This window comes from Hibiscus syriacus, unplaced genomic scaffold (assembly GCF_006381635.1).
Source record: "Hibiscus syriacus cultivar Baekdansim isolate YM2019G1 unplaced genomic scaffold, ASM638163v2 tig00111774_pilon, whole genome shotgun sequence".
Classification (NCBI taxonomy): domain Eukaryota; kingdom Viridiplantae; phylum Streptophyta; class Magnoliopsida; order Malvales; family Malvaceae; genus Hibiscus; species Hibiscus syriacus.
This window is the reverse complement of record NW_024063175.1, coordinates 4,490,112-4,562,200: the sequence shown is the minus strand read 5'-3', so window position 1 is coordinate 4,562,200 and position 72,089 is coordinate 4,490,112. Positions and strand designations below refer to the sequence as shown.

Here is a 72,089-nt window from a genome sequence, read left to right as displayed (position 1 = left end):
TTTTGAAATAAAAAAAATGTTAATTTTCAAATTATTGTGTTTTGATTAAATTATGTTGTTGTTATGAAAACTATACATATATTGTTTCTCAAAACCATATTTTTCAAAAGTTTTTCAAAAAACTTTGCCCATTAGGATTGATTTAGAGAACCTTGAAATATTGAGGACTCAATTGAGTTTTGGGATTGATTGAATTGCATACATGTGTTTTCTAAATTGCAGGTTATCAATTCTATTCCGATTTTCTAAACCATGTTCAATCCTAAACGTGCTAGGTCATCATCTAGTATCTCACATCGTCAACTAAATCCACCTCCAAATCCTCCTCCTATTCCAATTTATAATCCTAATCCCATTGATCCTAACTTGACTATCCAAAATTCATGTTTCAATCATCCTGGTCCTAGAAATCATCGTTTTTGGTATTATCAATATTTCGACTCTTACAAAATCCGAGAAGAACGTATTCCTTCTCGTCAAGCTATGTTAGCTATCAATTTTAAATATCTTCCTCTTTTACAAGAGTGGAAATTTGATAAACTCTTTGACCTTGACCCCATCGTTTATCATCAACTTGTTCGTATTTTCTATTCTAATGTTGTTTGTGTTAAAAACCAAACTGAAACCAAAACCATAGGAATTCTTTCCTACCTCCTAGGACAATTCTTATATATTGACTCGGCTTACATAGCCAATACATTTGGATTAGATAATGATGGTATTTCAAATGAAAAACAGGTTTTAGGATCTCGTTATAAAAGAAGGGATAGTGCAAGTGTCTTAGACCTTCATGAACGTTTTCTTCATCTAATGATTTCTTGGTGGTTTCGACCATCCAGAGGTCGTTATTCTACTCTTAGAGCCTTAGATCTTTGGTGGTTACATTGTTTCGAAAACAATATTAAAATTAACCTACCTCAGATTATTTTTGCTGAAATTGTTGAAACCGTAAATCTTGTTCCTAACAAGAAACTATGTTCATCCCTAGTTTACGGTTGCATTTTGAGTAATCTGTTTTCCAAAGCTGGGCTTAGAGTCGGTCTAGATGTCGTTTTTCCCCTTAAGAAACAAATTAACCTTCTATCCTTAACGAGAGCGGGATGGATTAAGGATAAGGAAACCGGTGAATGGGTTCGATCTTCTACAAATACTCCGGGAGCTAGTTCTTCACAAGCTCCACCCGAAGCTGACGAAGATCTCGAGCTTGAACAATTAATACGAGACATCGATGAAGCCGAAGAGGAGCATGAGCAGCCCGAGGAGCAGCCCGAAGAGCAAGCACAACAAACGCATCAAATGCCTCCATATTTTCAATCCTTTATGGAGACATTCGATTTTCGATACGCTACCATGGATTCACGCTTTTCTTCTATAGAGTCCCACTTATCCACAATGGGAGCTCAACAATTAGAAATTCTTCGGGAGATGCGTGCAAACAATGAAGCAACCAATGCGCGTATTAATGACCTCACTCACGAAATAGCCGCTATGCGAGCTCATTTTCCTCATCCTGATCCTGATATGTGATTATATGTTTTGCTTTGAACTCCAAACTTATTTTTTTAACTTTTTGAATATTTTGGAATGTTTGAATTTGTGGATTGATTGACTTTGAATTTGTGGATTGATTGACTTTGAATTTGTTTGGATTTATGAATGGTTAGAAATTATCTATTTGGTGTGATTAAATTTATTCATTATTGCATCATTTACTTAATGATTAGATATATGACCAATTTTGCCATTTCACATTAACTATGAATATTGATTATGAAACTAAAGGGGGAGATTGCTGAAAACATTTTGATATTTCGATATAACAAATTAAGTTAAATGAATTTTAAGATTTTCCAAATGATTTTCTAAGTATATTCGATAGAATTATTCGAATATCAAAATATTACTCCAAATCTTTCAAAGATCATTTTTAATCCTTACTCAAGTGTAAAATTAAATTTTAATCTTAAAACAATTTCAAAATAATTTTTCAAAGTATTTCGAACCATTTCAAAGCCAAAAATTCCAGATTGCTCAGAGGGAACCGATTCCCCCCCAAGGGGGTACCGATTCCCCCTTGTATAACGGTCGAAATATTTGAATTTTTCACTTAGGGAACCGATTCCCCATAGGGGGTACCGATTCCCCCCACGCTCCAAACTGTTTTATTAATTGTTTTCACACTAAAACGGCTATATTATTTTCTCTAATCATCCCCAATGTTCAGAAGTGATTCAAGGTGTATTTAAGCAAGCTTAGAAGCCATTGACCAATAACAAGAAACATCAAGCAATTAGAATCAAGAGAGAATCAAAGAGAAAGCATCAAACCTCAAGTTTGAGCATTTCAAGCCTATTTTTCATTCAATATTCATTTTGCTTTCAAGAACACTTATTGTGCTCAATTGTATTTATTCTTGAGTGTTCTTTCTTTGTTCTAGAATTGTGCAAACATATTTTCCTTGTGAGGTTTTTCTTGTAAGTTTGCAAATTTGTATTTCTCTTTGAGAAAAGAGTGTTCTCAAGAATTGGGGTATATTCTTGAGGGAGTTGTAAGGTTATCTCTTTGGCCTCAAAAGAAAGAACAAATTAGTGAATTTGTTGGAAAATCCTTAGTGTGGATAGCTAAGGTAGTGGACGTAGACTTTGGTTGATAAAGTCGAACCACTCTAAATTGCTGTGCAATTTCTTTAAATTTTCTGCAAAAGCTTCCACCAAAATTTTTATTGCCAATTCACCCCCCTCTTGGCCGATTCAATCAATCGATTAACTCAACATATTGTCTTGACAACAATTATTCTAAGTCTAGAATGAATTATTATGACTCACTAAACTGCCCGACAGGATTACTAGGTATTCTTGGATGGTTGCTATGGCAATACCTCTCGGCGTTAACTATAGATGTTGTCTTAACCTACTCTAGCTTTTATCCCTTTTAGTCGTTTGAAACTCACTCCTTATCTCTAAGGTAGACAAGTTAGAACTTCACAATCCCAAATTTATTCATTTGCTCACGTTGATCTATCTTAATTCTATCAAATTCAAGAATCACTTATCTAGACAAAAGGTTATCTCTCGATGCTCTTATAGTGCCAAGATATGTTTTACCAAAACCCTGGGCGATCTCTCGATGCTCTTACAGTGTTACGGCAAAATATTTAAACTATGAGCAAAACAGTTATAAGTAAAACATAATTCATCATTCATAAACATAAAAATATTGTTAAGGCAAAGTTTAACACCAAGTAAAACATTCATGGTGTTATCAAAGATTATCCAAGATTTAACTGTTTAATACAACCTCAAATAAAATAAGAGTTTAAGAACAAAGGAAGAATGACTCCCAAAACCGAGGGCTCTGTCGTGACAATCCTAATCAGCACCACGCCTGCCTTGGTGATCACCCTCTCTCGAGGCCTGATCACCGCTATGCTATCGTCTGGCTATGGAGGACACCAAGGAAGATTGGTGGGTATATGGTAGGGAAGCACTGCAGTTGCCTGCTCACGCCTTAGGTAAAGCTCTTATCTCTTATTCCCTTTCTTTTTTGTGGCTACGGTTGAATATTTATAAGGAAAATCTCCTAGGGCTTTGCATGCTTTTGGAGTTTCCTTAATTAGCCGTTATTAATTGCCCAAACTTAAAAAGAAAAGGTTGATGGTGGCTATCAGAATAATTTAGGCTTTGCTTGTACGTGAAGTAGGTCATCCAGCTGGCGTGTGATATAGGCAATTTCACCACACCTGCTTCAGACTTCTTCAGATAAATCTTGCATCAGTGAGATAAATCTGCTTCTTACGTTCTCTTCTGTTCCGTTGGCCTTTGCAACTTTTCATTGTCACGACTGAAATGTTCTTCCTCTATAGAATTCCTGCACAAACACAACTCAAACAACCCTTTCTCCTCAACAGTATCAGTCAAGCCAAATAAATCTTGCCTAAGCAAAACTTATCCACCACAAGCTAATATAACCTATATGCAGCTAAATACAACTAAAAATGTAGTGCATACTTTGTTTAGACGAGCAATAACTTAAGTGAAAAGACTAGAAATTGAGTCTTTTTACGGAGTTATCACACCCCCAAACTTAAGCTATTTCTTGTCCTCAATAAATGGATAATAGCTAGAAGAAAATCAAAATTGTCATGGCAAAGCAGTATCAAGAACATCATCAGGTTTGAGATTTCAGCCCTCAGCAAAAATATTTGGTCTCAACATGTTCGACAGTCATATCAGTCAAGTCCCTTCCCTAGTCAGGATCCTTTGCTATGGTGTGTGCGTGATTATAATCAGTCTATGCATAGAGGTAATTAGAAAACGTAAAGTAAGCACTTCTAGGTTGTCAATGCAACAAAGTGTTCATCAGGCTTAATTTATACTCCTAGTTATTTATCAACTTTTATTCTCTTTATTCACACTTTTTTGGGGAGTCAGCTCATCACACCTACCGTTTCACACTCTAGGTGAAAGGGAGCATACCTTCCACCCCCAAACTAGTCAGGGAGAGTCATCATGTGACTACTTTCATTCACTCATATGCCTTGGCCACTCTTAATTTCTTTTGGAGTTTTTCTTGTTCATGCCTTTGCACAGAGGAGTGTCCCTTTGTGTTTTTCGAGTTTTCAAGTTTTTAAACACTAGAGAGTTTTTACCTTACCCTTAGAATATTTTTTTGAAGTCTCGATAATTAGAGAGTTCTTTCCTAAAACTTTTACAGATTACCTAAATCAAAGACAACCTACAATCGTGTTTATAAATTTCAAAGAATCAAGGCTAGGGTTGGTTCTCTTCTTTAGACAGTCTTAACAATAATTTCTAGCCTAGGCAATAAAATTCTACTTTCATCATTAGATATCCCTAATTCATTCCTAACAATAATCTTAACCTGCTTATGTCATGACAACCAAAATTTTCAACCAATTATCATCAATTACTATTTAACAAAGTATGACATAATGGTACAACACCTCCCCCAAACTTAAGGGATGCATTATCCTTAATGCATGAAAATTACACTAAATGATGGTTTATGCATATGCAAAAAAATGAAAATATAAAAAAAACTCACTGTGGTGGGGTAGCTTAACTTGACACCCTAGTGCGGCGTCGTTTTTGAGGGACTCTCGGATCTTAAGTCAACTACTGCTGGCTGAGAAGGAGATGGCTAAAGTATACTACCTGCCGTTCTTTTGTAGCGCTTCTTATTGGTCGAGGCTCGTGTTGGAGTGGACTGCTCGGTCGCAGGAGTCAGTTGTGCTGGAACTGGTGGTGGACTAGGAGCAGTTGTTGGGACTGGTGGGGTTGATTGAACCGGGGAAGAAATAGAATCATGCTCGAGCTGCTTCGATCCTGGCGTGAAATCTTCACCAGTGAAGAAGTGGAGTGGAGTATCATTGCTGTTGTCGGTGGTCGAGAAGGATGAGGAATTGAGGAACTCCTCCGTGTTGCCTTGGACTTCTTCTGATACGGGTGGGACATGGGTTGCCAATGGTGGCACATCAGTGGGCACTTCTGGTGGAACGTCTGGGGGGACATAAGATGTCGAGGCATGGAATGTGCTGCCACCCGCATTGTAGTTGAGGATGACACTGGGGAATGTAGGTAGTCTGATCATTGTGGTCAGGAACAACTCTTTGATGAAGGCGTTGAGTTGCATATCCCTTGCCTTGGCATACTCGAAATAAATTTTCATGTGGTCCTCCAGGCTTCTAATCTTTTCACGCATCTCTCACATGTGTGTGACCACAACGACCATTCTAGCCGTGGCAACCAATGTTCTTCCCCGCTCCAAACCTTCATGCGAGTCGTCATCATTGAAACTCATCAATTCGGGGACCTTTTTCTTTGTAATACCCTCCTTGGGTTTGATGAAATCTTCGAATGGTTCCTCAAGAACCTTTTTCTTTCTGCACAGCGTATTTATAAGGTTTGGAAATAGTAGGCTACCTCGGTTCTGCTTGGTAAATTCTTGAATCTGCTCAAAGATGATTTTGCCCACGTCGATCGTCCTACCATATATGATCGAGTGCAAGAGCATCAGTCGCTTGACGAGGATAGTGGTGTTATGGGACGTTGGCATCAGATTACCTTTAAGAAAGTTGTTCCATAATTTCACGTGGGGTTTCAGTGCTCGGCGATCTACTCGTTTCCTCGTTGGGGCATTCCCATCGAACTTGGCCCACCCAAAGCATAAATCATGTAGAACTCCGTTGTATGTTTCTTGATCTGCTTCAGCCACAAATATCTTGTGTTGTTCATCCACTTTCCCCAACTTAAAGTATTTGTTTAGTGCAGAGGGGGAGGAGCGAATGAGTTTTCCTCGAACATATATTGTGTGGTTGGAGGGGTCATCGAGATGGGCATAGAACTCTCTCACCATTGTTGGTGCTACGGCGTTTGGATTGCGAGCAAACGTTTCCCAGTTATTCTTCTTTATGACGTCCATCACCTCAGGTCCAAACGGCTCCTCGCCCTCGGCTGGAAAAATGAATCCATCTTCCAAATATACTTGGCGTTGCTGAATGGTTTTGAAGCATGCTTCTGGTTTGGCTGTTTGGAAATGTTTTGAAACTCTGTTTGGGGACTATGGTCGGTCTTGATCTTACCATTTTCTTGGCTGAATTTACTGGTGGTGATGGGGAGAGATTTGTTGAGAGAGAAAATATTTTTCTGTTTTGTAGAGGAAGATGGAAATACGATGAAGAAGAAGAAGTGGGGTGGTTTTTCTTGGGAAAGTGATGGGTGGTTTTGGGGTATTTTCGTCCTTGCACGGTAGGGAAAAGATTTCTCATTAAATGAGAAATATGTGATTTAACATAAATGAGGAGAAACGATTTCTTTCCCCTTCATTCTGCAGCCAAAACCTTGTGCCCTAGTTCGTCATTTATGTATGCTTCAACTCCCCATGCTGTCACATGTTCCTTGCTTACCTACAATATGAAAGCAGAAAATAATAAAATAAAATGAATTAAAGCAGAAATAACTTAACTTATTTAGAATTCAGATTTTAGTTACCTAGGCAACGAATATATGCTCAATTAAGTAAAGCAAACTCTTGGGCATCATGTGTCAGCGAGGCTGGTTTGTCGCGCATGACTGGGGATCCTTTGTACTCCTTGAGTCTCTGCCCGTTCACCTTGAAGATGGAACCATCTTTTTGGTTCTGAATTTTAATGGCTCCATTGTCATAGACTTGGTGTACAATGAATGGTCCTGACCATCATGATTTTAGCTTGCCTGGGAATAACTTAAGGCGTGAATTGTAGAGCAGTACTTGTTGTCCAGAATAAAATTACCTTGGTAATATTTTTCTGTCATGCCATCGTTTTGTTTTCTCCTTGTAAAGGCGAGCATTCTCATATGCATGTGCTCTAAATTCATCCATCTCGTTAAGCTCCAATAGTCTTCTTTCTTCAGCAAGCTGAGCATCCATGTTTATCTTTTTGATGGCCCAATAAGCTTTATGTTCAAGTTCAACCGGTAGATGACACTCTTTTCCGTATACTAGCTTGAACGGGGACATTCCCAGCGGTGTCTTGAATGTTGTGCAATAAGCCCATAGTGCTTCATCTAGTTTTGGCGACCAATCTTTTCGACTTGGGTTAACCACTTTTTCAAGGATCTGCTTGATTTCTTGGTTAGACACTTCGGCTTGTCCATTCGTCTGAGGGTGATACACCATAGCAATTCTATGTTGTACTACATATCTTTTTAGTGCCTTGGCAATCAATTTATTATCAAAATGTGTGCCTTCATCGCTAATGATAGCTCGTGGTGTTCTAAAGCGGGTGAATATATTTTTGTGCAAAAACTTCAAAACCATCTTGGAATCATTTTTAGGTGTTGCAATGGCTTCAACCCATTTTGATACGTAATCCACTGCCAAGAGAATGTACATATCTCCGAATGATGTTGGAAAAGGTCCCATGAAATCTATTCCCCATAAGTCGAAAAGTTTGATTTCCATAATGTTTTGCCATGTCATCTCATGTCATTTCAAGATGTTTTCTGTTCGTTAGCATCTATCACATGACTTGTAGAATTCATGCGCGTCTCTGAACAGGGTTGGCTAATAAAATCCAGACTGAAGCACTTTTGTTGCTGTTCTCATTCCACCAAAATGCCCTCTATACGGTGACGAGTGCCATTGGAGTATGATATCTTGCTGCTCTTCTTCTGGAATGCATCTTCGGATTATTTGGTCTCTGCACTACTTAAATAGAAACGGTTCATCCCAGTAGTAATGTCGCACCTCATGTCGAAATTTTTGTTTGCCCTGGCTAGATAAATAAAGAGGAACAATACCACTAACAAGGAAATTAACGATGTTAGCATACCACGGTGCAGCCGTAACAAATAATATTTTCTCATCAGGGAATTCCTCTTTAATTTCTGTGACGTCATGACAATCAGGTTTGCTATCTAGCCTAGACAAATGGTCTGCCACTTGATTTTCTATACCTTTTCTATCTTTGATCTCTAAATCAAATTCTTGCAGTAATAATATCCATCGAATTAGTCTAGACTTTGCATCTTTTTTATTAATCAGATATTTAATGGCTGAGTGATCTGTGTGCATAATTACCTTAGTGCCTATTAGATATGGCCTAAACTTATTGAAAGCAAATACTACTTCTGAGAGGTCTTTTTCAGTGGTGATATAGTTCACTTGTGCATCATTAAGAGTTTGACTTGCATAATAGATAACATGAAAAATTTTAATTTTTCATTGCCCTAGCACTGCTCCGACTGCATAGTCACTAGCGTCACATATGAGTTTAAATGGTTCGTTCTAGTCTGGTGGTATAACAATTGGCACTGCTGAAAGTTTTTTCTTCAAATCTGTGAAGGCATTCAAATAATCATTAGTAAATTCAAATGGATGATTTTGTTGAAGTAAAAGATATAAGGGTTTAGAGATTTGAGAAAAGTCTTTTATGAACCGCCTGTAGAATCCTGCATGTCCAAGGAAATTGCTTACACCTCTCACATTAGTAGGTGGGGGAAGATTTGCAATTGCATCCACCTTGACTTTGCCAACTTCGATGCCATGGAATGAAATTTTGTGACCCAACACTATTCTTTCAGTTACCATAAAATGACATTTTTCCCAATTCAGTACTAGGTTAGCATCTTCACAGTGTTTCAACACCTTGGATAAATTGCCAAGACATCGGTCAAAATCATCACCCGAAATGGAAAAGTCATCCATAAATATTTCCATGCACTCTTCCACCATATTTGAAAAGATTGCCATCATGCATCTTTGGAATATAGCTGGAACGTTACACAGTCCAAACAACATTCGTCGAAATGCATAGGTACCATATGGGCATGTGAAAGTTGTCTTTTCTTGGTCCACGGGTGCTATGGCAATTTGGTTATATCTCGAGTATCCATCAAGGAAGCAATAAAATGTTTTTCTCGCTAATGTATCAAATATTTGATCGATAAAAAGGAGGGGAAATGATCATTCTTTGTGGCTTTGTTGAGCTTCCTATAATCCATGCATATGCGCCAGCCCATGACTGTTCTTGTGGTGAGTAACTCATCATGCTCGCTTTTAACCACGGTCACACCACCTTTCTTTAGTACGCATTGTACTGGGCTAACCCATGAACTATCGGATATATGATAAATTACTCCTGCATCCAATCATTTTATTATTTCCTTCATGACTACTTTCTTTATGATCGAGTTGAGTCATCTTTGGGGTTTCACCGAGGTGCTGTGGCTATCTTCGAGATTGATTTTGTGCATGCATATAGTCGGACTGATTCCCTTCAAATCTGCCATCGTCCAACCTATAGCTTTCCTGTGCTGTGTCAAAATATTCAACAAACTATTCTCCTATTCAGAGGTTAGGTTGGTTGAAATAATCACTAGTAGGGTTTTATCAACTCCTAGATAAGCATATTTCAAATGTGATAGTAAAGTTTTAAGTTCTAATTTCGGTGCATGTTGTGAAGATGACTCATGTGATTTAACTTCATCATAATCTAAGGGTTCAAATCGCATACTTGACCTATTAAGAAATCTCAATTGGTCATTTGTATTTCCTTCACATCTTGCCTTGGTATCGCCTTCAGGGTATTCATTGCTCAGATTTCTATGGTCAGGGCCATGATTGTCAGAACCATATTCTAAAAATATTTCGTCTGAGCCAAAGTTTTCTGCTTCATGCATCTCGGTTGTAGGTTCATGGTACAAAGTATTGTATTGATCGAGCCTTAGGGATTCACCTCGTCCAAGGATTATCTTTTCTTCAATCTTATTAATACATTGACATTCCTCTGGATTGTCCACGTATGTCATAAAGTTGAATACATTGATTGTGACGCTTTGCTCGCCAACTCTCATGGTGAATTCTCCCTTTTCACAATCTATTAAAATTATGCCGATTGCTAAGAATGGGCGTCCCAAAATGATTGGTGTTTTTTCATCGGCTTCACAATCTAGGATGAGAAAATCAACTAGAAATACGAATTTATCCACCTTTACTACAACATCTTCAATTCTGCCCTTGGGTCGTACATAAGACCGATCAGCCAGCTGTAGGATGACTGATATGAGATAGGCATGATATCCATCTAGTTTCATGAATATGGACTTTGGTATCAAGTTTACACTTTATCCCAAATCAATAAGAGCTCGTCCTATGAAGTCATTACCAATGGAACATGGTATTACAAAGCTGCCAGGGTTTTTTTGCTTTAGTGGGAGTTTGCTCAGTGTCGAGCAGATTTCTGTTACCGTGGTGACATGTTTTACCTTCCTCTTCTTTGTAACAATTTCTTTCAGAAACTTGGCATAGGAAGGCATTTGCTCAATGGCTTCAAGTAAGGGCACATTGATATACAACTGATTCAGAACATCAATAAACTTCTTGAACTGGATGTCATCATCATGTTTCTTCAACTGTTGAGAGAACGGTGGTGGTCTCACATCGACTGTTGATGGTGCTGAGAAATTGCTGATCGTGGCCATGAATTTCTTCTTATCTGGTCGATGCTTTTCTGGGACTTCCCTTCTTTCTTTCTCTTCGGGTGCTTCTTCTCGTTCAACATTCTCAAATTGATCGGGTTGCATTACGCCTTGACAAGACTTATTTAGTTGATCTCCCCCAAACTTGTCATCTTGGTCGACTTGTTTTCTACTCCTTAGCGTAAGTACATTGCATTGCTCCTTTCCATGATGTTTAGTGACTTTAGTATTACTAGGGAGATTTCCATGTGGGCGAGAATGTAATGTCGTGGCAATTTGTCCCACTTGATTCTCCAGCGCTCTGAGAGATGAACTATGGCTTTACAAAAGTGTTGCTTGGCTTTGTAACAAATTTCCTTGATTTTTAATTATTACAGAATATTTTTGTATCAAGGCCTTTATAGACGCCATGAAATCCTTTTTTGATGCCATGAATTCTTACAATGATATCTCCAAGGAATTCGTATTGGAATGAGTGTTAGAGGAAGAAGCTATACCTTTATTGTTCTACCAGGGCTGCTGATGATGCTGATTCTGAAAATGCTGATGGTCAGAATTATTTTGTTGTGGCCTGTAATTTATGGCTTGATTATTGCTTCCTTGATTATTCCATGTGAAATTTAGGTGCTATCTCCAACCAGGATTGTACGTGTTCGAGTAGGGATTATTGTTGTTCCGATTATAGTTGCCCACGAAATTGGTTGACTCATGATTTTTAGGACAGTCGCTCTTATGATGGTTGCCATGACAGAATAAGCACACATTATTGGTCGCCCTGACTTCCCTTACCTCATTAGGACGTTGCAAATTTTTCAACATATTGGTAATGGCAGAAAGTTGGGCTACTACCAAATCTTTGCTTTCTAATTCATATGCTTCCGATGTTTTTCTGTCAGTTCCCAATCTTGCACTTGGAAATTGATAGTCATTGTTTCTATTCTGTCGAGGATGTCAAAAGCTTCCTCGGGTGATTTATCTAGTAAGGTGTCATTCACTGAGGCATCTAGCATCATTCGAGTTGGTGCGTTGACTTCATTGTAAAACATCACCATTTGTGTCCAATCGTGAATTTCATGGTTAACACATTTGTGAAGTAGGCTTTTATACATATCCCAACATTCGTCCATTGATTCATCATCTTCTTGGCGAAAAACTCACAATGTCGTTCCGAAGCTGTGTATTCATATTGGGCGAATTATATCGGAGTAGGAAACTCTTGCATAAGTCTGTCCACAACTCCATTGATCTGGAAAGAACTCCGCTAAGCCAAGCTCTTGCTCTATCACGTAAGGAGTAAGGAAAAAGCTTTAGTTTGAGCACATCTTCATGTACTCCTTGTTGTTGAAATGAATTGCATACTTCAAGAAAAGTACGCACATGCTGCCTAGCATCTTCATTGGGTGTACCACCAAATTGGTTGATAGAGTTTAGCATATTAAACATCACCGGTTTAAGTTTGAAATGAGTGGCTTGTATCTCAGGTGCCACTATGCCAGGATTGAGGTCATCGAGAATTGGGTTCAAATGATCTCGTATAGCTCTTGGTCTTGCAATTTGAAGATTAATTGCTGCATTTGGGTCTCCTAGATCTCCCATGTCGTTTTGTACTTGATTTAAATGTTCTCTGGTTCTTTGGCTATGCAACCTTTGTCTGAATGATTGCTCAACTTTGGGGTCGAATGGTTCCAAAGGCTTACCAGTAGATCTCAAGGTCATGCAACAATAAAACCCTATAATAGAAAATTAAAAAAAACTACGTTAGACTAAATATAAAGTGACAAAAAGAACTTATTATGGCTAAATATTTCGTCGGTTGCAATCCCCGGTAACGGCGCCAAAAACTTGATCGCTTGTAAATGTATATGCTAAGGAAATAAAATCTGTGCAAGTATACAATCGATACAAGTAATATAGTAGTGAGTGAGTATCGTCTCCACAGGGATTAGATTAGAAATATGTTTTCACCACAACTTGAACTAATGTCACGAGCTAAGTCCTACTAAATATTCAAGCTAAGAACTAATATTAATAAGCTAAGAAGAATGATTCAATGATTTCAGAAAAGTGTAGTCGAGACAAAGGAAATATGCAGACTAATAAAACAAAACAAAACAAGTGTTGGTTTAAATATAATGCAAACAACCTCACATATTCAGACTTGTCACAGAGCACTTATGATAAACTATTGTCTTGCAAAAATTATTCTAAGTCTAGAATGAATTATTATGACTCACTAAATTGCTCGACAGGATTACTAGGTATTCTTGGACGGTTGCTATGGCAATACCTCTCAGCGTTAACTATAGACGTTGTCTTAACCTACTCCAGCGTTTATCCCATTTAGTCGTTTGAAACTCACTCCTTATCTTTAAGGTAGACAAGTTAGAACTTCACCATCCCAGATTCATTCCTTTGCTCACGTTGATCTATCATAATTCTCTCGAATTCAAGAATCATTTATCTAGACAAAAGGCTATCTCTCGATGCTCTTATAGTGCCAAGATATGTTTTACCAAAACCCCAAGTGATCTCTCGATGCTCTTACAGTGTTACGTCAAAATATTTAAACTATGAGCAAAACATTTATAAGCAAACCATAATTCATTATTCATAAACATAAACATAAAAATATTGTTAAGGCAAAGTTTAACACCAAGTAAAGCATTCATGGTGTTATCAAAGATCATCCAAGATTTAACCGTTTAATATAACCCCAAATAAAATAAGAGTTTAAGAACAAAGAAAGAATGACTCCCAAAATCGGGGGCTCTGTCATGACAATCCTGTTCAGCACCACGCCTGCCTTGGTGATCACCCTCTCTCGAGGCCTGATCACCGTTCTGCTATCTTCTGGCTATAGAGGACACCAAGGAAGATTGGTGGGTAGACGGTGGGGAAGCACTGCAGTTGCTTGCTCACGCCTTAGGTAAAACTCTTCTCTCTTCTTCCTTCTCTTTTTTGCGGCTATGGTTGAATATTTATAAGGAAAATCTCCTAGGGCTTTGCATGCTTTTAGAGTTTCCTTATTTAGCCATTATTAATTGCCCAAACTTAAAAAGGAAAGGCGGCTGGCGGCTGTCAGAATAACTCAGGCTTTGCTTGTACGTGAAGTAGGTCATCCAACTGGCATGTGACATAGGCGGTTTCGCCACACCTGCTTCAGACTTCTTCAGATAAATCTTGCATCGGCGAGATAAATCTGCTCCTCAGGTTCTCTTCTGTTCCATCGGCCTTTGCAACTTTTCATTGTCATGATTAAAATGTTCTTCCTCTGTAGAATTCCTGCACAAACACAACTCAAACAACCCTTTCTCCTCAGCAGTATCAGTCAAGCCAAATAAATCTTACCTAAGCAAAACTTATCCACCACAAGCTAATATAACCTATATACAGCTAAATGCAGAGCATACTTTTTTTAGATGATAAATAACTTAAATGAAAAGACTAGAAATTGAGTCTTTTTACGAAGTTATCAGAAGGGCATGTTGTGATGTTCACAACAATCAAGAAAAATGACATTTTGGTGGTTGAAACCTTAGAAAATAGAAAGCCAACCCCTTAGTTTTGATACTTGTCAAAAAGCTATAACTTTGAAAACATTAAAAAGAGCTATTGATTCTTTTGATATTCTATGAACTCATGTTTATGATTTGATTCTATTGTGAGCCTGAATTAAGGGGCAATATTTTATAAAATTCTTTCATTCTTTGATCCCTAAAATAAGAGAAAGGGGAAAATATTTTCAAATAGGACAATCTCAAATGTGAAAGGTCATTGAGGCGGGTGAGGATCTTTTTGCCTCCATTGAAGAAAGAATAAGCGATGTTAGAACAATGAAGTATTTCACAATGTTGAAAGCAAATAGTCCGAGAGATTAGAAGGACTGAGGAATAGAGCTTGTAACACTCCTTTGTGACATTATCAACAATCTATCAAGAAAATGATCACCCTATAGGAAAGGGACATATATTCCAGTGTATAGCAAAAATGCAAGAGTACGATCAGTCAAGAATAAGATGATCGCTTTATTTTGAAGTGAGGGGCACACATATCCTAGCTCATAACAAAATGCAAGACATTATGTTAGAAGGGTTGATCATTTCTTAAGTGTCCATGGCAACATGAAGAAAAACCCTCAAGCTATTTGACAACACTCTTGTTTAGTAGCACTAGAATGTAAGCATTCAAAGTTAAGAGATTTTGGTACGAAGGGAGCCATGAATACCCACATTGGGGCATGACTGAACCAACATCATGTTGAGATGACAAGATTCAGACCAAGAAGATATTGAGAGTGAGGCTTACAACTTGAAATATTGGGGCATTTTCAAAGCTTGTTTCAGCTAGAAGTATTAATGTGAGGCATTTTTGGAAGCCCATGTTATCCGATGGAGATATCATTTGAATTGAAAAAATAGTTCCAATGGGATAGAAATGTATGAAGAATGAAAATGGTGAAACAATTACAGTGGAGTTTACTGTATATGATCATTTTGTCCATCATCAGTTGCATTACTCTGGTGATTTCATATGCATTAATGTTGGCAAGCCAAAATATTCCACTTTAATTTCCATTGAGTTTTGGTATCCTTGTAATACCATACAAAAACTCTGAAGGCCATGCAAAGAGCTTCTCTGGTTGAATGATATGGGCAAAAGCCACAAGAAAAGATGAATGTGTTGTCAAATGTTTTATGAACCAGCAAATATAATGTTGAATCAGTGTTACGATTAGGTGTTGTTTCCATTACCCAAGATGAAGGTTGTTTTCTATAACCCCAAGATTAAAAAGTAGAAATGATGAAGATTTCTTTTCATGGAAAAGGCGATGGAATTTTAAACAGCAAGAAACTAGTAGAACCAACTAAGGTTGAATGATGGGTTGTTGTTAAACCTCTCGACATGATATTATAAGCCTTGTTTGATATCTGATTAGATGTGGTTACATGAAAAATTGGGGTAGATCCTCCTTGTGATGTGTTACAATAGTCAAATCAGAATAGATGTTGCTATCCCATTGATCCTTGTGGAGTTTGGCGTAGTCATATATATAGTCTCCAAAAATAGGGCAACACAGTCATATTTCTGACCATAGTAAGAATTTGAGAGAGAAAACACTTTCTCTGAAATAAATACAGAAAACAAAGACGATAAGAATATAGAATAAGATCAGAGGGCTCTTCAAAAATTCAAGTTGGAAATTGTGAGTTGTTGTACGGATATCTAAAGCAAACCCTGGAAAGGAATGATAAATTAGAAGAAGACTAAGTTCACCACTTTGAAGTCAAATGAAGATTAAATCAACATTTATGCATTTATAAGAACATCATTTGCATAAAACAAAATGGATTACATTTAATTACATTTGCATTTAAACACATGGCTTTAACAGATTTTCAAGTGAAAAGAGAATATTCACGATGTCAAAATCCCGAAAAGTTGAAAGGAAGATTTCAAACCTCAAACACAAGGAATCACATTTAGAGAGGCATACCCTGAAGAATAGAAACGTCTAATCCACATAAGAAGCATTACCTTGAAGTGAGGACCATCAGAAGTAGGAGAAAAAGCAAAGATTCTCCTGTATGAAGAAGTGAATCCATCTTAAGCCTTCACCGAAGAGTAGTGAAGCAAATCAATCTTAAGCCTTCACCGAAGAGTGGTGAAGCAAATCAATCTTAAGCCTTCACCGAAGAGTAGAGAAGCAAATCAATCTTAAGCCTTCACCGAAGAGTAGTAAAGCAAATCCATCAGTAAGCCTTCCGAGCATGATGATTAAGTCCTACGGGCCATCTTAAGCCTTTACCGAAGAGTAGTGAAGCAAAACCATCTTAAGCCTTCACGGAAGAGAAGTGAAGCAAATCCACCAGTAAGCCTTCCGAGCATGATGATTAGGTCCTTCGGGCCATCTTAAGCCTTCACAGAAGAGTAATGAAGCAAATCAATCTTAAGCCTTCACCGAAGAGTAGTGAAGAAAATCCATCTTAAGCCTTCACAGAAGAGTAGTGAAGCAAATCCATCAGTAAGCCTTTTGAGCATGATGATTAGGTCCTCCGGGCCATCTTAAGCCTTCACCAAAGAGTAGTGAAGCAAATTAATCTTCAGCCTTCACCGAAGAGTTGTGAAGCAAATCAATCTTAATCCTTCACCGAAGAGTAGTGAAGCAAATCCATCGTAAGCCTTCACGGAAGAGTAGTGAAACAAATCCATTAGTAAGCCTTCCAAACATGATGATTAATTCCTCTGGGCCATCTTAAGCCTTCACCAAAGAGTAGTGAAACAAATCAATCTCGAGTCTGATATCACCTGTAGAAATAGTGGAGCGAATCCTTTATCAAATTTTAAAGAACGAAGATGGAACTGGATAAAACGCGTTGTCTTTTTTATCTTTGCCAAATTCTTGTTAATATAAGAATGAGAAAAGAGGGGCAGTTTTAGACACTCGTCTTGTCTGGGATATAACTATTATATTATTATTATATTATTATTATTAATAATATTAATATTATTTGTGTTTTATTTCTTGCAGACTTTACAAAAAGCCCACACTGGGTCCAATTACAAAGGGTCATCAGACCCAAACCCAAAAACCCAGTTACATCTGACCCAAAAATTTGACCTGACCTGGTTCAAGTCATCTCATGCCTCCCATGTGAAGCCCATGGTACTGCAGCCCCGTGCCCATACTTACACTCATCCATGCCCTACAAACATGAAGACATTAACAAATCCAAGGTTTGAGGCAATGAAGGGAATCAGCAAAGAAACCAGTTTTCGAGGGGGATGGGCATAAAAGGGGATAAAAAAATTGAAAATGGGAGGAAACCATTCGAGGAGGGAGCTCTCGGGTTTTAAAGAAGGGAAACAGTTTGTAAAAAAAGAGGAATGAGGGCTTCTACTACCCTAATCGAAACAAAATCAGTGTGTAAATGAGGTTTTTTCCCTCCCATTTAAAGATTAATACAAACACGGGGCTCTCTCTTATTGATCGAACCGAAGCAATACACATAATCAAAGGGTATTTATTTTTAGTTTTCATTCTCCATTGCTTTCATAATTTTCTTGTGTGTGCATATGTTTTGAATCGAAACCAAGTCAAAAACATAAAAGGGATATCTAAAAAATTTACCTTAGTTGTAGTTCGTCTAGTTCTACCTCCTAGCCTTTCGAATCTACACTGTCAAGTAAGAGGCTGTGTTAGTTGGAGTGAGATAAATAAGTTCATAAAAAACAGAATGAAGAAGGGAGGGATTAATTGGTTTTACCTTAGTGTTGCGGGCTCTCATGGTCAGAGTAGTAGTCCTCGAAGTTGAGAGGCTAAGTAGTCAGATGGTTATACCCCTAAAATAGTAGGTTTTGGGTAAGGCTCTAGATCCAAGTAGGGGAATCAGTTGAGAGGATTATGCTTAGGTTTGGGGGTTCGACGAGGGTTCTCCCAAGAGCCTCGGTCATGAGAGAAAGAAAAGAGTTAAGGGTTATTTTTAGACTTTAAGGTTCGAATCAAAATAAGATAAGGGATTTAGTCTATTACTTGCTTAGTTGATCTTCTCCTCAGAGTCCTATTGGTCGCCGGTTGTTACGGAGATGAAAGGTCGAAGCTCTCGACCGTTTAGGGTGTTTATTTAGTGGTTAGGGTTTTATTTAGTGAGTACTAGAGAGGGAACCGGGGTAAATGGCTTAGGTTCTGGTCTTAGAAGCTGCCTTTGTCAGTGGCCGGCATGGAGAGCATCGGAGCTTTCAGAGAAGAAGATGAGAGGACGAGAGAGGGGAGTTTGAGAGTGATAGAGGTTGCGACTGAGTAAAGAAAGAAAAGAAGAGACTGAATGGGGTTAGGGCAAATTTTACCCAATATATTATATATATTATTTCACTAAAATGACCGCGTTTCGGTAGGTTAGTCAACCCGTGTTTTGAGAGTAGGATAATGGTGTGTGAGAACCGTCAGTTTTAGTAATGTTACGTTTTAGTCCTCGAGTCAAGTCTTTTATGTTTTTAATTTGATCTTCATATTTTAAGCTCCTTTCTTTTTAGTCTTAAGTTTCTTGTTGTTCTTCATTTTATGATTGTACTTGTATTGGTTATGTAATTTTGTCCCTTTATGATTTAATCATATAATACGTTGAATTATTGAATTGTTTAATTTACATTTTAGTTACTTAACTTTGTTATTTGTTATTTCCACCCTTTATGGCAGTTGACTCTAAGCTGAGGTTTTTGGCAGTAGGTTTATTTTTGTTCTTTAAGTAACGAATTTTATATTATTTTAATGTATTGTGTGCATTTTTTGGCATGTACATATTATATCATTAAATTTTATTTTTAACTTTAAGTAAATAATATTAGTATTATATTTGTAGTTATTAATTGATTTAGAATAAAAAATATTGGTTACATGTTAGTATAATTTTAATAGGTTTTTTTATGTATATAGTTATATGTATATTTTGACTTAAATGTTTATTCAAAAGTGTGACATTATCTAATTAGTTATTGTATAGTAACCTCATATGCATAACTCAATTTAATGACATAATTGGATTAAGGATAATACCCTTTTAATTTAAAATTGTTTTAAGTGGGTTGTCTTAACTAATTAGAGATCCGCTTTTGACGATTTTAAATTAAAAGTGTATCCCATCAGTGATACCTAAAAATTGATTCATCACTTTAAAATTTGGGTATGGGAGAAAAAGAAATGTTCGACTATTTAAATTTGTCGAGAAAAGGTTGTTATAACTCATTTAAGATATGGTCTCGATATTTTTAAATAATCAAATATTCTTTATCTTTATAAAGGCTGGGTAATTTTAATTTAATCTATTTTGAATATTGTAAAATTCGTATGTTGTTGTTTTGTTGGGGATCATAAGTCAAATTAAAATCAAATTTGTAAATTTCATTGCAAAGACGTTATTAATCGACTAGGTACCAATTTAGGGCGCTGTGGGGGTGTTAATCCTTCCCCATGCGTAACCGACTCCCGAACTCATTTTCTGGTAACATAGAACTCAATTGATTTTTTTTAATTAAAATTAATTTTTATTTAAAATGACAAAAGGTTTTAGGGTGCCCGATCACACCCTAATCAAGTATTGGTGGTGACTCCTCTAACCGTATTTTTTTATCGCAAAGGAAATCCCAAATTTTTCGAAATGAAAGATTCTTTAAATCACATTCACTTTTAATTAAATTATAAAGAGATAATTAAAAATGGTGCAGTTTTTAAAATCTCGCCACTTTTAAGGGAAAAATCATTTCGACAATGTCATGGTTTGAATGTAATATATTCATAAAGCCAGAGTTTTCGAGTTTCCTCTATAACCAATTGCTTTAGAGGAATAGCTCATCTTTATTGTGTGTGTGTGTGTATGTATATATATATATATATTTGGGTATACGGATTCAATTTCTTAAACTTGTCAAGAAGAACCTGTTATAGTCCCGGTGTTTGTTGAAGGTCAGAAAATCTCATCGTTAGAGTTCAATTTCCAAACAACTGACCTAAACTAGATTCACCTACTCGACCATTTCATCTGAGAAGATCATGATCATCATTGAACATCATCAACAGAATTAGGAACCAATTAGTTTTGCAAACTCATTTGCAAGTTGCCCCATTTTATCCGCTCCTAACACATACCTGAATGTCAAACCCTTGATCGACTTTCCATGTGAAGAGAAATCTAATTTGGTCCATGTAAGAGAAGGGTATGTAGTCTGGTGTATTTAGATTAGGATCAAGGGGTACTTGTTTTGCATGGTTTAATCTTGTCATTTGTAAAAGATTTACAACCTCAATTATTAAAAAGCTTTTAATGAAGATGATATTCAAGGAATTTCAGGATTAAAATTTGGTTATTGTTCATTTCCTCAGAAGGAAGCATTTTATTTAAAATGTTCGAACGTCAAGTGACTTACAAACATTCACACATATGAAGGGAAAAAAACAAGTTCAAACAAGATGACATGCTTTTGATGGGAATGCTACAAAACTCTGATGGATGCCCCAGCCTACTCCTGATCAGAATGCCCCATTACACATTGAATGCCAATGCCCCTGAATCGATCAAATCTTGGACCTTGCACTTCAATGCCCCACAATTCTCAGTGGTGTGCCCTGAGCTCCCAATATAATAGCTGCATATGGCGTTAATATCATGGCCTTCAGGATATGGGGCTTATCTTGGTTTGGATTGAACTAGAGTCACAAGGTTCTTCTCAACTAGAGTAGGGAGTAATTCATCATACGTCATTGGTAGATGCACTTGAGATGTAACATCCCTTAATCATTGAACATATTGTCAAAACGTTATCATCACTCCTCATCTCCATATTTTGTAGAATTGTTCGATCAGAGGCCATAGCAGCCATGTGCTTGTATTGACCTAAAAAAAGAACGAGCCAAATCCTTCCAGGAGAGGATTTAAGTATGACTCAGTTAATTATACCACTTAGAAGTGGGTCCAATCAAACTGTCTTGGAAGCAGTGGATCAACATTTGATCATTATTGGTGTTTCTAGTTATCCTTCGAATAAACATCGTAGATGAGCACTAGGGCAACTGGTTCCACTGTACTTTTCAAACTTGTGCATTTTGAATTTGGGTGGGAGTACCAAGTCAGGAACTAAGACTAGTTTTGTTGCGTCCATTTCATTATGAGGGCTTTGTCCTCTCCTTCCCTTGATGGTCTCTCTACACCACTATTTCAAATTCTCAAGGATCTCATTCTTGGCTTTTTTCTTCTCATCAAGATTTGGCATGTTGTGATCAGTAGAATTATCTCAAGGATCTATCACACTTGTACGAATTCTAGTGGAGGAGAAGCCTACTTGGTGGCTTGGAAGCTTGTAGGGCAAAATGAGCATTTATGGATTTGCATGTGCACTCACACATTCAGAGGTTTCACGGGTCGAGAAACTCTTCTCTTTACCTCTTTCTTGGTTAAGCCAGTCAATTTGGCTACAATTTGATCAACGAGGTCATTTTGGTTTTGCAAGATATAATTCATTGTGACTTATTAAGTCTGCTCCATTTTAGCTTCCCACTCTGTTTGCATCATTTGCAAATTCTCTTCTAGTTCTTCAGCTTCTCAAATTTTGCTTCCATTCTCAGTATGGTATGAATACAGTTGCATAGTTAGAAGCACTTTCTCAAATTTCCCCACAAGATATGATTAATGCATGTAAAAATGCCAAAATGAATGTCATACAAAATGCACTGATGCAAATGCAGATGCAAAAAATGTTGATCCCAACGATGAATATCATAGAATAATTTTCACCAGAAATAAAAGTCTTCACATTACATGATAGTCTATTTCACAGACACGCTTTTGTTTAGAGGTTGAGTCTGAAATGGATTACTGCTTCGTTTTAGACCTTCGTCCTTAAAAATGATGGCCCTCAAGCATTTTGTAACCTGACTCTATTAATGCCCGGGTGGTGCTGAAGTCAGTGTGTCACTCCTTGGTGGTTAATGATGAAATCATCGTAGACAAAGCTTTAATGATGGATTACTTCTCGAATCAATGAATCATCTTTCCAGTCTCGAATGTTGCACGATCTTCGAGCAAGTCTCATTCTTCTACTCTCTGAACTTCTTTTAGCCCTCGATGCATGTCTGTGTATGCTACTGCTTGATTGAAATTTTTTATCTCTTTTTGTGAAAATTTTCTCATGAATACCCCTTGCGGATCAACACTTTCACATTATGTCATGTTGATGCAATGTAATGCAAAAGAGGATAAAAAAATGACACAAATAAAACAAAAGAAAAGGAAATAAGTTAGTACATATAAGATAATTGATATAGATAAAAGTGTTATTCAGAGATGAATATAACACCTACCCTGTAATGATATCTACCCGAACATGCTTTCAGTAGATAACAATCTACCCAGACATGCTTTATACCCACAATGATTTAGTTTCAAGAAAATAATCCTAACTGTATGGTATCTAGTTCGTATGCTGTTATTCGAAAAAATTTAAGGCAAAAGGAAAGGTTTGGAAATGCTCTTCCTTTGTGTACACCTATTTTGGGTACTTACTGACGGACAGAGGTTCGATATAGCTATACCTAAGGTGACCTTTCTACGGTTCACTATATGCATGGTTTCGGCTATAACAGGAAAAGGGTACTCGAATTATCCTTGTTGTCGGTACCCCATTGGCCTGTCAGACCCTCGATCTTCACCCATTACATGTTTCGAACTGAACAAGTTCAATTCGAGGGATCACTTTCTTATACACAAATGAGAAATACATCCCTACGAAGGTATAAGGTATGTATCCCATGGGTTATTTGCTAAAACTCATACGAAGAATAAATTCTTACGAGAGTAAAGCATTCACCCCGACTTATTTGGATCGAAGTTTGGGTCTAGAGCTTATGTCATGCAAATGCACGTGATGTGTGTGAGGAGGAACATTCAAACCTTTAACTTTAAAGGAACACAAAACAAGAAAAAAAACTTGATAAAACCTCGACAAAGCTGAAAATAGAAATCGAACCGTTAGTACGAAAATTTAAAGAAATGGATAAATTAGAAAAACTTCAATAAATGGATCATAAGTTAACTATAGACTCGAACTCATAATTTTCACCACAACGACAATATCCAAGCGACTACAGCCTGGCTCTCTAAAGTTTCCCCAGCAGAGTCGCCAAGCTGTCATAACTATTTTTTCGAAGAAAACAATTAATATTATTTTAAAAAATAATTATGACTTTTATTTGGAAAATTTGTTGATTTTGGATTAATTGGAATTTAATTGAAAAGGAGTCTCCATTGACCTTTGGGTTAGGTAGGTCGAATACCTAAAATCGTCTTTTAAAAACAATTTAAAGAAAATTCGTTTTTTAAGACAAAATTTGGTATGCGTTTACCAAAAATTCGATTTAATAAGTCCGAGAGTCAATTACGTATGGGGAAGGGTAAACACCCCCACAACGCCCAAAAACTAGTATTGAATCACTTACAGTTGCCGTAAATGGTGGAAATTAGGAATTGAACATAAAATTAAAATATGATCCATTTTTTACAATTTAATTAATTTGCTTCGAATTGTTTAATTAGGGCAAATTATTTAACTTGAAAAGAAATCTCGAGATTAGCAATCCTCCATCGGGAAAGCTATCTCTCATATTTATTTTTCGTAAAGAATATTCCCTCCTAGAAAATACATATCAAATATAAACTAAAAATCGACATCTGCATGAAATAAAATAAATTGTTATTTAGAAAAACATGCATTGTGTTGTTTGATTTAAAATACGAAATGAATTAATTAGCAAAATAAAATTGATTATTTCAAGTTCACAGTTTGTTAAAATGTCGTATCGGATCGCATCATTTCGACCCAGTGAAGCTTTCCACGCTCATTCTACAAATCGGTGTTCTTGAAAAACATTCGAGTATCATATCACTAAATAAGGAAATAAGATGGGAATAAATATAGTTGTAAATGTAAAAATAAAATATTTACAATATAAAACTAATACTATTCATTTAAAGTTGTACATAAAAATACATAACATGTGAAATATATACATACATTAGGGACTAAAACAAAACAATAAAAAATTACACATCAAAATATAAATAACCAAATAAACATATTTGAAACTTTAAGGGACCAAAATGTTACTAATAGAAAATTGAAAGGTTGAACCACAAATACAAATAAACCAGATCCACAATCAAATACAGTAAATAAAATGGGTACCAGAAATGAAAATAATCCAAAAATAATGTTATGGACCAAAATGAAATAAACCAGAAACATAACATGCCAAATAATAATTAAACAAATATATAAAACAAGGACTAAAATAAAAGATTTACAAATATCATATCCAAATTCGAAAATCCACTAAAATAAACAACACTTGAAATCAATGACTAAAATGAAATAATTACAAAAAAATGTTACCAAAATCAAAAATTAATAAGAATACTATAATATATAAGAATTGGACTAAAATGTAAATATTGAAACATCTGTGCTCAAAATAAAATAAAGGAAAACTTCATTAAAGGGTTGAAATATGAAATTACAAAAGCAGAGGGACCCAAAGTAGGATTTTGCTAAACGGCCCCCTTGAAACTACGTCGTTTCATGGGGGTATATAAGCATAAACACAAGGCTTTTTTTTCCTTCACTTTCTCATTTGTTTCGTTTCAGAAATTAGAGGGAGAGAGAGAATCTTCAAAACTCTCTCAACCCTCTCATTGGGAAGGGAAAAGGTCACAACCGCCAGTGGAGCCCATGGTGGCACTCACGGCGGCCCATGGCAGTTGGATAAAGGTAACCAACCCCGTTTCACCTAAAAAAACCTTTTAAAGCCCTAGATGTAACATCCCAAAATACGGGTTAGTGACCAAAATTGTAAAATTTTAGAATATGGTGATTAAAGTAGAATAGTTGAATAGTTTAATGATTTGTTCGAAAATATTTCCTAAAAGTTTATAGTAATTATCCAAAGAATTAAAGGGCAAAATGGTCATTTGACTTGGAAATTATAATTAAATGATATATAGGCATGTGGGATAAGGATGAGGAGATATTTTCTCCACTTCATCTCCTTTGTTCTTCCATACGAGAGAGAGAGACATAAAAGATATTGAGCCTAAATAAGTTCCGGAATAATAAAAGGATTATAATCGAATCATAGCAAGGCTAAGGTGAGTGCAATTTAATTTGTACTTATATTATTGAATAAACATTGGCTTGCGATTAGCTAGTGATGGAGTTACTATGGTGAGAAGTAACTCCTAAAATGTGATTTGATTGGTAATCTATGTGATAATTTGTGTGATTATGGGATATGTGTTCAAAGACAATGATCTAAATGACTACATGAATCATGTGGTATAAGTTATGTGATTACATGTATGTATTAATACATATTGCTTGCATTACATGTTAATGTGATTATGAATAGGTAGAAAGGAAACAAATGATGATATAAGAATCTATTATAAGATATATGATATGAAAATATGATAGTGAGCTATGTGAAAGAACTATGAGATATATGAGTTATATGGAAAATATATGCGAATAAGATATGACATCTATGTTTATATGAAACAATGCAATGTGATATGAGCTATGTGAGATATGAATATAAAATCATATGAGAAGTGAAAAGAATTACATGAAAATAGACTAAGTGATTACATGTATATGTGAAAGAAGCTATGAGCTTATATGAATATGTGATATGAATGAAGCTATATGATACGATCTATGTGATTATATGCACATATGATATATGTTATATGAAATGACATATGAATAGGCAATACGTGATACATGTAATATGATATGGAATACATGGTTACACATACATGTGGTATGTGACAGAAGAGAAATGACAAGTAATGTGAACTGTTAAATGATAATGCCCATGTTATGTGATATGAGAGCTAGGGTATAGTTGGCATGCCAAGGGTCGAGGGTTTACCTATGTTCTTCGGGACATATGGACTGTTTACCTATGTTCTTCGGGACATATGGACTGATTACCTATTTTCTTCGGGACATATGGACTGATTACCTAGGTTCTTCGGAATCTATGGACTGGTCCTTTGGGACATTGATCGAGCTGTGGTGACAGCATATGTGTGCACAACCTCAATGTACTCACATACCTTAAGTTCTCACTAGTGTACATGGGCGAATAAAGTGATTAAACAAGCATATTGAATGTGATATGTATACGATGGGTTTATAAATGGTTATCAAAGGTAAGTGGTTTTAAATGTGTTACATGAACCATATGATGTTATGTGTGTTTCTTAATGATAATGATAGAGATTATGATAATGATGGTATATGTTTATGTATGCTTTATGTTATATGAAATATTATATGTTTTATATGCCTCACTAAGTCATCGACTTAGCGTGTGATTATTTCACACGTAGGTTTGGAAAGCGAAAAGAAAAGTAAAGAGGAACAAGACAGGTCAGTTCTCCTTACCGAATGTCAGATCAGAAGAGAGGTGAATAATATGTATTTTTGTATATAAAGTTCTATTTGGCATGTAATCAAAAGAACATATTGTATAAGCTCTGAATAATTTTGTAAATGTTTTGAACAAATTAAATGTTATAAAAGTTTTTAAATTACTCACTATTTTATACGAATAAATTTTTGAAAAGTCAATGTGACACTTCGGACTCGTATCCTGGTAGGATACGGGTTGGGGGTGTTACATTTAATGGTATCAGAGCTACGGTTTAGCCGATTCTAGGCTAAAAACGAAGTCGAAAGTGTTTTAAAAAGTGTACATGCCAACACAAAGTGAAAAATTTTCTGATCTGATAGGGTAAGGAGTGTGTTGTCTTGTTAATAGAGTTAAATTGTTATGTTATATAAGATAAGTGAATACTGAGAATGAGTTATGAGATATATATATGTTTATATAATATGATAGATGATATGTGAACATATACAAATGACATATGTTATATAATATGAATTGGATGATCATATGCACACGTGATATGTGATAGAAGTAAGGATATGAGCACATGAATATATGAGAGCTTCCAAAGTGAAGCAAAAGGCGATAAACCTGAAGGTAATAGCATTCACCTGCCCTGGCCAGGCAGGGAGAAGAGCAAAAACCTCAGGGAATGCCTGTATAAGATTAGAGAATGATTCATGATGTTGAATGATATTCTGATGTATTTTAAATTGTATACTTTGTTAACTCATAGAATGAATGTATCGAATAGAGTTAAGTGCACCCGAGTTCAAGGGTGAATTTGAGAAAGGTTCTGTTGTTAAAGACCTTTGGATAAATGCTATGAAGATAATGCTAGAAGGTGTTCATTTCTCCAAAGATGAGAAATTAAATTGAGAAGTTTCGTTACTACGTAGATAAGATAAAATATGGTGAATGAAAGTCACCATAAGAATATTGAAAGATCAAGTGACGTGGTTATGGTTTATAAAACAGTTCAAGAATAAGTAAATCGATAATAAGTTCATAAGACAAATGAAGCTCGAATATATGAGCTTGAAGAAAGGAAATTATACGTGCATGTGTATGTGTATAAGTTTAATAAGTTAAGTAGATTTATTGCTGAAATGATTTTGATTAAGAAGAATATATGTGATTGGTTGTTTAAGGCTTGCGCCTTAAATCAAAATAGTGTTATTGTTTTAAATTTGTTCTTATTTCAAGAAATGGTAAATCATATTAAAGCTCTAGAAAGAGCTCAGAATGAAAGGATTAGAGAACAAAAATCTCAGATGATTAAGGAAATTAGTGCTTCATAAAGTTAAGCATCATCAAAGAAAGATAGAGATACTGGTTTTCACCTTTAAACCATATATGAATTAGTTGTATTCCCCGCTAGAGAATAGAGCCAATCCGTTCAGACGGATTGGAAATTATAGTATTAAATGAACTTTATCGTTCTGAAATAGAATAGTTTCTTTACAACATGGACAAAATAAAGTGAAAGAGATGAATGTTAATTGGAGAATATTAAAAGACCAAGGAAGGGTTTAAGAATATGAATATTAGTGCTCAGTTATAAGAAAAAGGTAATGGAATGGTTGAATTCGAATCGAAGAATTTGTATTAGGGATGAGTAAGAATGAAGGTTTGATAAGTGAAGGAAATAGCTAATGAATTATTTTGACTGAAAGAATATATATATGGATAGTTTGATGAAGGTTTATGTTTTGATGGAAAGAAATAAGTTGGATAATAAAGTAGTGTGTAAATGAGTGCAAATAAGATATGGGTATACAATTACCCATCTATTTGTACAATGAAAATTCGAGGACGAATTTTCTTAAGGGGGAGAGATTTGTAACATCCCAAAATAAGGGTTAGTGACCAAAATTGTAAAATTTCAGAATATGGTGATTAAAGTAGAATAGTTGAATAGTTTAATGATTTGTTCGGAAATATTTCCTAAACGTTTATAGTAATTATCCAAAGAATTAAAGGGCAAAATGGTCATTTGACTTGGAAATTATAATTAAATGATATATAGGCATGTGGGATAAGGATGATGAGATATTTTCTCCACTTCATCTCCTTTGTTCTTCTATACGAGAGAGAGAGACATCAAAGATATTGAGCCTAAACAAGTTCCGGAATAATCAAAGGATTATAATCGAATCAAAGCAAGGCTAAGGTGAGTGCAATTTAATTTGTACTTATATTATTGAATAACCATTGGCTTGCGATTAGCTAGTGATGGAGTTACTATGGTGAGAAGTAACTCCTAAAATGTGATTTGATTGGTAATCTATGTGATGATTTGTGTGATTATGGGATATGTGTTCAAAGACAATGATCTAAATGACTACATGAATCATGTGGTATAAGTTATATGATTACATGTAAGTATTAATACATATTGCTTGCATTACATGTTAATGTGATTATGAATAGGTAGAAAGGAAACAAATGATGATATAAGAATCTATTATAAGATATATGATATGAAAATATGATAGTGAGCTATGTGAAAGAAATATGAGATATATGAGTTATATGGAAAATATATGCGAACAAGATATGACATCTACGTTTATATGAAACAATGCAATATGATATGAGCTATGTGAGATATGAATATAAAATCATATGAGAAGTGAAAAGAATTACATGAAAATAGACTAAGTGATTACATGTATATGTGAAAGAAGCTATGAGCTTATATGAATTTGTGATATGAATGAAGCTATATGATACGATCTATGTGATTACATGCACATATGATATATGTTATATGAAATGACATATGAATAGGCAATACGTGATACATGTAATATGATATGGAATACATGGTTACACATACATGTGGTATGTGACAGAAGAGAAATGACAAGTAATGTGAACTGTTAAATGATAATGCCCATGTTATGTGATATGAGAGCTAGGGTATAGTTGGCATGCCAAGGGTCGAGGGTTTACCTATGTTCTTCGGGACATATGGATTGTTTACCTATGTTCTTCGGGACATATGGGTTGTTTACCTATTTTCTTCGGGACATATGGACTGATTACCTAGGTTCTTCGAAATCTATGGACTGGTCATTCGGGACATTGATCGAGCTGTGGTGACAGCATATGTGTGCACAACCTCAATGTACTCACATACCTTAAGTTCTCACTAGTGTACATGGGCGAATAAAGTGATTAAACAAGCATACTGAATGTGATATGTATACGATGGGTTTATAAATGGTTATCAAAGGTAAGTGGTTTGAAATGTGTTACATGAACCATATGATGTTATGTGTGTTTCTTAATGATAATGATAGAGATTATGATAATGATGGTATATGTTTATGTATGCTTTATGTTATATGAAATATTATATGTTTTATATGCCTCACTAAGTCATCGACTTAGCGTGTGATTGTTTCACACGTAGGTTTGGAAAGCGAAAAGAAAAGTAAAGAGGAACCAGACAGGTCAGTTCTCCTTACCGAATGTCAGATCAGAAGAGAGGTGGATAATATGTATTTTTGTATATAAAGTTCTAGTTGGCATGTAATCAAAAGAATATATTGTATAAGCTCTGAATAATTTTGTAAATGTTTTGAATAATTTAAATGTTATAAAAGTTTTTAAATTACTCACTATTTTATACGAATAAATTTTTGAAAAGTCAATGTGACACTTCGGACTCGTATCCTGGTCGGATACGGGTTGGGGGTGTTACACTAGATCTACTATTTACCTTTCGAAAGAGATAGAAAACATGGTGACCTTCGGGCTTCCAAGGCCTCGAACCAAGTTAAGAACCCTCTCCTTTTTTCTTGTTTTCCCCCGTTGACTCTCTATTCCCTCCCTTTTCTATTCGATTTTTTTGTTTTTCTGTGTTCGATCTTTTTTTCTTTTGTACACCCCGAATCTCCCCCTCTGCCACGATATCTTTTCTTGCATGTGATATAATGGTGATAGATTTTCTTAGGGATTTGTTTTAGACATTATTTTATTTTTTATGGGGATTCCTTGATTTGTTTGCTTCTTATTGATGGGGTAACTGTTGGTGCAGATGAGAACAGTCGGTGGCAGCAGCACCAATGACAGACGGTGACAATAACTACCTAAAGTTAGGGTTTTAGAAACCCTAATTAGGCCAAGTAGGATCAAGTTTGGGTCAGATCTTCTCTTTCGGCTGGTTCGGGTCGGCTGGTGGGGCAGATTGTTGTATCTGGGTTCCTGGGTATTATAATGGGTCTGAACCGGGTTGTACTATTTATAATGGGCTTGGGGATTGTATTTGGGCTTGAACTTCAGGCCTGCAAAAATAATGTAAATATATGTTAATATAATAATAATAATAATAAATAATAATAATTAATAATAATAATAAAACAAATTAAAAAAGATCCGAAAAAAAACGAGTGTCTACGGTCATTATAATTTAAGAATGTGTGATTTTTTTTGAAACACAATAATTTCATATTGTTCACCTAATATATATAATTTAATCTATTGATATGCCTTACATTAAATTTTAGTTGAACTTTATCCAAATTGATACTTAAACCAATAGAATTAATAAAAATCTATTATTTTTAAGATTTAATTAAAGTATTTTATAACTCATTACATAATTTAACTTGAAAACGATCTCTATTCGATTGAAAATGACTTAAATCATCCCCAAATAAGTACCCTTTAAAAATGTCTCTAAAATTTTTTAGGGTAAATTACGCTTTTAATACATAAACTATTAGTTTTGGTTCGTTTTAATACATAAACTCTCAATTTTTTCAAAACCATGCCTAACGTTTAGTTCTTGTTTCATTTTAGTACACGTCGTTAAAAACTTAACGCGTTTAGTACCTAAACTATCAGTTTTGGTCCGGTTTAGTGCCTAAACTTTCATTTTATTTCAAAACTTAAGTATGGTTTAGGTACTAAATGTGTTTTAGTACCTAAACTTTCAATTTTTCAACACTTAAGTTTTGGTACTAAAAATGAAATAAAAAAAATTAAATTTTATGTATGATTTCAAAAAAAAATTAAAAGTTTAGGTATTAAAACAGATCAAAACTTATAGTTTAGATACTAAATACGCAGTTTACCCAAATTTTTAAGGATAATTACAAAAATTGATGATTGTTTTATTAAGATTTGGTGGATTTTAAGCTCAACCAATCATTTGTCTAGAAATTCACATTTTGGTCGTCTCTCACCCTCCAAACCAAACCTCGACAAACTTCCTCTCAAACCGTGGTAAGCCCCCGGCCACAATCGAGAGCAACCCCATCTTTCAATAGATTCCGGTATAAGCTCCTTAATTTCATCGTTCAATAGATTCCGGCCACAAACTTCATCGTTCAATAGGACTCGTGCCCATAATTATTCTCTTCCCGATAGTAGGCGAAATACCATTTTCATTAAGAATGATGCATCATATGTTTGCATTTATCGAACACTCTAACCAACCATTATCTAGGGGACGACACACATCCTCCCATTTAACAAGATTTATACCATGTCATTCTTCGGTATGTTCCCACATGACAGTTCTGATCAATCATTCCATATCATTGTAAATATCTTTAGGGAGAAAATATGTTTGCATCGCATAGGTCAGAAGTGCGAATAACACATTCAACACAATGCGACCAACCAAAGAGAGGGATTTGGCCTTCCAACCCAATAGTCTATCCCTAATTTTATGTACCAAACAATTATAGGTTCCGTAATTTTATGTACCAAACAATTATAGGTTCCATAAGTGACCCTTTTATGTAACAAAGGCACACCCAAATATTTTTCAAGATCTTCGACTAGTATAAACTAGAACCTCCACTTATCTCCTTTTTAACATGTTTCACCATATTATTTGAAAACAGATATTTGTTCTAGAGCGACTAGGGATGGAAATGGGTTGAGTTTGGTCGGGTTTTTGGTCAACTCGACCCGACCTGAAAATATATATTTTCCATCCGAATCCGACATAACCCAAAAAATATATATATTTTTCACCCGACCCACAAAATATATATATCCTCCATCATACCCCGTCTCGACCTAAATTTTCAGAGTATAAATCTGATTCGATTCGAACCGACTTTGTAACACCCCCAACCCGTTCCCGACCCGTATACTAATATGATGTGTCATATTGACTTTTCAACGCTTTTACTCTTTGAAAATCCGTTTAAAATTTGAATTTCTACTTTTATTTTAGTGGTGTAGTCCTCATACAAAAGTTAATATCAAAAATTAATATTTCATGATGAAAATAAATACTTAATATATTTACATAAACTTTAAATAATATAGTTACAAAATAGATCAGAGCATTTGTGATTTAAACCTTTGTAGTACATGCCGACAACACTTCAAAATAACAATACCACCTACTGTTCAAATCGATCTAATATGATCTTCACCAAAAATATGTTGTCCCGACCTAGCTTTACTCTTCTGTCTTTTTTGAACCTACGTGTGAAAACACTCACACCCTAAGTCTTTGACTTAGTGAGGCATAAATGAGCATAATAAAATAAAATAAAACACTTGATTAAACATTTCGGAGAAAACATTGAATACAGAAAACAAAATACATTTCATATAAATAACATATATTGTTATGCACTTTCAATCCATATCAATTTTTTTTAATTAGCCCAATGCATATCACTGAAAACTAAAGGTATGTGAGTAATTTAAGGTTGTGCACTATAATTGTTGTAACATCCTCAATACCGGGTTAGTGACCAAATTGTAAAGTTTTAGAATTTGGTGATAAAAGTAGAATAGTTGAATAGTTTAATGATTTATTTGAAAATATTTCTTAAAAGTTGTTAGTAATTATTAAAGGAATTAAAGGGCAAAATGGTCATTTGATAAGGAAAGATAATTATCTCTTTATAAAGAGATAAGCATGTGGGGGAATTATCTGGAAAACTCTTCTCCCTTCTTATTCATCCTCCTCGTGGAAGCAAGGCAAAGGTAAGATTAATTTGTTGTTGATTATTAGCTAAAATTTAAGTTGGGTTTTGATTATTAGATGATAACTAAACTTAAGGAAAGCTTAAGTTATCTTAAAATCAAAGGATGAAGAAGTTATGAGAGATTAAAGTGAAGGAGTTTTGTAAATGAATTTCTGGAAAAGAGTTGATAAGTTGAATTTGAAGTTAAATTTGACTTGTCATTAGTCTAATTAAGAGATATGAAATGTTAGAATTTGAATTAAAACATGTTAAAAATTGGGTATGATTCTTGAAGTTCATAAAGAGGAGAGGATTTTGAGGTTTAAGATGAGATAAATGGATAAAAATGAGCTTAAGCATATATATGTAAGTTAAGAATATGAAAGGGGATGAAACATGAAGTGTTGAAGCTGAAAAGAGTGAATTTAGTGCTTAAAATGTGATTTCTGGGCAAAGAGTATCGGTACCCATTCAATAGGTACCGATACCCTCTTGAACAAAAAATTCCAGAATGTAATAAGGGCACCGATACCTTAGGGAGGGTATCGATACCCCCTAAAGGAAAAATGAAATTTTGGTTCATTAAACTACCTTAAGTTATTAACATCAAGTTATAAGGTTTAGGCTTCTGATAATCGTCTTGGAAATTATGTTTATGTAGATATTGAGCCTAAACAAGTTTCGGAACAATCAAAGAATTAGGATCGAATCAAAGTAAGGCTAAGGTGAGTGCAATTTAATTGTACTTATGCTATCGAACAAACATTGGCTTGTGATGAGCCAGTGACGGAGTTACTATGGTAAGAAGTGACTCCTAAAATATTATTTGATTTGTGATTGATGGAATTCTTATGTGTGCATGAATATATGAAAATGGGTATATGTGTCATATGTTATTATATGTGGTATTGACATAAGTGATTATAGGATCACGAACTATGTAAAATAGCAAGGACTTATGTGATAACAAGAGAAAGTGATATAAACTAGGTGGTATAGATATAAATAGTAGGTTAAATGACATGGACATATGTGAAAATATGAGAAATGATATGAACTATATATATGTTATATGTTATAAGTGATTTCATAAGAAATGACACAAGTTATGTGAGTATATGTGTTTATATAATTGATGTGAATACATGCTGCGTTATGAAGATATAAACCATATGATATGATAAGAAATTATAAGAATACATGTATAAGTGACTATAGGAACATGTAATATAAGATATGTGAATCTAATATATGAAAATACATGCCAATGTGACAAGCTATGTAAAACTGTGAGATAAGTTATAGGGCTTTAATATACGAATTAAATGAAAGTATATACATGAATACATGTACAAGTTTATATGTTATTCTGTGTGTTATGTGATGTATATATGAACATATGTGAATAAGATATGATACATGTTTACATGAACCCATATATGAAATATATAAGTTATATGATACGATTTATGTGATTACATGTACATGTGATACATGTTATATATACGAGCTGTGTGACAGCATAAGTGCACAACCTCAATGTACTTGAATACCTTAAGTTCTCAGTAATGTACATGGGCCTATAAAAGATATCAAAAGTGTTTGTATTATTATTATATGATGTTATGTGTGTTTCTTTTTGAAATGATATATGTGCTACATGATATACTGAAGTGATAAGTACAAGATCATATGATAAATGGGTTAATGATAATGGTAGAAATCATGATAATGATGGTATATATATACACATGTATGAATTTTGTTATATGAAATATTCTATGGTTTTATTACATGTTTTCATGCCTCACTAAGTCATCGACTTAGTGTGTGATTGTTTTACACATAGGTTTGGAAAGTGAAAAAGAGAAGTAAAGAGGAACAAGACAGGTCAGTTCTCCTTACCGAAGATCAGATCAGAAATGTAGTTGAATTACATGTATTTTGTGATATAGAATTTAGTTGGCATGTAATATAAAAGGTTTGAATATGATATGCTATGATCGAGTTTTGTAATGTTTTAAACATATATATGTAAATGATAATTTATAGTGATGAAAGTTTAAATTTTATGAGTTTATACATGTTTTACTGAAATTACTGTAGCAGGGTATCGGTACACTATAGCAGGGTATCACTTCTTTCCTTAAATTTGTTATAACGAACATAATTCAACGGTATATTATTGTATTTTCTTAATATAAGTCCAAACATTTTGTTATTTTGTAAGAATATTGTTTCAAAAAGTCAATGTGACATCTCAGACTCGTATCCGGGTCGAATACGGGTTGGGGTGTTACAATTGCAGTTGAAATTGCTGCGTAGAATTTGCACCGAAGTGCCACGTAGAATATGCTCCGAAGTGCCACATAGATTTGTCTCGAAAGACCGTGTAGAATTGTCCCGAATGACCACATAGAATTGTCCCGAATGACCGCATAGAACCCTTGACTCTTGGCATGTCAATTATACCTCTAATTAGCATAGCACATACTTTGGGTTTTAACCATATAAGTATTCACATAGCATTATTCCAATAATTATTCATTCACATAGAACACATATATACATAGCAATGAAATCAAAACATTATAAATACATTTCAGAAAATAATGAAAATTGTTTTCGATCGAAAACCTTCGAGGTTGGCTCATCACAAGCTGTCCTCATATCGAATATAAAATAAGCAAATTGCACTCACATTTGCCTCACTTAAGACTTAAGAAAAATCCCTTTTCACTTTCGCTCAATCTCTTTACTACTTCGAGTCGTTCGGTATTTGCTTTCGATCGAAATCTACACGTTAACATAACTAAAATGAATACTAGAGCTCAAATAATTATTAACCAATCAGCATTTACATAAACTAAAGAAAACACCTAATTCACATTTTCAGGCTGAACAGTATCGGTACTCTACACCTAGTACTGATACTTCCCTTCTATGGTACCGATACCTACTTCAGTATCAATACCCAAATTGCATTTTGAAATTTCCTTTTTAATTACAATATCGGTACCATACTATTGGTATCGACCCCAGTATCGATACCATTCATGCAGTATTGATACTGTTCATTCGATTCATATAATTTCCTTCCATTTAACCTTATAGTATCGGTACTATTCTTCCAGTACCGATACCCTTGCCCAAAATTCATCTATTTCACTTCAAATTTTACCAAATTTCACCTAAATCTCGTACTTTTAACTCCAATAAAACCCTTAAACTTACTAACACTTATCACATGCAACTTATATCCATTAATCCCCTTTAACATCCAAAATTTTCACTAAAACGATTAAAATTCATCTATTTCACTTCAAATTTTACCAAATTTCACCTAAATCTCGTACTTTTAACTCCAATAAAACCCTTAAACTTACTAACACTTATCACATGCAACTTATATCCATTAAATCCCCTTTAACATCCAAAATTTTCACTAAAACGATTAAAACTAAAAATCACACCCATTCTTCAAACATGTTTCCAATCCTTTCTAATACTTCAAATACCTTATTCAAATCTTTGACAAGTCAATTATACCTTTAACATCCAAAAACTACTCAATTTTCGTCAACTCCTTAAAAACTCATTTTACCAAATTCACCATTAACTCATCAATCACATAGTTTCTAATCATCTTTAAGCTTTCTTAAGCTTTTATACTGCCCAAAGAATCAAAACCAAACCAAAAATTCAAGAAACAACCAACTTAAAAAATGACTCACCTTGGCAATGGAAGTTCACGGTGGAAGAGAAGATAAAGAGATTCTAGGCTTTTTTTTTCCTATCCTTTCTTTTCCTCACATGCCTAAATAACATTAAAATGAATTTTAAATTCATTTCATACCAAAAGACAATTTTGCCCTTCCGTCCTTCAATCTTTAATAATATGTCCTAAACAAAATTTTTCAAATCAATCCTTGAACATTTCAATTTATCAAAATTAAACTGCTAAATTTTAAATCCTTACACTTTAGTCACTGACCCGATGTTTGGAGTATTACAGACATAAAATTAGACTTAATAAAAATAATAGAGAGAGGGGGTTATAGCAATTCTTCATAAATTTATTTGAATAAATTACATATTACTCCCGAGTCAGGTCAGATCGAAATTTTTTCACCCTCCACCTAAACTTGACTCTATCTGAACCTGATTTTTAAAAAAAAATCCGACTTTATCAAATCGAATTAGATTAAAATTTGTTGATTTCGAATTAAATTGTCATTCCTAGGAGAAACTCATCTTATAATCAGAGTGATTGCAAAAATCTATAAGAATTCTCTATATCACTTTTAAGTTGCGATGACGAGGCAACCGCAACAATACAAGATCATCAGCAGCACAACCTTTAATCTACTATTAATAGCTTTTATTTTAAATTTTTCCCTTGTTTTGTTTTTGTGTTACATGGGAGCACAATTAAATAAAATTTAGGATAAATTACGTATTTAGTCATCTATATATTTAAGTGGTTCTATGTTGATCACCAAAGTATTTATTTTTTTCAAAATCATGCAGAACATTATATTTTGGTCACATGCCGTTAAAAATTTAGTAGAACTACTGATGTGATATTTTTTATTTTTTCAATGGTGATGTATTACCTTATAGTGACATGTCGGCATCACCGCTAATTTTTTAATGGTATGTGACCAAAATGAAACCAAAACGTGACATTATATATGATTTTGAGAAAAAAATAGTTAAGTGATCAAAACGAAACCGTATGAATAATTGACTAACTATATACATAATTTATCCTAAAATTTTAATGGCGATCATGTTAATGTAAAAGCTTGGTAACCAAAAGATTTGAAACTTGAATGTAAAGTGAAATATGAAGACTTGTGTGTATATGAACTTGATAAGAATATTGTATAAGTATCGATGATGATATGAAAGTGTATGATATTTGTAGTGGTTATTGATATGTATATGAAATTAAAAATATACTCACTTTATTAATTCAACTATATAAATATGATTAGGGTTTGTTCTCTTTTTCTCTTTTTTTTATAACTATCATTAGTTTTTTTCTTCTTTATCTTTGTGATCGGCGACGACACCAATCTTTGTATTGATTGCCTACTGCTTGTATTCATTAATTTTCCTTTGCTTTATTATAGCATATCTTTGTTTTTTTTTCTTAATAATTATGTCTTTTTGACACATATTCTTTTGTCTTTATGTTACATTTTTCTCCGTCTCTATGACACGTTTTCGGTTGTTTGACTGTTATTTTCGTTTATTTTTTCAGGTTTGGATTTGACATCGCCACGACTGATCAAGATGACACTTATTTGTTATTATGATGATCTTCCCTGCTTTGGACCATCGGATTGAATTTGGATATGCGATTTATGTTCGTGGATAGTATTTTCACATCACTCGATTCTGATTTGCAGTATGTCGGTGGTCTTTCAATAGCTTTATTTCATTTTATGGTTCGTTTGCCGATTCAAACATGTCTATTTGTATTTATCTATTGTTCGAGTTTATTTTGTTAGGTTTTTTTAACATTTTCCTTGCATGGTCCTTGCGTGATCTTAGGTTACTAGTTTTTTTGTGTTTAAGAAAATATTCTTATTATATATTTAGTTTACAGTTGTAGTTGTTAACTTTCATTGTAATTTGTATATATTTTTTAATAAGATTAGTGGCTTTTATAAAAAAATTATATAAATATGATTAGTTGTAATTCTAATTGTTTCCATTATTTTTTATTAATAAAATTTAGTTGTCATTATTTAAAAAATAGTTTATCTTTATATTTATATGTTAGATGTATATATTATGTATAATATATATTTTAAATATTTTTAAACTTTTATTTTTTTGAATGATTAAACTTTTTTTTTAATAATTTATAATATATGATATATTTTTAATTTATTTAATAATTAATTTTTATTTTAATAAATCTATATATATATATATTTTAAATATTTTAGATTTGAAATATTTTTATTTTTAGAAAAATATTAAATAAACCCTCAAACTTTTAAAAGAATCAATTTAACCATTGAGTTCAGTTAAAAAACTAATTTAGCTCATCAACCACATCATAATCTACTAACCCATGTTAATTACGTGAACCGTCACATAAACATTTTGAACTAATACATCAATATCATAATAATCAATATTCGATTCTATTAATTAAATGATCAAATTAATTTTTTTCTTAGCATAGGGAGTAATTTTTTTTTCAAAAATAACATTGATTTTTCAAAAACAATTTGTAAACCATAATTTAATGACTAAATCATTAGTTTAATCTACAAATTCGAAGTTCTCGTCAAAGCCCCCCGAAAGGCCGAAACTCTTGAACTCGAGAGAAAACCAAACCCTAGAAAATATCTCCCTTAGCTTTACCTCTTCCCTTAAGAGAGAAAGAGAGAAAGAGAGAGTGTTGTAGGTTGAATTTTCCCCATTCACAATTCAAGAGAAAAGGCGAAGAAATCACCACCAAAATGGATGCTATGAGGAAACAACTCGATGTGCTGATGGGTGCCAATCGGAATGGCGACGTACGGGAAGTGAATCGCAAGTACTACGATCGCGATGTTTGCCGTCTCTTTTTGTCCGGTCTTTGCCCTCACGAGCTCTTCCAGTTAACGGTACTTTGATGAGAATTTAGTCATCGATTAACTGATTTCTTTTGAGTTTCTCTGTCCTGTTAAGCACTAACCTCTGCTTTCATTATATATATTTTTAATTAAAATTATTGTTTAGCGAGATATTCATTTCATTTGTGGAGAGGTAGACTAAGGTAGACGAAGAATTTGAACTCTAAAAGAAAACAGGAGTTTTGGAAGTCCTTTGATTTCTGTGAAAATGTGTTGCAAGGAAAGAAGGGGAGTTTGGCTCTACAATTTTTCCATACGGTTATGATTTAGGTTCCATAAGGTCAATTTTACTGAGTTTTTCTTATGAAAGGAAAATGTATTCGTTCACTGAAGCAATAATGTTTCTGAAAAATTAAAATTCTAGCTTCTTTTTCTTAGAAAGGATAAATGCACGATTTTACCTTTATATTGAATGATTTTGTTTTCTGTTATTTGAAATTTCTAAATATTAATATATATATTTTTTCAAGTTTTAATAACTTTTGAGGTAGCGGAAAAAAATAAATTCCCAAAGTAACTACCAACAGGAAAATTGTTACTGGTAGCTAGGGGATTGATTGAGTAATATAAGAAATCTAAAGAAAATGAGAACCAGGGGTGACGTGCATTATTTTTATTAGTAGAAAAAGAACAGGAAACTTCATTAAAATTGTGTGTTGCTAAGTTTGTTTACTTGAGATGTCCTTGGAAGAAGAAAGAAGTATGATGATACTATTTTGATTTTTTCATTGGTTGGTAACATGGAAAGCAAATAAATCAAGATAAGCATATTAATGTATTTCCAATTTATTTTTCCTTTTATAATGTGGTTCTTTTAATCGTGGAATCAATTAATACAAATACTTATGTTTTTTTTTTTTTTTGGGGGGGGGGGTTTGGTTAAATCATCCATTTAAGATGCTGTACTTGTTTAGTTACGTGGTAGGTTAATAATGGACCAGCATTATCAAGGTTTTTGTGTTTGACTGTTGAGTGTTAAGTTTTAGTAATACACCGGATTAGGGTTTCTGATCCTTTTTCTTTCTCCTGTCTGAAGTTCTGATGATTTTTACATTACTGATTACATTTTGTTTCCCATCTTGATTCAGAAAATGGATATGGGACCATGCCCAAAGGTCCACTCTTTACAACTGAGGAAAGAGTATCCTTTTAAAGTCTTATTACTGGCACTCTTTTATTGCAGTGTGACTTAACATTGTTATTAATGGTTGAATTGTAGTCCTCTCGAGACTTAGGGTATGTGGTAGGTACTACAGAGTTCTAAATTTTCAAACCAAGGGGACAACTAAGTTGCTAAGATATTGGTGTAAGGGTTGGATGTGGTTATATTTTGTTTCTATGAATTTTTCCATATACTTTAATGATTTTGTACCTCTAGCTGTCTCTAGCTTGTCCTTTGAAGAAGTATTTGAAATGTTCTAAATATATGTTAGAAGAAAAGAAGAGGCTGAGTGACATGCTTATGGACCATTGGCTGATGGCCTATCTTTTTGCTATCTAGAAGTAAGGTATAGTGGCATATGTTTGGTCACTTAACTCTTCCTAGATATGAAGAAGAAAATGAGAAAGGTGTTGATAACTATGACAGAGAATTGGAAGATGCCATTGATAGACTCATTGTCGAGTGTGATAGGAAAATTGGCAGAGCTTTAAGGCGTCTGGAAGATGAGGACGCAAAAGCTGCTATTGCAATATCTGTTTCTGAGGTTACACAGGTAAGGCCAAGTAACTTCGCTTTCATTAGTTTTATCTGGGTTCATTCGTGTTTTTCTTTTATGGACTTTTGCACTTTTATAAGTTGCAGACACCTGAAATGCTTGAGCTGTCGAAGCAGATAAAGCAGAAACTGAAAGAAGCTGACCAACATGGTAATGTGTTTGAGCAATTTAACTTTCTGCTGATCGAAGAAAACTTAGCAAGTGTTGTAACTTTTCTATATTTATGATTAGGAACTTATCGATGAACCATTCAGGACTTAAATTAACTTAAAAATTACTATTGTGGACTTAAGAATTTATTTCATTTGATTTATTATGTTTTCTTCGCTTTCACATTCATATCCTTGCAGTCATTAGGGGGCCAACTTCCTGTCCTGTTCTAAGAAGTCGTGTTTCTTCTAAGGAATTCATCTCAGCTGCTGTCCAGTTGATTAGTAAGGAGATTTAGTTGAATGGTTTGATGGGTTCCATATATTTTAGGTTTGCATGTTAAGAGGCTGAACTGTTTTGGTAGTTGTACTTCATTCTTCCCCTATGTTTAGCTTTAAGGATCCAGTCACCTGTAGGTGGGATGATGTTAAAAATTGCAAACCTAAACAGGCATGATTTAGACGGATGCCTTAGGATTAAATATTTATGGATGAATTTGGCGAAGGATTCAACCTTTTTTTTATTATTACTATATTGCCTAGATATTTGGTAAATCATACCACTCCTTGATGTAAATGGCAGATTTATTGTGAACCTTGAGTGTTTCTAACGTACATATTCTTTTTGCTTGAAATTTTCAAGTAAAATATATTGAATTTTTTGTTTGTTTTTTCTATATTGTTTTTTCTATATAAGGAGTGTGAACTATTATTGAATTTGTTTCTTAAAATTCTTAATGGTTCTTTTCTTTGCTAGTTTCCACACTTCTGTAATTATGATTGTAATAAAATTTTAAAATCCCATACATGGTTGCTTGTAATTCTGTTTGGAAATTTAATTCATGTTTGCTTTTATTATATAGATCTTGAAGGCAAGACAGATCTTAAGGTTCGAGCTCTGGAAGAAGTAGAAGAGCTTAGAACTACAAGAGCAGACAAGCAGGTATGTCATAGTTTTTGGAGGTTTAGAATTAAAATAAAAATATTAATGCCATGGTGCCATTTTCTTGATTTATGGTGAAAGTTTCTTGATTTCATGATAACCTTTTGACCCTTAAAAATGTGACATTTTCTTATTGTGATAGTCAATATTGCTTTTGGACGCATTCAATAAAGATAGAGCATCGCTACCTCAACCCCTTCCAAATCCACCACCATTGGCACCTTTGCCTGTAGCTGCACCTGATCCTCATATCCAGGAGATGATAAATGAGAAGCTAAAGAAAGCAGAAGATCTTGGTAAGTATACTGCTTAATGATACATCAGCTTAAAAAGTTATGCTTGTATGTTGGTGAATTGATACATAAAATTAGCTATCAATGGTTATCCTCACTCCAGCTAGTTGTTTCTGATATTAATAATTTTATTGCTTTTGTTCTGAGCTCTTTTTTATAGTTACAAGGAAAAACAGAGTATTATAAGTTGTTACTTAACTAACAGCCCTTCACCAACCACCACCACCACAACCCACATCATTGATGAGTTGTATTCATTGAGATTAGGAGAACCATGTTATTTTTAGTAATTATTGATATAATGACCGGTGTTAAAAAAGGGCGCAAGGCACACTAAGGTGATGGGGGTTTTATAGCCAAGGCGCTCGCCTTATTGAAGTAAGGCACACTTTTGAAAATAAAAGATATACATGTTTAACGAGGCCCTTTTCTTATTAAAAAAATATATACATGTTTTTTTTTTCCAGGTGTATAGTCAAGCAAAATATAAAAGTTCATGCAATGTAAACACAACCTGATAAAATAGGATGGGTGTTTTAAACTACAAAATACTGATCTCCTAAGAAGATAAAAACTGATCATAAAATACAAATTAAAATAGACTTCTAATCTCGTCTGGTTTCTACCTAAACATCTTTAGCTTTTGTAAATTCTTCTCCCTTAATTCTTTCTTCTCATTGTAATACCATGGGAGTCAAACCAGACCCCCTAATACATGAAGATGGATGAATCCTATCATAAGATAACTTTCCACATCATAGAATAAAGTTGAATAAAAAAGTCACCATATATAACTACACCAAGAATTGGAAAAAAGATGTACAAAATGCAGTGAAGTGGGAAGCACGCGCATTATTAGGATGCCAAGTGAAACCTGTGGCAGAGGAATTGTGTTTTTTCCTAATTACTTTGCTTACCCACCTACAAACAGCAAAGCAGATGAGCATATAGCATCAATTGTAGATAAAAAAAATGTGCAGAAAAGAGAGCATTAGGACCTCGATGTTTGGAATTCACACACAGATGGAAACAATGGATTGATGTGTGTATGTATGCATGTATATAAATATATACAAATCAAGTTGGAGGATATTAAGAGAAAGGAGAGGTGACAACTAAAATGTAGCAACACATTACCAGTTATTATCTCCCTCATAATAGCATATGCACATAGTTTTAGCATAAAAAAAAAAGACAAAAAAAAATGAAAAGGCGGTGCCTTTCAGCGCCTGGTGTGCCTTAGGCGCGCCTTGCTGCGCTTCATTGAAATCGCCTTGCCTAGACCCAATTAGGCGCTTCACCCTCGCCTCTCCTTAGCGCCTAGGCGCGCCTTAGTTGCGCCTTTTTAAACGCTGATAATGACTTTTTATTTTGCTTTATTTTATTTTGTTGGTTTCATAGTTTCTAACCGTTCTCTCTTTTTTTTTAGGTGAGATGGGAATGGTGGATGAAGCACAAAAAGCACTGGAAGAGGCTGAAGCACTTAAGAAGGTTTCCGATTTCCAAGTCTTGTCCTTTCTTCCTTGAATTTAGTCCTTTTTTGTTTCTCTCTGGCATTTTTAATGAATTTTCTTTTTCTGCTTCAGCTGCCTGCTAGACAGGAGCCTGTTCTGGACTCCTCAAAGTACACAGCCGCTGATGTCCGCATTGTAAGTCCGTTTTATTTTCTTAACCAAACAATTAAAGGCACCAAAGCCACAAGTTAGTAAATTAAAGAGGCATGTGCAAGCTCAGACTTCCTGAAATTAGTTTAATGCTTTGCTATAAGCAGCTTAGAATCTCTACAGATAAAATAGTAATAAAATTTGGAGTTTGGTATGAGTTATGAGAGCTTGCTGCTGCTCTTGATTTCATGAACTTTTAACATTTTTATGGTAGATCTATGTTTGACTTCACTTTCGGATAGGAAGAAGATTATACTAGTACATGAGATAGGTAGTTTATGCTCATTTGAATGGTTTTTGAGCCTGGTACTGTGCATTTCTGGAGAAATTGCAGGTTATTATCATTCAGTGTACTGTTTCTTTCATTGGCTAATTTATATTTTATGAGCTACTGGGTAAATTATATGAAGCTGTAGCATGCTTTAGTGTCCCAATACTTTAGGATATTATAGGCTCACCGACAGTTTCCTTACATGATTCCTTTCAGTTTGATGCTTCAATTTTCAAAGTACAATGGATTTTGGTTGTTTACATTTGCTGATCTGATCTGGCCTTTACTAATTAATCATTTGGATTGCAATTTTTGTACAGACTGATCAGAAGCTTCGTGTTTGTGACATTTGCGGAGCATTTTTAAGTGTTTATGATAGGTGAATCTTGATTCTCTCCTATCTATTATCTTGTTGTTTTGGCTGTTTTGAGGGCTTAAAAAATCAGCATATGGGGTTTCAATTGTTTAATATTTTGACACAATTATTGTAACGCAATACCAGCAGGCTTTTGGGCCCTGTTTTACGAGGATAACTTTTGCAGCTACATAATGTGCGTCTTTTTTTTCCTGTTTTATGTGCTTGTAGATCATGCTATTGCTAGCTAATAAGTTATAAGGAAGCTACAATATTTGTCTGTTGTATATTTCAATTTTCTTGGTGTGGTATTTTACTTCTCTTTTATCCTTTCAGTGACCGGCGTTTAGCTGATCATTTTGGAGGCAAGCTTCATTTAGGTTACATGCAAATCCGTGATAAACTAGCAGAGCTTCAGGTAAGACAATTTATCTACTGTCTATTGTCTTAGCTCTTATTTTTTAAAACTGAGTAGGGATTTCCAAGATGTCCAATTTGCTAGTTCACTTGCAATGACTTCTGAACTGTGTTTACTGTTGAGCTTTAATTCTCATGTAATTTAATGCTTTTGCGTAATGAATTGAAGGAATAAATCAAATGGATGCAATTGTGCTTAGTAGGATAGATATATTCTTTTATATATCTTGTGTCGAGACTTCATTAAGTTGGTATGTGGATATGTTGGTTCAGGTGCTCTGGTATAATGTTTCACATTCTTCTATACCGATTCTCAGTTAGTAAGCCATCTGTGAGTTTTTCTTACCTCGGAGTGAATAATACCCTTCCATTTTCTGATCTTTGTGGTTATAATCTAGATACTGAACTCTGAAAAGTAGAGTATTTTTTCATAGGTTTACCTAGTGCATATTGGACTTTGACGTATAAGATATGTGCACACAATTCTCCTCGTTTAACGGGACAATTAATATACAAAAGAAAAAGATTGGAGAAGAAACTTGTCTTCTACAAATCGAACTTATAGCTCTTTGCTTATCTTACTATATTGGACTACTAAAAATGAACATAAGCTGCAAAAATAATTTAAATTGCATGCGCCACATATTTGCACGTTGTTGTCATACAATCAAGTTAGTGCTGGCTCTCAAGTTTCTGTAGTTCTGTTCCTTTTCACTACTAAGAAAAGGCTGATGTTGGTGTGTGCATGGGGCTTTGTTGCAAAACTGATTATATGAGGTATTTGGAGTAAGATGGTACTAATTTAGGCATTTTCTGTTCTGCTTTCCATTCTTTGGAAGTTTTACTATATAGTCCTTGTGCCTTGCACATAAAAGTTTGAGAGGCATTTCATGTTATTCAAAAAATGGTTTCAGTTGCACTTTCTTGGTAACTATTTTTGTCAGGAAGTGAGAAACAAGAGCTGCAAACTTGATCGGTATGATGACAGAAGGTAAGCTATACTGCTTGCCTTTTAATTCTATTTTGTCCCTCTTATTTTGGAAAAGGGCCTGCAAGATGGTTTATTTCCTTCCATATTTCTCTAATATTTCTAATTACCGATGGAAGATCGAAGGAACGGAGTAGAGATCGTGAAAGAGAACCCAGTCGAGATCATGACCGAGGAGAGAGCCGTGATCGAGGGAGGGATTATGATCATAGGAGCAGGGATCGGGACAGGCATCATGAACGAGATCGTGGATATGATCGGGACCGTGAGAGAGACTATGAGCGCCCACGTAGTTATGATTCAAGAAGTCGTCGCAGGTCACGTTCTCGGTCTATGGAACATTCCAGGGATTATGATAGGCACAGGTACATGATTTTGTATAGGTCTGGTAAAGCTTAATATCCATTTTTATTTTTAGGCAATGCATAGTCAAAGACTCACAAGGGATGGGCTTTGTGGTTAGTGTAGGTTATGATGTATATTAACGTGTTGATAATTACTCTGGTCATCTTTAATCCATCTTCTTTTAGGTGTTGAGGGGTTTTTTTTTTTTGTTGAGACTAAAAATAATAACGAATTATTTGTACACCCGTTTTCTGTATTTCAGGCGCGATCGATACTAGGATGGTTGATGGTTGTAGTCAAAGTGGATGGACAAAGGAAATGATGTTCTTGTCTAGGTCATTGGTGAAATCATGTGGAATTGTTGTGATGCTTCTATGCATATGTAGGATTGATATTGAATTAGTATCGTCGTCATCATCATCGTCGTGTGCTTTGTACTGGTGCTTTTGGAGGTGGAGATTGACAGTTTAATGGTGTTTTTTTGCTGGATGTATTTGGATAGAATTTTGTTGCTCAGATATTTGCTAGTGTTTGACAATATATTTAACCACTGCTGCTTGTGACTTTTCGGGTGTGATTGGATGCCTGAATTTTTCTAATTAATTTCCTCCACTCTCTCGGAAGTTTTTAACTTAGGACCTTAATACAAATCACAAAAAAATCAAATTACATAAATTGTTGCAATTTTGACAACATTTTGTGTAATTGAAAATTTGTGGTAATTACGTGTTGTAAAGGTAAATATTGTGGAATTACACAAAATATTGCATCAAAGTTGTAATGATTCATGTAATTTAATAACATTGTGTAATTATATACATGGAAGTTCTATCATATTATTTAATTTGGTGATATTTTATATTAATTCAAGTTCACCTAAAAATTATCACGGGTACAAATCGCTTGCTATTATTTTTTTAAAGTCTTTGGTTTGAGCATTACGTATGTTAGGAATACGAGCGTTAAAATCTTTGAACATATTTTTCATTCATCACATGTTTATATAGATAAAAACACGTTTTTTCTCTCCTAAGATAATAAAGAATTGTTGAAAAATTTGAGAATTGGCTGCCAGTTCTAACCTTTTATACCGAAATTAAAAATAATTCTGTAAAAGTGGAATATGGAGAATCTGCTTTCGTTCGTCTCTTTTTTGGGAAGGAAAGAAATTTGCAGTCAGCCCCTAACCGTAACCAGTTATACGTAACAATATTTTTCTTATAGTTTGAAATGATTATAAGATAATATATATTTAAAATATTCTTAATTAATTGACAACAAGCATACACTATGCATACATAACTGCTCTAATTTAAAAGTTCTAAAAAAAATATTCCCTATTATCACTAAAGTCCATGGATGGAGCCATAATTAAATATTGACATCGACCGAAATATTAGATTATTTAAGAAAAATATAAAGACTTATTAGGTATTTAAACTCGAAATTCAGCATGAACCAAGCGACCTTAGTGATTAAAGAATTGTTATTATCTTTGAGGTCTCGAGTTCAAGCACTACGTATGTTGGGTATAAGCGTTCATTGTCAAACAATTAAAAGTCTTTGCACATATACTACCTTGTATTCACCTTAAATTAAAAAAGAAAAACTCACAATTCATAAGACTATTTCTAATTTGTCTAATATTTAAACTTTCAATGACCTAAATTGTAATTAGACCAAAATTTCGAGAACACAAACTAATCATTTTTTAGTAGTTCGACCCTACTTGATTAATTATTTAATTTTTTTATATTTTTAAATTTAAATATTTATTTTTACATAAACCAAAATACTATTAAACTAAGATTATATCGAATATACATATCTTAACAGGGATCGAGGTCCTCTTGGACCCTAAGGGAACTACGTCCCTGCTAAAATCACTTGATAAGTTCGTACTCAATAATATTTGATCAACTAGTAATGATTGAAATTTTAAAAAATCTAATATTTTTCTTCATGAAAATGTTTTCACTTCAAATTTAAGTGCCCACGTTTCTTCTAATATAAAAGGGCTTTAGTTTGATGAGTAATTAAATTTGTTACTATCTGTCCGCGATTCTTTGTATAAGCGAATATTCATTTTTGTGACTATATAAATAAATAAATTATTCATACGAATCTTCTGGGACGTGAATGTAAGATTCGTGTAAACTTTTTAACACACACAACAAACAATCACACATCAATCACTTATTATCCCTTTGAACACACTTATATAACATCACCATCGACTACGTGTTGACACATATGATTTCATAATCTAAACTTTCATCCCGTAGGACATCTATTTAGTGTCAGCGACGTAATAACTCTTAAGTGACACATGCAATGTATTATACATACCCCTCCAACGAAAAGAAAGAGGCAAGACAATTCACTCAACATCCTTAAGGTTACTAAGATCACTACTGGAACCACTTTTCTTCGACCTTTTGTGATTGTTGATCATTCTAAATTTTGATCCTTGATCTAAATTAATCCCTAAATTTCTAGATGTTTCAATTCCATCCTTAAACTATAACTATCATTATAAATTAATCCTTAAACTTTTGAACATTTAATTTTCATTATCAAACTATAACCTCCATTCTAGATTGATCCCAAACCTTTTAAACATTTTAACTTCATCCCAAATTATACGTATACACTGATCACACCATTTGTTAATAAAAATCATCAGATCAAGTTATATTATTATATGTTTGAAAAAAAATAAAATTTAAATCAAACTATACTTGAAACTAATTATATATTTGGATGATTTTAAAAATGAATTTGAAAGATTCAAAATTTTGTAGACCAATTTAGAATGAAGATCATAGTTTGAAGATGAAATTTAAATGTTTAAAAGTTCAAAGACTAATTTAAAATGAAGATCATAATACGAGGATAAAATTAGAATATTCATAAGTTTTAAGGATCAATTTAAAATAATGATCATGGTTTGAAAACATATAATGCAATTAACTCCTATAAATTTGTATTACGATGACAGTTAAAATTAAGAAGAATATAGACTTGAAAGGGATCGAACCTAACCAAAGGATCCAAGATTGAAAATCCTAAACATGGATATGGAATCTAAATCTGAATTTTCATTTGATACAAAGGCAGAACTATTTAGTTTCATTTCACAAAACAAATACAGAGTCTAGTGGAGTTCGACTGTTCAAATGGGTCAAATCATTCGGCTTCGAGTTCAGCACCAAATTGTTCGAGTCGAGCGGCATCCTCGTCCAGATCCCGCACCAAAGCATGATTAACCACTCCATCGTCTTCACTTGCATGTATCTGTCTCCCACCAAACCTAAACCAAACCACAAACACCTCAACAACTCTATAAATAAGAAAATAACAAACACATGATACATGCAAGTACTTGCTAGTTGTTAAGAGTTCCATTATTAGGCCAATACACATTCAAGCTTAATGAAAGGTACCATTGCCATTCTAGATAATCCAGGAAATTGTTCTCTCAGTAATCCATGAAGCTAATTTTACAAAATGTATTCAGGGAACCAGACAACCAGGTGAGTAAAACTAGTTAGAAACTTGTATTGCTTCCAACAGGAACGTAAATTGTTGCCTTTTAGGTAAAGCATCTAATGACGAAAGGAACTAGCATAGAGAATCAACTACATGCACATGAGTTTGTGTTTTAGTGGTGACTAATACACTAAAAATTGAACAGTCACCCCCTTTGTTTTACCCCCTCTTTTGATTCTCTGATGGACATGTCATACCATAACCGTTATTTTTTAATAAATAAATAAAAAAGAAAAAGCAAACTTTCCAAGATAAATTTTACCATCGTCCGTTCATCAACTCTATGCACTTTTGACCATCCTCCCTATCCTTGTACTTGACCAAAACAACACCTTGGGGATGGTTCTCACAAACCTGAAGCAACAAAAGAAACCAAAACATAGAAAAAAGAGAACATATAATTAAATATGGAACAATCACTTTGCAATCTGCATGGTTGAGCTAATAAACATTTAGAAGAAACTAGGTAGGTAGTTCAGTTTAGAAGACAGATAGATGAACAGACGGATCACGAATAAAATCTGTAGTTCGTGACTTATTACACAGTAAAAGGAAAAGCGAATACAGAACAGGAGAGGTCACAAAAATTAATCAGCTTGTTGAATAAAGGAAAACCTAGAGGCCTCTACCTTGTTAAGTTCAAGGATGAAAGTGAAGGGGGGAGAACTTTGTTCTTTTATGGGGGGATGTAAGTTGTCAAGAATGTCATCAGATGATGCTATTCTGTCACCACAGCAACAGCATATGAGCAAAATGATATGCATTCCTCTTAGTAGCATATACCTTTCACTTCAGAAAAACTACTTTTTAATCCCTTTCCTTCCCCTTTCTACACCATCTCTAGTTGACTTCACACGGAAGTAGGATGATGAACCCATTTTTAGTTAGTTTATAGTAGAGATTACAACAAAAGAAAAAATGTTCTATTCAGCCTTGTCAAATACACATTGAAAGATAAAAAATTAGCATGTAAAAGAGAATGAATCAGTAACTGCAGCCCTAGAAGGTTTTAGTGAAGCCAACCAGGGAAAAGAAAAACAGCGAGCTAATGAGAAACTGGAATTCCCTACACAATTTTAGCATTATGTTAGCATGAGATAACCCTCTCCTCAGACAAGCTTGTGACGTAGGGGCTAACGACTCACTTCAGGGAGTACAAAAAGAAGCAAGATCTATCATATCGAACCCCAGACTGAAAGAGTTAATAAAAAATGGCCTAGAACAGAACACGTAATTCAGATGTGCCAAGATCAAGCATGAGTATGGCTATTTACCACACATGGCCTGGAACAGCACATGTATCAAAATTACTCAGATGTGATAATGGTAAAAGATTATATTACCTTGACTGAGTCCAGCGGACCAATCTTTAAGCATTCCTCTTTAATATCTTCCTCCAGCTCTGAACACAAATTCTCATCTGCCTGTAGAGATGAGGGGAAGTCAACTCAGAAATCATGTCATGTAAATAAGTAAAAGCTGTAGGGACCTGATATTATTCATACCATTTATAATAACTGCATTCAAAGAAGAATATTAGATAGCAATATAAGATATAAAATAGTTAGCAGAAAGCAGTAAGTAATGGAATACAGTCAAATGCACATTCGAGGAATGCTGTCATGCATTTTTTTGATCATGGTTTCAAGCATACCCTCATTTCAGCAGGTGCGAACATGTTACGAAGGACAACAGTCGCCGGAATTGTCACCTTTGCATTGTCACGGCCACCTGCATCATTATATACAAAAAATAGCATTCAGGATGCAAATGCTGCACAAAGGAAAGCTGACAAATGAAACTATTTGAAAAAAAGGATTCTTAGGACCAATGCCAAAAAGCCAGTCGAATCCAATAGAAAGTTAGTATTGCACAAAATTCTGAATCATTCAATCTCATGATTTGTGCATATTTCTTTACCATCAATGTTCGTTCATACTAGCAGGCTGGTGTTGACTACAATGTAGAGTAGATCTATTTTTAATAGTACTAAATTCAACAAGAAAAGAACAAAACTAACTTTTTCTAAACAATGAGTAATTCAGATAACACATAAATTAGAGAAAGTTTGAAGCTCTAACCATTGGATGAAATAGATATATATGATATTTGGCAAAAGAATAAAAAAAGAACAAAAGAACAAGGGGCTGAGCTTTATAGGGAATAGATAATTTCAGCATCATAAATTTTTCCATCTACGGACAAAAAGGTATGATATAAGTATCACCATATCAAATCCACATTGTTTTCCTATATTAAAGATTAAAAGGGAAAACTGAATCGGAAAGTAGGAAGACCAACTTCATGATCATTTATAATTAGTCACTATAATATGCAAGATGAGAATCTAGTCACCTACCCCAGCTGAGCATCCTCTCCTCAGCTTTCTTCAGTTTCTTTTTCTTCCTGCTGTCCACTTGCTTGGTTATGAATTTATCCCCTGCATTATTGCAATAGAAGCTTATCAGTACTGCAAGACTGTATAAGAGCATTAAAAATGGTTCTATAACTTGACTAATGCAGAGAAATGTAGTCAATCACTCGATGTTAAGAAAAAAGAAAAGTATAGAAGTAATTCAAAAGGACACAATCCAAAGTGAATGTAACAGCACGAATCATTGCACCTTTCTGCTCGAATTTAGCTTGGCTGACTGACATAGGGATCTTTCCATCAGGACGAAAAGGTGTTCCATCCAAAATTTGAACAGCTAAAGCAACAGAGGGTTCCTGGCACATATGCAAAAAAAAAACCTTGAATATTAGCAAAAATTTAAAAAAAATTATACAGCAGAAGGCACAATATGAAGAAGGAAACTACCTTTAGATATGTAACAAGTGCATCCCCCTTTTTCCTTCCTGTGTCCTTGTCAACATAGATCTTCACACGAGGTCTTTTTGATTCATGGTCCTATAGAATCAGCCACACAGATTCATGACATGTGCAACTGAAAATACTAGTAATCCACTGAAACAATCATCATGTCATTTTTAGGTGGATTACAGATTAACCCCAACAGTTTAGCTACCAAAGAAGAGGTAAACACTTAGAGGAAAAATATAATAATTACAATTATCACACACTTGTTAGACAGTTTTGCACAATGTACCCCAAATCGGTGACGGGGTAATGTCCCCAAATAGAGATCAAGCAAAATTGCACATTCAGATATGAACGAAAAATGTCCTGAAGTTCTGACTTTCATTGAACCTTTTGCAATGGAAATATAATGTTCAAACATCTATTGACAGCACCATGCAATAACAGAACAAGATCTCACATGCAAACATTGGTGAGCACCTATCAAGCTATTCAGATGTATAGGAGTATAGGACAAAGAAAATGTGCACGACAGTATAAAGAAAAAAATTGAATAGTTGAATCTGAAAGCTAAGATGAATAAAATAATACACCACCAAATCAAGTCTATGCACCTTAGGGAAGGCCTGAGAGTTACAATTTTTAAAGCATCCAACCTAAAACCAATTGGTAATACATGGAGAGCCCAACTTCAATAAAATACTACAAAAAATACCTAACTAATATGGAATCACACTAAAACACTTCCATCATGAGTTGTTGACAAGGCATCTACATAGACAACTTCAGTAGGCTTCTTCAACCTCACACGAGATTAGGCAGGAAGAATATAATTAGACCTGGACTCAGATATAATATTGTAGCATTAAACCTACAACCAATTGGTAATAGGTGGAGGGCCAACTTTAATATAAAACCACAAGAAACCCAATACTTAACCAATGTGGGATAACATCAATTAACAACTATAGTTGACATATAAACTTTATATGGGTGATAACACTTCCACACATGCCGTCATTACTTTTTATAACAAAAAAGTGGTAATTAAGCTACACAGGACTAATTTTCAGCCATTCCCCCCCTTCACACTCTATGTTGCTAAGAATTTCAAGTTGGGATAAATACAAAAAAAAAATATGCAGGGCACTTGGACAACTTAACATCTTTCTTGTCTAGAACCAATATGCAATGTATATAAGTCAAAAGAGCGTAAAATTGGGATATAATGCATGGATAACAATGTTTACTCATTGTGTGTCCACTTTTTTGCGAAGAGAATATATCATGCAGAGAAAGCTTCAACTGTTTTAACAATGCATAAACAAAGTCCGATAATTAATAAACGTTGTAAGACTGCTATTTACTTACACTCTGACAACTAATCTTTAGACAATTGTTTTGAATATTTTTCATCTTCCTTTACATTATGTTGCCAAGGGTTTCATTTAGTACACCAAAATAACAACCAGTAAGCACTTTGAACAATGTCATAGATCATCATATCATACTGATCTAGTCAATCAATATGCAGGCAAAAATGTTACCCAAAACTCCTAAAGTCAAGATGCAGAGCTACATCAAAATATATGTAGTTTGTTAGCTGACTTTCTGAAGATATGTTAAAGAGGAACTTCTATGTTGAAGGCCAAAAAATAAGAGGACTTCAACCCTTAAACCATTCACAAATAAAGTCAAAAAAATAAAATATGAATAGCATGTGTTTACCTCTTTGATTATTCCGCACTTGGAGAACACCTCAACTAACTGCCACATGTTTCCAAAATTAGAGACTAGCTAAGAGAGAAGAGGAAAAGAAAGAAGTGAAGACATTTAGGTCCTAAAGTGAAGATTACTTCTTCTGTAGTAACATCATCGGGCAGTCCAGTCACATAGACATGTGTATTTACTTTCAATTCAAACCACGAATCGGGAGGTTTATTAGCTTCCTGCAATAGTGGTTTAAACAGTAAGGAATATGGCAAACTTAGCTCATAGCATATGTACAAACAATTGGTTCAGTCCAATTAACTTTACAGTATCCCTACTTCATATTCAAGATCATTCTTTTCTTTGTAGTACAATACTACTAATAGAAATGTGTCGCTTATAGCTAATGCATCAAGAGGACTCTACCTAGCCATTTGTTAGTTTTGGAAAAGGACACAAAACATTGCACCAAAAGGACATTAATATGATAACAATGGTACGAAAAGATCAAGGATTATGACTGTAATGCTACTTGGGAACAGCACGTATGATGAAGAATTGTAACTAGGAACAGTTAAAAATAACTCCAAATTAAGAAAGGATACCTTCTTATCAACTGGTTTTTCCAACAATTTTCTCTTGGCATCACAGCTTACTTCCATTTGCTCACCAGTTCCATTAACATCTTCTCTAACAGAGGCATCAGCAGCATCAGTAGCACTTACAGTTGGAAAAACTTCATCTTCTTTCAAGAATGTCATCTCTTCTACTTCATAGTTCTCATTTTTTGTGGATGTGTCATCCTATTAGTCATTATCAGTAATCACACAATTCAAAACTATTTTTTAGAATAAAGATGGAATTTCCAACAGCGACAATGATACTTAGAATTTAGCCAATATGTGGTGTCGTCTATTTCTTATTAATATAGTTTTCACTGTTTCCTGTTTAATCATCATCACATCTTAAATTGGATACCCTCCAAAAATCTAAAGAAATATCCAGAAGCAAAACGAGTCGGTCCTGCATATCACCAATAAATGACTAAACGAAATATAGTCCTATTGAAATATGAATACAATCAATGTATGATCATAAAGAACACCCCTATAAACCTTATATCTCAGTCCATTCAATTCAAGGTACCAAAACATTTATGCAGGAGCATCATATTAGTATTCCAACTTCAACAAATTAATTTAAGCTACTTTCTCCACTAAAAATTAAAACATATTCTCAAGCTAGCGACTGCCAAAATATACTTTAAGTTGTAATTAAGGCTTTAGTTTAAATTTCTGTTCAAATAGAAGTAAACTCTTCCAATCTAAAGATGTGTATGGGCAATTAAACAAACCAAAGTGAAAAATAGAATATTGTTCAAACGAGTCACTAGCTATTCCCGACTAAGATGCATATGCTATTCATACATTAAAGGCATATTTTACAGGGGAAAAAGTAAATAGAGAGTCAACTGAACTTTGATAAAGCATTAAAAACTTTCATGATTCCTTTTTCTTTCACTGCTTTGATAGCTTAGTTTGGAAACCATTTCACTGGCAATGTTATCAAGGGTGCAAGGTTCACTCTAGGTATTTAAACCCTTATATTTCCTTATGGATAATGTTTGTTGTTGAATTCTCAAACATTACAAAGTATAGAGTTCGATATCATCCTTTTCTTACAAGTAAACGTATATCAAATAAAAAATAGAAATTAAAGGGATTCAGTTAGGCAGACTTTTCTTAAGCCTATCACTTATCAAAATGACTGAAGCACCAACCTGAGGAACCCATGCTCTCAGACTTCTATCCCACTTGTATCTGGTTCCATCATCATCGGTAAATTCTTCTTCACCTTCTGGTGGTGTTAGAGGCCTATCCTGGTCATCAAAATTGAAGCCATCACCAGTACTTCTAGAAACAGATCCATTTTTCAAACGTTCTGCCTCAGCCTCAGCCTCACTAATCTCTCTCTGCCACTTCTCAAATTCATCACTGCCACCAGCATCATTGGATAGCACTGCACAAACACATTACAGGATCAGAAGCCCTCTTACGATGGTGAATATTTTGAAATAAACATAAAATATATATCAACCTGCATTTGAGTTATCACCCTCCATACTGTTCAAAAGAGCAACACTATCACCTGAGGGCACTGTAAACATCAAAAGTGAAAACCTCATTAAGAGAAAGGTTCTAATTACTTATAAATCATAAATAGCGCAACCTGTAGTTATTTTAACCTGCAGCAGAAAAATTGTTGGTCTGATGAGAAATTACAGAAACAAACTCAGGAATCGAGGACAATGGTTGCCAATGACTTCTCGCTTCAGACCAAGCAAGTGTACTCTCGGAGAGGTATCCATTTAAAAAATGCTCTGTGCAGGTGAAGCAAATAAGCAAAGCAGATGGTTCAATAGCTCATTAGACCAATTGAACATGTTACAGATGGAACAACTTCAAACCAAACAACTTCATAAAACTCACAAATTACTACAAACAACAATTAGAAAAAATGTTCTGATTTTTTTGTCTAATGCAATCTATATTACATTGGCACAAAACTCAAGACACTGATTCCATACTTTGAATGCTCATAATGACTTAAAAACACGGGTTAAGCACAAAACTTACCACGTAACTCAGAAATTGCATAAGGGCCAATATGTTGTTGATCTTCAGCAAGAATATACCAGCCTACATCAGCAACTGCGTCCATACTATTCTCAGTTTCTGATAGGTCAGACGTAATACACACACATATCAACAAATCTCATTAAAATAAAAATGACAATAAGAAGGGTATGTACTAATATTACTGCCTCAAACACTATTCTTAATTAAACGATAAATTAAGATGGAGGAGTCATTTTCGGCGAAGAAAAACATCATTTTTTACAAGTCGAAGAAAACCTAACAAAAGTTATTTTTCTTTCCTTTTCGTTTTCGGTGTGTAAGAAAAATGTTTTGACGCAATCAAAACTAAAAAAATTAAGGAACTAACCGTACTGTTGATGGTTGTCTGAGCCATCAGAAGATAACATCGTCTCTAGCAATGCAAACACAGAGATAGAGAGAGAGAGAGAGTATGAGATATTATAGAGGAAAAAGGCAGTAGGACGGAAAACAGAAAACCAAATATAGAAGAGTGATGCAGAGGCAGAGACACAGCCAGGGACCAGATAACACAAGCAGAGCCATAACCTAAAATCTCATGACTGAAGTAGAAATGTGCGGATTAAGCTTAGGGTTTCGAAAATCACCTTATTTAATAATCTTTGGTTTCGTTAGTCGGAAACTTGACGGCAAGAGCGGGCTTGGATGAGGAGAGAAATGCGTAGAATTAAGCTGAGTGGGAAAAAAATGGGAGGAAGAGAGAGACGAGTCTGGGAACGGCGAGGGGCGAGGGGGCGATGTGCGATGAGAGAAGAGTTGGTCGGGATTTTTCTGAAGGAAACTAGAAAAACTTTATATATATATATATAGACAGAGAGAGAGGGGGGGGGGGTAAAGTACCAATTATAAGATATTATTTTTTTAGTCTTCCGACTTTTAGAAGTTATAAAATGATTCCTTAATTATAGGGGTTACTTTGTTGAGTTCCTCGACTATTAAAAGTTATAAAATGGTCAGCTGACTATTCATTATGTTCATAACTCGTCATTTTTCGTTAAAAAAATTAACGATCGTCTAAGTTGGACGTTAACACACTGGCTGAGATATAATAGTCGTTTAAGATTATGAAATCAGATTTTACCATATCTCAGTCAGTAGGTTAATGTTCAGTTCATACTGTCGATAATTTTTTTAATGAAAAAGAACGAGTTTAGAACATAATGAATAGTCGGTGATCATTTTGTAACTTTTAATAGTCGTAGATTCAACAAAATAGTATTTTCTAGTCAATGGAGCATTTGTGTACTTTATCCATATATATATATCAGGGGAAAATTTGCCATTGTGATAAAAAAGGGCAAACTACTTCATTAATGTTTGAGTAAATTTTTGTTTTTCCTACTAAAGTTTTAAAACTAACGATTTGGTCACTAATATTATCGATTTATAACCAAATTCTATTGAGTTTGATTCATAGTGATTGATAAAATGCCTATCGATCACTTATCATTAACATCTTTTATTATTAGTGGCAAAATGCTAATGTGACCTGTTAATCGACTAACCTGACAAGTTGACTGATCGAGTCCAACATTCCCCTCACGATAACCCATATTGGCCTCATTGTAGAAGCTACACACTCTGGTATGATTTTCCCATTTAGCAAAGACAATAGTTTTTATTATGATACCTTTTTGTCAAGTAGTGCTTTCAAGAAAACCTATGCTCCTTGGGTTATCTTCTTCATCATAGTCACTAGAATCAGATTCTTTAGAGCTTAGTTCACTTTCTTCATCATCACTTATTTGTGCATCTTCATACAAGGTTAGAGCTTCTATCTCGAGTAGTGGCGAATGCATGTATACTCTAGGATGGGCACGTGCCCACCTTGAAATATGAATTTCTTTATGTTTTTTGTTTATTTTACTGATGGTGACCACCCTAAAATTTTATTAATACCTATCCCATACAAAATTTTTTTATTATCAATACATATGTATCCACCCTAAAAAATATTTTTAAATCTACCATTGATCTTGAGCTTTACAGAGCTTTCATCATTATGGAACACAACCTTCCTTGAAGAAAGAAAGAGAAAGAAAATTTACAGATGGGTCCTAAAAGAACAAAGTTCAGATCAACCATTGATGCCAGTAATTTTCTTTGACCTATAATTTTGTTAAAAAAATAGATACGTTGGGTCCATCAACTTAGATGACCATTTGTTAAAAGGGTAAATTTTCTTTGTCTAGTTATTTTGTCCATGAACTTAGATGACCATTTGTTAACTCCATGGTTGGGTCTAATATTTTGTTGACAAGAAAATTTATTGTAACACCCCAACCCGTATCCTACCTGGATCCGAGTCCGATATGTCACATTGACTTTTCAAAACTTATACTTGTATACCAACATGAAAAATTTCCATTTTTATTCAATAAAATTCCATAATTCCTATTATTACAAATAAAATATCTTCAAAACTGATCAAAGCGTATATAATTCAAAACATTAATTACATGCCAACTACTTTCAAATAACGAAATACATAAAATTCAAAATACTTTTCTGATCTGAACTTCGTAAAGGAGAGCTGACATGTCTTATTCCTCATTGCTCCTTAATCTTCTCGAAACATACGTGTGAAACATTCACACGCTAAGTCGAAGACTTAATGAGGCATTAAACTTATAGAGGAAACTCCAACTACTTAAACATATATAAACATATCATCTCATGTTGTCACACAAAACAATATAACATTATATATAATGTAATGTACACATATACACATCACACATTATTTCCATCACTAATCTTATTCTACTATCAATATTATTATTATCATTTATATCTTTTAATCATATCCTCTTGTACTTAACCTTTTTAATCAACATATGACTCATTTAACCAAACAATACACACATCATCATATAAATCATATACTACAATTCATATCACAAAAGCATATACATCACATGTAATATGTTTATTGTTATCTCTTTGTTAGACCATGTACATACGTGAGAACTATAGATATGTGAGTACATAGAGGTTGTGTACATATGCTGTCACCACAGCTCGTATAAGGTCCCACTAGAGGGATATGAATTTGTCCCGAAGGACCGCGTAGAAATGTCCCGAAAGACCACTATGTTCCGAAGGACCACTATCCATATGTATCGAAAGACATAGGTAACCCTCGACTCTTGACATGCCAACTATACCTCTAGTTAAAATTATTAATAAATTTCACTAGTTAAAATTATTTTATATTTTTAATATTTAGTATATTAATCATTTTATAATTTTATGAGGTGAAAATATTATTATTGTAAAAAATTAATTATTTAAAACAAAAATCTAATTTTGAGTTATTAAAAAAATAGATCTTATACTTTGAAAAATAGTATTGTGGTTTGTCCACTCGAAACCACAATACTATTTTTCATATTATACTATATTTTATATAAATAAATATGATATTTATGAAAATTATATAAAAATATAAGTTTGATATACTAATTGATAACTCCGTAAAAAGGTCATATTTATGGTATTTTCACTTAAGTTATTGATTGTCTAGGAGCTCATATAGAATCATATAGATGCATTTAGGAGCATATAGTTGCATGTGATGGAAATATGTTTGTCGCGACATTTTTTTTTGTAAACGGTGTTGCGTTATGAGAAATGAGCTTGTTTGGTGTTGTGCATGATTTGGGAGCAAGAATAAGAAAAATGGAAGTGTCGTGACATGATGAGACTGTTGAGCAAAATGCAAATGCCGAATCGGTTGGCATTTCGAAAGTGAACAAGATGAAATAAGATATTTTTCTGAGCCAGCTGTCTTTATCTTCACGTGCCCTCTACCACCAGTCACCCGAGAGGAGACATATGCCACCTGGGACGCCCAGCTGCCTGGAGGGGACCACGCCCAGCTGCAGCTGATTCTGTTGGACCAATCCCTGCTACAGGCTGATCCTGTCTGGTATACACCTGGTTGCCTGGAGGAGACCAGTGTCACATTTGCTCACTCTCTCACATCTCCCCCTATAAAAAGGAGATGAAGCCACAATGAGAAGGGGACTTTACACATGCTGCCTTGAGCTAGAAATTCAAAGAGAAAAAGGTCTCTCCTTTTTCTGCCAATCTTATTTGTCATGGTATTCCTCCATTAACAAGCTATAGGAAGTGGCGAGCTAGGCAGTTCGAGAGGAGCCAGCGAGTTGAGGCAATTTGTGGTGGCCGAAGAGAGCTCCGATAGTGCACGTCGAAGGCTTTTCCTCATTCTCTTTTCTCTTTGCTTTCATTTATATCATTTGGGTTGTATGGAACGAATTAATGTCTTGCTTTATTGCTTGGAACATTCGAACCCCACCATGAACTAGTCTTATTTGGTGGGAGTTCCTTATGGATATTTGAGTTTGCTTTAATGGATGGTTGTTTTTGTAAGTTGTTATCTGTTTTGTTTATGATGTGTAATGCCTTAAGGTTGTAGGAGCTATAAGAGTAGCCATTCCTTAAGAGATTGCTTAGTGTTCGAGAAAATGGCTAAGTAGCATGTCCTTAGTGTTCGAGAGAAACTAGGGAGGATCTACATAAACAAGGGGTTCTAGGTAGTAACTAGGCCTAATCCACCCTTAGAGATAAGGCTAGGATTTCAGTCGACTAAAAGGAGTAGTGCTTGATCGAGAGATTAGTTGTTAGTGCTGCCGCTAAAAGGTATTATCGTGACATATCTTGTTATCTAGACATATAGAATATCTGCTCTAGCTAACGCCAATAGGTTTTCCATGGCATCTTAAACCTGTCGAGTCCCTTGACTAGAGATAGCATAGGGCACCCTTAGTAAACTCTGTCGGGAAGATAAGGCATAAAAGTAAGACCATCCTTAGAAGTATACTTAAATATCCTAAGTGACTCCTATCATTCATTCCCATAGTAGCTTGTTGTGTGAGTTATCTAAAGTTTTGATAATCAATTCCAGTAATAACAATTTGTTTTGCCTTTACATTTTCATTTGATTGCACTAAACACAATTTAATTTGTCACGACATTTCCATCCACTTTGCCAAGACATCACCATTTGCTACCATTTTACCATCATTCCATTTCCACAACATCCATTTCATTTTTCCACAACATTCTCATTTGTACATACCATCACTAACTATACTTAGGTAAACTAGTTAATTGCTTTGACTGAACTTATAAATTTCCTCTAATCCCTGTGGATACGATACTCACTCATCACTGTATTACTTGTTTGATTGTGTATACTTGCACATATTTTCGCGCCCATATATAGTAATCACAATTCGCGGACAAGTTTTTGGCGCCGTTGTCGGGGATTGGCAAATGAAAGTTAATTAGTTTTGTCATAGCATTTTTATTTTACTTGTTTATTTTTTTATATATAGTTTTACTTTTTATTTTCCTCGTCTTTTTCAGGTTTTTCTTGGTGTATGACTAGAAGACAATCAGACGAGCCATTAGAACCAACTGAACCTAAGATTGAGAGGCTGTTTAGGCAAAGAAGATGTGCTCAAAGTGCAAACATATATCAAATCAGAAATACTGGGAATGCAACCAGACCTCGTGCCATTTGTGATGACTTAAATCCTATCTTAGATGACTTAAATCTTGCGATTGTGGCACCCGAGATTCAGGCAACCCATTTTGAGCTCAAACCTATCATGTTCAATATGCTAAATTCCATAGGTCAATTTGAGGGCATGTCAAATGAAGATACTAGACAATATATTCGTAACTTCTTGGAGGTGTGCGATTCTTTTCGTCAACAAGGAGTTCACGAAGATGTATTAAAGTTAAAGCTATTTACATATTCTCTACATGACTGAGTAAGGACTTGGTTGAGTGGGGTTCCAACAGGTTCAATGGAGTCCTAGACTGATCTGTGCAAAAACAAATTGCTACAGTATAATCCTTCGAACATGAACACCTAACTGAGGAACGACATCACTTCTTTTTGTCAAGTTGATGAGAATCAATGTATGAATGCTGAGATCGTTATAAAGGATTGATTTGAAATGTTCAAATCATGGTTTTCAAGATTGGACTCAAGTGGTAATGTTCTACAACGGAGTTAATGCACCCACAAGGATGATGCTAGATGCCTCGGCAAATGGGACATTACTCGACAAATCACATGCAGAGGCATTTGACATTCTGGACAGGATTGCTAACAACGATTATCAATTTCCATCTACAAGGCTTGGAATTGGGATGAAATCACATGAAGCATTAGAGCTAGACACTAAAGATTCGGTGTCCGACCAGCTTGCTGCTATTACCAATATGCTGAAGAATTTGCAAAGACCAAGTGAGGTGAAAGAAGTGAAGACAGGCATTTTAGCATGTTTATTATGCCAAAACAATCACCATGAGAGCGAGTGCCCGACCAATCAAGAATCCATCAACTATGTGGGAAACTATAATCGATGCAACAACAACCCCTATTCTAACACATATAAGCCTGGATAGTATCAACATCCAAACTTCTCGTGGGGAAATCAAGTAACCAACAATGCTAATCAACCCGTTAGACAGTAGAATTTCAATGACTCCCAAGGTTTTCAAATGAATATGCCATGGCATAATTCTAACAAGGGAGGGCCATCTTCATCTAACACAAGTTCTTTGGAGCCCACAATGCAAGAATTTATAGCAACCATGAAGACCATGCTGTAAGACCATGCAACCTCCATAAAAATCAAGGAGCTTTGCTTTAAAGCCACATTTCTTCTCTGATGGCGTTGGAAGGTCAGTTGGTCAAATTGTCGCGACATTACAAGAACGTCAACTAGGTCGTCTGTCGAGTGACACTGAATTCACCAAACCTCATGGCAAGGAGCAATGCAGTGTACTAACTCTACGGAGTGGTACCCAAATTAATGTAGAAGACAAGTTTGGGGGAAGACCGAAGAATGATTTTGTAACACCCCCAACCCGTACCATACCTGGATTCGAGTCCGAGGTGTCACATTGACTTTTCAAAACATTTACTTGTATAAAATAATGAGTAATTTAAAACTTTTATACATGTAGCTTATTCAAAAGATTTCCAGAACTATTCAGAGCTTAAATGTTTTTGCAAAACCGTTCAGTGCATATACAATTCAGACATTTATTTACATGCCAACCATTTTCAATGTACAGTATACATCTAATTCAAAACATCTTTTCTGATCTGATCTTCGGTAAGAAGTAACTGACCTGTCTTGCTCCACATTGCTCTCTATATTCTTCTCGAACCTACGTGTGAAACAATCACACGCTAAGTCGATGACTTAGTGAGGCAAATAAAACATATAATAGAAATCATAAAAACATCACATATAACAAAGACACTCATGTACATATATCATCATCTACTTTCTTAGCATTATCATATATATTATTATCATTATCTCTATCATTATCATCGAATTATTTATCACATAATCTTGTACTTATCATTTCTGTATATCATATCACTCATATATCATTTCACCAAAAGTATATACATTATATATATTGTATTTATGTTATCTCTTTGATTAGCCCATGGTACACTTGTGAGAACTATCGATATGTGAGTCTATAGAGGTTTTGCACTAATGCTGTCACCACAGCTCGTATCATTGCACCGAAGTGCACGTAGAATTGCACCGTAGTGCCATATAATAATGTCCATAAGGACCACATATCATTCCTTAAGGACCACATATCATTCCTTAAGGACCACATATCATTCCTTAAGAATCATATACATATACCAGAGATCAAGTATGTGTCTCACAAGACTTCACACATGTTCCAAAGAATATATATATATCCCGAAGGACCACGTAGACCCTCGACTCTTGGCATGCCAACTATACCCCTAGCTCTCATGACACATAACATGGGCATTATCATTTATTTCATTTCAAATATTCACATAAACATGTAATTCACTTTCACATATCACGTATCACATAGCTTCTTTTCATATTATCACATAGTTCACTTACACGTAGATCATTTCCATATAATTCACAGGTCACATATCTCATGCTCTTGTATTCATATAACATATAATCACATAGATTACTTTCACATCACATAATTCATAGTTATGATTTCATATACTTACCTAATTACAAAGCTAATTCACATATACATGTTTTCATATAATTCCTATCATTTCTCACCCAATCACATTTATTCATGTAAACATACTTATCATATCTTGTTCACATATGATCATATACTTCCTATAACATATAGAAACACATATAACACTTTCACATAGCTTATATCGTAGTTCTAAATATATATATCATTTAATAGTATTTTTATTTAGGTAATAATTTAATCTATTTATTTAATTCAATTTCATAATTTCATTATAATCTTTTCATATAGCTCCATAGATATTTAGCATATAACTTATCTTGCATATTCGTATCGTCCCTTTATATTCAAGTTTCCTAATTGATATATTATTCCCATTTCATTCTATAATTAAATCTTATTTAGTTCCCTTAACTCTCATTAAATCAAAATCTCTATTATACTAATTCCCATGATGGATCATATCACTATGTACTTGTCCAACTCATGTTTACCTAGTTCATATCACTTCTCATGAACTCACTCTCATCATATTTTCCTATTCTTACATCTTTTATCTCATAACCATGTATTCACATAGTCTTATATTTCATTATCATATTACTTATATTTGTTCTCCTATGACTCTTTATAAACATCTATTTCCATTTCCCTACATCTCTTGACTTATCTTCTATATTCATATAATTTCATAACTTATTTTATATTCTCTCATTAACACTTAACCGTATTTTTACATAAACCACATAGCACATACAAAACAAAACCTATCAATTCATATAATCAAACATACATACACTTCATATCGTTAACATACTTATAATCAAGACTTAATGAGCTATTACTATAGGAATAGACTTATCACAAGTCCAATTTCCATATACTCTTATACAATAAGATGCACTCACCTGGGCCTCGTTGTTTGAATCAATCCTAATCCTTAGTTTGTTCCGGAACAAGCTTTCATTCTATATCTACATAATAATACATTAATACTTATCAGTATACTGATTGATATATTCGAAACTATCACTCCTTAGGCTCAGAGAAAAGCCAATTTCATCTTTTAATGAAGGTATGCATCGATGCACTACTGATGCATCGATGTATAAAATGCATTCGATGTTGTATTATTATTGGGATGCATCGATGCATGCCTTATGCATCGATGCACTAATTGCATTCGATGTTTCTATTTTAAAAGAGTGCATCGATGTATTACCAATGCATCGATACACCTTCAAATAATTTATGGGTTTTAACCTTGATGCATCGATGCACTCTGCCCAGAATCCTCTTTTATGCCCGAAAATCCACTCTTTTCAGCTTAATACTTCATATATCATCCCCTTTCTTATTTTTAACTTACATACTCATATTCAAACTCATTCCTATTCATTAATCACCTCTTTAACATCAAAATCCTATTCTCCATATGAAATTCAAGAATTACACTAAATTTTCAACATGTTCCAAATTCAATTCTATTGCTTCTAGCTTCTTAATTATACCCTTGACAAGTCAAATCCATCTTCAAAATCTATTTACTCCTTTTATTTCAATAATTCTCTTAAAAACTCTTCATATGTAATCCTCCCTAACTCATCCTTTTTGAAGTTTCAACATACTTTAATATCTAAATAATCTTTCTTAGCACCCCAAGAATCAAAACTAAGCTTAAAACTCAAGAATTAACCAACTGAAATTAAACTTACCTTTGCCATGGAGCTTACGGGAAGAGAAGAGGAAAAAGATAACCCAAGCTCCAGACTTTTCTTTTCTTATCACCCTTCCACGTGTTTTATAACCCTAAAAGAAAGATAAAAATCTTTCTGGTCAAATGACCAATTTACCCTTTATTTCCTTTAATAATTACTGAATAACCTTCATCATATTTCCAATAAATCATTGAACTATTCAATTATCCTACTTTAATCACCAATTTCTGAAACTTTATAATTTGGTCACTAACCCGGTATTGAGGATGTTACAGATTTACCCTATGTAACCGTACAAGCTGAGTGTGAAATGCCAGAAGAAATACAAGTGGAAGAGGATAAGGTTGAGGGTTCATCGAGTAAAGCAACTGAGGGAGTAAACAAAAATACCAGGGCAAACTATGTTCTCGCTCCTTCCATACATGAAGTCAGACCCCACCTCTTTTCCTGTAAAGACTGAATAAGCATAATGATGACATTTAATTCAAGAAGTTTGTTGACATTCTGAGTCAACTTCACATCAATGTTCTTTTTCTGTAGGCTATAGAACAAATGCCGACATATGCTAAATTCCTCAAGGAGATTGTTACCAAGAAAAAAAAGGCTGAGAAGGATGAGACAATTGCCACGAAAAAAGAATATTGCTCTACCTTAAGCAAGTTGCCACCAAAAAGACAAGATCCAAGCAGTTTCATCATTCCATATTAAATAGGATAAAATTATGTTGGGAAGGCATTATGTTACCTTGGCTCAAGCATGAACTTAATGTCTAAGTCAATCTTCGTAAAGCTTAGAATAGGAAATGCAAGACCCACATTTGTTATCTTGCAATTAGCCGATCGTTCCCATGTTTGTCCCGAAGGGCGAATCAAGGATATCATTGTATGGGTGGAAAGATTCGTATTTCCATTAAACTTTTTTATCTTAGACTACGAGGTCGATGCCACAACACCCATAATTTTGGGGAGACCCTTCTTAGTTACCAGACGTATTCTTATCGACTGCGAGAAGGGTGAGCTGACCATGAGGGTGGTCGACCAATGTGTCACAGTTAATGTCTTTCGTACTCTCAAGTACATGGATAAAGATGAAGAATGCCAGAGCATTTTCGAAGTGGATTCATTGATAGCAAGAGAAGCAGATCAATTTTACCATGACAATTTCATTCGGTTGGAAAATTATGAGAGGCTATTTGAAGACGAAAAAGGCGAAGAGCCTAATGACTTTTCTTTCGAGGAGCAGCAGGCTAGCTTCGTCATAGCTAGCTCAGGTACGAGTTTTGAACCTCTTGATTTCGATGAGTTTGTTCCTCCTAAGCCCTCATTACAACATGCACCTACCCTAGAATTAAAGAATTTACCACATCATCTTAAATATGCTTATCTGGGTAGTAATGAAACTTTTCCTGTTATTATTTCCTTTACCTTTACTCCTAACCAAAAATGCAGTTTGTTAAGAGTTTTGTCACAACACAAAAGAGGAATAAGTCCTACCATTTTCATGCATAAAATCCTTATGGAAGAATGTCATGGCAAATTCATAAAACCATAAAGAAGATTAAACTCAATGATGAAGCAAGCTGTGATGAAAGAAATTCTCAAATGGCTTGATGCTGAAGTGATTTACCCCGTCTCTGATAGTTCTTGGGTAAGTCCCGTCCAATGTGTGCCAAAGAAGAGAGGCACGACCGTGGTGACAAGTGAAGACAATGAGCTATTACCAACACACGCTATCACCGGGTGGCGAATATGCATGGACTACCGTAAACTCAACAAGGCCACTAAGAAAGATCACTTTCTTTGCCTTTCATTGATCAAATGCTAGATCGATTGGCTGATAAGGCATTTTATTATTTCTTGGACGGATACTCGGGGTATAATCAAATTTCCATCGCACTAGAGGACCAAGAGAAAACTACTTTCACGTGTCCCTATGGCACTTATGCTTTCCGAAGAATACCTTTTGGACTCTGTAATGCCCCGACAACCTTTCAACGCTGCATACAAGCCATATTTTCTGACATGGTTAAGGATTTTCTAGAAATCTTTATAGATAACTTCTCCGTTTCTGGAGATAACTTCGAGAAATGCCTCGGTAATTTGAAAAAGGTACTTAAGCGATGTGAGGAGGCCGATCTCGTGCTGAATTGGGAAAAGTGTCACTTCATGGTGAAGAAGGCAATGTTATAGGCCATAAGATCTCTAAAAAGGGCAGTGAAGTGGACAAAGCTAAAATCGAGGTGATTGAAAAGCTACCCCACCGACTTCTATCAAGAGCATTAGGATTTTCCTTAGACATGTTGTGTTTTATAAAATATTCATCAAGGACTTCTCCACGATATCCAAGCCCTTATGCACCATGCTTCAACAAAATCAGCCCTTTGTGTTCGATAAAACTTGCCATGACACATTCACTGAGTTGAAATAAAGACTTATCTCTGCACCTATCGTGGTTCTCCCCGATTGAACGTTACCATTTGAGTTGATGTGTGATGCAATCGATTTTACCGTTGGAGCTGTGCTTGGGTAACTTTGAGGTAAAATTTTCCATGTTATATATTATGCTAGTCGTACCTTGAATGAAGTACAACTAAACTATACTACCACTGAGAAAGAATTACTTGCTGTGATATTTGCATTTGACAAGTTTAGTCCATACTTGATAGGCACCAAAGTCATTGTTCAGACTGATCACTCAACTATAAAATACTCAGTGAACAAGAAAGATGCGAAGGCTAGACTTATTAGGTGGATATTACTACTACAGGAATTTGACTTAGAGGTAATAGATAGGAAATGTACTGAAAACCAGGTTGCAGATCATTTATCTAGGCTAGAGAACAATTTCGAATGTTATGACATTTTAGATGTTCAAGAAGAATTCCCTGATAAGAAAATTTTATATACCATGACAATCATGTGGTACGCTGACATCATTAATTTTCTTGTTAGTGGTATTTTGCCTTATAAATTGAACAGTCGGGGAGGAACAAGTTCCAACATAATGCCAAGTTCTATTTTTGGGACGATGTGTACTTATTTAAACAATGCGATGATCAAATGATTCGATGATGTGTCCCTGAGGAGGAGCAAAGAGACATTCTACACCATTGCCACACAACTCCTTATAGAGGACATTTCGAAGGTGCGAGAACTGCTGCTAAGGTCCTCCAATCAGGTTTTTACTGGCCATCTATGTTCAAGAATACTCACGAGTTTTGCAAAGCGTGTGATAGATGCTAACGCACTGGGAACATTTCTAGATGACATGAAATGCCATTGCAAAAACATTCTGGAGATCGAGCTCTTTGACGTATGGGGCATTGACTTCATGAGACCGTTCTCATATTCTTTTGGAGACTTGTATATTTTGCTTTTTGTGGATTACATATCTAAATGGGTTGAAGTGATTGCCACACCAAGGAATGACTCTAAAACCATGCTCAAGTTCCTTCATAAGAACATATTTACCCAATTTGGAGCATTAAGAGCCATAATTAGTGACGAGGGCACTTGTTTTGATAACAAGCTAATTGCCAAGGCATTATAAAAATATGGAGTGAATATAAAATTGCCATGACATATCACCCACAAACCAATGGGTAAGTTGAAGTGTCCATCCGGGAAATCAAGTAAATCCTAGAGAAGATGGTGAACCCTAGAAGGAATGACTGGTCCCCGAAGCTGGATGAAGTACTCTGAGCTTATTGGACGACATTCAAAACACCTTTGGGAATGTCACCTTTCAAGATGGTATATGGGAAAGTATGCTACCTACCTGTGGAGTTAGAGCATAAGACATACTGGGCCATCAAGAAGATGAACTTGGAAGCACAATTAGCC

At 34.5% G+C, this 72,089-nt stretch overlaps 2 protein-coding genes across 4 annotated transcripts; one reads left to right on the top strand and one right to left on the bottom strand.

Moving 5' to 3' along the window:
* Positions 1–40,236: 40,236 nt before the first annotated feature.
* Positions 40,237–48,226, top strand: LOC120170241 (putative RNA-binding protein Luc7-like 2). Of its 2 annotated transcripts, XM_039178218.1 has the most exons (13): positions 40,237–40,558; positions 41,656–41,708; positions 42,114–42,282; positions 42,372–42,435; positions 43,298–43,377; positions 43,520–43,673; positions 45,100–45,161; positions 45,257–45,319; positions 45,926–45,984; positions 46,297–46,378; positions 47,322–47,368; positions 47,485–47,730; positions 47,973–48,226. In XM_039178218.1, exons 1-13 carry the CDS (start codon positions 40,412–40,414, stop codon positions 47,986–47,988), a joined length of 1,242 nt encoding a protein of 413 aa, XP_039034149.1. In that variant the 5' UTR covers positions 40,237–40,411; the 3' UTR covers positions 47,989–48,226. The 2 variants fall into 2 exon arrangements, with proteins under 2 accessions (XP_039034149.1, XP_039034150.1); XM_039178219.1 differs by lacking the exons at positions 47,322–47,368; positions 47,485–47,730; positions 47,973–48,226 and adding an exon at positions 46,651–46,851.
* Positions 48,227–50,729: 2,503 nt separating this feature from the next.
* Positions 50,730–59,234, bottom strand: LOC120170240 (HIV Tat-specific factor 1 homolog). 2 transcript variants are annotated; one of them, XM_039178216.1, is made up of 16 exons: positions 59,056–59,234; positions 58,797–58,841; positions 58,427–58,525; positions 58,036–58,170; positions 57,888–57,947; positions 57,571–57,809; positions 56,396–56,593; positions 55,937–56,029; positions 55,809–55,847; positions 54,081–54,170; positions 53,887–53,989; positions 53,622–53,702; positions 52,917–52,993; positions 52,606–52,686; positions 51,525–51,616; positions 50,730–51,023 (listed from the first exon to the last, which is right to left on the bottom strand). In XM_039178216.1, exons 2-16 carry the CDS (start codon positions 58,834–58,836, stop codon positions 50,900–50,902), a joined length of 1,551 nt encoding a protein of 516 aa, XP_039034147.1. In that variant the 5' UTR covers positions 58,837–58,841; positions 59,056–59,234; the 3' UTR covers positions 50,730–50,899. The 2 variants fall into 2 exon arrangements, with proteins under 2 accessions (XP_039034147.1, XP_039034148.1); XM_039178217.1 differs by having other exon boundaries at positions 58,427–58,501.
* Positions 59,235–72,089: the final 12,855 nt, after the last annotated feature.

Coding starts and splice junctions, on each gene's coding strand:
- LOC120170240 (XM_039178216.1), bottom strand. CDS start 58,836: ATGTTATCTTCTGATGGCTCAGACAACCATCAACAGTACG. Junction 57,948..58,035: donor CAACAATTTTTCTGCTGCAG/GTTAAAATAACT, acceptor TGATGTTTACAG/TGCCCTCAGGTGATAGTGTT. Junction 56,594..57,570: donor TGAGAGCATGGGTTCCTCAG/GTTGGTGCTTCA, acceptor AATGACTAATAG/GATGACACATCCACAAAAAA.
- LOC120170241 (XM_039178218.1), top strand. CDS start 40,412: ATGGATGCTATGAGGAAACAACTCGATGTGCTGATGGGTGCCAATCGG. Junction 45,162..45,256: donor AGGCTGAAGCACTTAAGAAG/GTTTCCGATTTC, acceptor TTTCTGCTTCAG/CTGCCTGCTAGACAGGAGCC. Junction 45,320..45,925: donor CAGCCGCTGATGTCCGCATT/GTAAGTCCGTTT, acceptor ATTTTTGTACAG/ACTGATCAGAAGCTTCGTGT.